Source organism: Haemaphysalis longicornis, unplaced genomic scaffold (assembly GCF_048455015.1).
Source record: "Haemaphysalis longicornis isolate Haplotype H1 unplaced genomic scaffold, Haemaphysalis longicornis Haplotype H1 scaffold_12, whole genome shotgun sequence".
In the NCBI taxonomy this organism is placed as follows: Eukaryota; Metazoa; Arthropoda; class Arachnida; order Ixodida; family Ixodidae; genus Haemaphysalis; species Haemaphysalis longicornis.
This window is the reverse complement of record NW_027526225.1, coordinates 52,330,166-52,401,834: the sequence shown is the minus strand read 5'-3', so window position 1 is coordinate 52,401,834 and position 71,669 is coordinate 52,330,166. Positions and strand designations below refer to the sequence as shown.

At 46.7% G+C, this 71,669-nt stretch overlaps 2 protein-coding genes across 2 annotated transcripts; one reads left to right on the top strand and one right to left on the bottom strand.

Moving 5' to 3' along the window:
* Nucleotides 1-13,421: 13,421 nt before the first annotated feature.
* Nucleotides 13,422-34,079, bottom strand: LOC144162652 (R3H domain-containing protein 4-like). Its single transcript, XM_077693276.1, has 6 exons — nt 33,865-34,079; nt 27,079-27,248; nt 23,840-23,964; nt 20,072-20,233; nt 16,085-16,226; nt 13,422-13,853 (listed from the first exon to the last, which is right to left on the bottom strand). Exons 1-6 carry the CDS (start codon nt 33,936-33,938, stop codon nt 13,723-13,725), a joined length of 804 nt encoding a protein of 267 aa, XP_077549402.1. The 5' UTR covers nt 33,939-34,079; the 3' UTR covers nt 13,422-13,722.
* A 137-nt stretch (nt 34,080-34,216) lies between these two features.
* Wap (DDB1 and CUL4 associated factor wap) lies at nt 34,217-68,975 on the top strand. The gene is made up of 7 exons (XM_077693275.1): nt 34,217-34,680; nt 36,117-36,270; nt 37,271-37,375; nt 39,164-39,373; nt 47,666-47,962; nt 61,702-61,819; nt 64,698-68,975. The coding sequence occupies exons 2-7, from the start codon at nt 36,124-36,126 to the stop codon at nt 64,868-64,870; spliced, it is 1,050 nt and encodes a 349-aa protein (XP_077549401.1). The 5' UTR covers nt 34,217-34,680; nt 36,117-36,123; the 3' UTR covers nt 64,871-68,975.
* The last annotated feature ends 2,694 nt before the right edge of the window (nt 68,976-71,669 follow it).

Below are 71,669 nucleotides of genomic sequence, written 5' to 3'. Positions count from 1 at the left end.
CGCCAAGCCGTAGTCGGTGAAACAGCGTGGCGTAGTTTCGCTGAATACCAGGAGGTAACCGAAACTTGCAGTCGGGGTCCAGGCGGTGTAATCTTCTATGACGATTGTCAGGGTGGGACCAGTGATTCGCCGAGGCGTGGCGGAGAATGGTAAACAGAAGGGCGGTCGTGTCCGTCCTTGCGAAGGGCAGACGTACAACATCTGCATTTGCAGAAACCTTCTTTGCCTCCTGGTCAGCCCAGTCGTTACCAGCTAGCCCGCAATGGCCTGGTACCCACTGAATGGTGAGGACATGTCCTTGTTGCAGTGCCAATGAGCATAATTCGAGTACTTCCGCACAGAGATATTGTAGTTGAGGCCCGTCCGGCTGAACTTTAACACATACACCGTATCGGTATAGGCATCTTCTATACACCATTTTCCATAAGCAGCCGGGAAAGGAGGAAAATACTCTCAAACCAGTTCTCTCGGCGGCCGACCAGTGTTGCCTGTGCGCGCTGGGCTGTTAACATCGCTCGGCGCGGTATGCTCCGCTGCGTATACAGGGGATATTTCGCACCGTGTGCTTAGTTTTTGCGGAACTTTCAACTGTTTTAGCCAATGCTGCGATGCCGTTCAAGGCGCAAACGTCACTTGGTCAGCACTGCGCGGTGGTGGGTTATTGAACAACCAGAGAAAGCGAGAAACAGTCGCTGACAGCACGCATATGTGCACGACACTGCCTGGAGAAAATGCAGTGCGGTTGCGGCGTGTTTTTGCTGCATCGCTTCCCAACACACACCGAGTTGAGATATTGGTGGATGCCACTGATAAATCGCAACGACTTTGTACCAACGACCAACTCCAGGGTTTGTTGGGTGCACTTGGACGGCAAGCAGACGGACCAAAATCAATTTATCACACGCAAAGCTGCGACAGGGAACGGAACCCCCTGAAATGTTAGAAGCAACTTTATCCTTTACCATACAGCATTGATTGATTGGTTGATTTATTAATTGATTCATTATGGTGTTTAACGCCCCGACGCTTCTGGGTGATGATTGATTGATTGATTGTAGGGCTTAACGCGCCGACGCAACGCAGGCGATGAGGCGCGCCGTAGTGGAGGGCTCCGGATTAATTTTGACCACCTGGGGATCTTTAACGTGCGCCGAAATCTCGTACACACGGTTCTGGGTGATGAGGCGCGCCGTAGTGGAGGGCTCCGGGTTAATTTTGACCACCTGGGGATCTTTCACGAGCGCCGATACAATACAACATTACAATAACTTCTGGTTCCTTGTAGTCAATTTAAAATACCATATATTGTTTGGTCATTACAGCCGATTGGCATTAAACAATACCTTTTCATCTACTCTAACCTTTAAAATCACGGCGTTTTGTTTACTTTTTTTCAGGCCAACGCATTACACTGCCAAACGATATGAAAGGATAACTTTCTCCTTCGCACACTGCTGGTCGATAGCAGGATAAGCAGGCAGCCCAATGTGGAAACGAAGCTCGAGATACGCGTGAACGCTGCATTGGGAAAATAGCTCAACCTGTTCCCAACGCGGTCAAAGGAAAAGCTTCTAATCCTTTTGCGTTAGTCACGGAATCTAATTACAATTACAAAACAGTTACTGCTGGTCGCGTAAAGCATTTGTGGTGCAAGCAGCGGTTTCACAAATTTGGGCTCCGAGCGACAGGCCACATGCGCTGCGCAGAGTTAGGTCAATCATAATCACGATCATGATCAACCAAAATTAACTCGCCCGAACGTCGACCCTTCTGCTCAACCTTCGAATAGTAATTTGACTGGTTGTGCGGTGGCGTTATTTTTCCGCCCAGGTAATTTCGTTTCGTCAGTAACCGTCACTAGTCTAGTTAAGAAAGATTATATTACATCGCAATGTCAACAGCGTAGCAATCGCCTCGTCGAAAGTCCATCGCGAGCACGGATCACCATGACCCACATATGCTGTGCGCGCTTCGCATTCGACGTCCGCGCTTCCGTAAACATGCATGACTAATCGGTGAACATAACGAGCACGGTGGCATTGAAAGCACGTATTTACTCCCCGATATCGATTTCTATGTCAGGCGGTGCCATACCGGTACGTTTGCATCGCGGAACTGCGGAGCACCACCGGCACCACCACCACACTGCTACTGCTGCTCGCAACAGCCGGGATCGGCATTTTCCGCTCTGGCAGCAAATGAAGACCTAAAATCCGTCCGCAGATGATGAAAACAAAACAGAACACACACACACACAAGCACTGCAACCGCTAACTTAACGCCAAACCACTACGGTTCACTTGGTAATGCACGGGTACCGAGCAGATGCACGGAAAGAACGGAGCACCTAACAGCCCAGCGCGGAAGTTTCGGCGGTCGCTTCATAGACGGCGCTAGCGTCCGGTCAGAAAAAGCAAATGGCGGCGCCCATCTCTAGCAAGGAAAATGGTGTATACATAGCCCTTCATTTATTTCTCCGCCATCTTCATCTCTCTCGTCCTCTATCCACACTCTTTCCTCCACTTTCCCTTCCCACACACAGAATAGCTGGCCAGATATACTACCGTCAGGCCGACCTTTCTGTGTTTATTTCATTTCAATAAAATTCCTCTCTCTACTAAGCAGTAGCGGATTTGGGTATGTTCCAACCTGTAATTTTCGCCAGATTGCCTCTTCCATCTTGCTGAGTTTGCGGTCTGCGTCCGGGTATTCTTTTCTTGTTAACCTGTAGTATTCAGTTATTTCTCGGTAGGTGAACATCCTGTCTTTTTCAGACAATATGTGTCCTGTGGAAGGAGCGCCTGAGCCTGCCTGGAAAGTGAGTCCTCGGGCGAGCTCGTTTGCTCCTTCATTGCCTCTGAGAGCCTGATGAGCCGGGAACCAGATTACTAAAACCTGATGGTCCGTGGGTTTTTTGGCAAGGATTCTGACCGCCTCAGCTGATATTTGTCCTCTGTTATAATTGTTTATGGCGTTTTTGGAGTCGCAGATAATTACGTTGGTATTTTTGAACGTAGCTGCCAGCGCTATCGCCACTTCTTCCGCCGTTGTGGCAGACCTATTTCTGATCGTGCAGCATGCGCGTATGACCATGTTCTCATCGGACGCAACCGCAATCTTGTCTCTTCTGCGATGGTATTCCGCAGCATCAGTGTATAATACATCGCACCGTCCTCCGTACTTCCTCTGTAGCGCTTCAGCACTGCTCTGTCTCCTATCCTCATGGAACGCTGGGTCCCTGTTTATTCGTGTCAGTTTCGGCTTCGACAAAACGAACACTAAGGCGGCCGCCATGAGAGAACGGCAGTCTTGATGTCGATGTTCCCTTTGCATCATGGTCAGACTGGACGCGCGTGCTAGAGTGAGTGAACACGCCCAGGATGGCCGTGGTTGCACGCGCCTGGGCCGCACGATATCAGTCGCAAAACTGTGACATGATACACAAGGCAGTGCAGTGTGTGCCATCAGCAACCGGTGTGTTGGTTAAGTCACTGGAGCCGTTTGGAGCACTCCACGTATCTTGTCAAAAGGGTATTCATTCTGAGCTTTCTGATGCATGCAATTGATTTAAAATATGTTATACTGAACGGTTGCTGTTAAGATCTTCATATACAAAGGAAACTTTTTGCATAGTTATCTCGGCTTTGATATGCACTCCTTTAAGTAGAGCTTAATCAAGGAGCACTGACACCAATTTTCGGCGTTAATATTATTGCACGGTTCGCTTCCTTCACTCAACAGAATACCCTGGCTGAAATATGAGCGGCCTGCGACGCGAAGAACATAGTTCAATTGGATCTCATTTATTGTGCCGATGGAGCAGCGCACGGAGCGGCACTTAGCAAATGGACATCAGCGTGACATCACTCCGTGAAGCCAAAAGAAGTGACGCGACAGCGCTTGTCAAAAACTCGTGACGTCACTTCACGCGCGCGGCCCCCGGCGAGCGGGCGCAACACCTTCTTAAGCGGGTGCCGGTGACGTCCGCACAAAGCGGCGAGGTCAGGCCGGGATTCTGTCATATGCGCCGTTCAGGATGAAAGCGCGGCAACTTGAAACAAACGATTTTCAGGCCGTTCAGTGTAATTAGCCATCGCGCGCTGAAGTATTTGAAGTGCTGTTTCAGGTTCGCCAGACCATTAAGCATCGATAAAAGCAATAAAAGTGTAACATAAAATTTTCGTGTCAGTGCTCCTTTAAGGAAATGGACCAGGATTGGAAAAAAAACTGCGTTCGCCATAACTGTGGGAACACATGCTCGGAACGAGAAAGACAGGTCATTGAGTACACCCCTCCGAGGTGATTTCCAACGAAGATCACTCCTAAAATGTGAAAGACGCTCACGGTTATAGCAACAATGATGGAGTAAAGGTCGTTGTGGCAGCGTGGACCTACCTAAACCTTCGGGATGGTCGTAAAGGTTGGGTGCAGCTCTGCTACCTTCAACTCTTGCGCGTTAGTGTGAGCTTCCTTCTTTTTTGAAGGGCCTTGTACTTCCCCGTTGACACCGCTTTCTTCTCCACAGCAGACTTTTTTGCCACCCCCTTTTCTGACTTGTTCAGCTCAAGCACTGTCATCGTCTAACTTGCCTTCACACTGAAGCCACGCATCAGGGACGGAAAAACCAGTATGATTCCACTCACCGCCCCATTCTTTTCTGCCCTGAAGAGGAAATATTACTTTGGGCGCCAATACGATCACCCGGTCTACGAAAGTATTTTTTGCATCGGTACATTGGTCCCTACGTCGTGCTTGAGGAGGTATCTCCAATGAACTATCGAGTGTCTTCCGCAGCTGTTCCACTGACCGCCGAAGGCGAGGAACTGAAATCGTGCACAATTCTCGCATGAAACATTGCACCCAACGTACACCATAATGCACTGCAGCCAGATGGACGCTTCCAAATGAGGGGACAATAGTGTGAACGTGTGTTGCGCAGTCAACATTATTGGGCAACTGTTGTGACGTAGGACTCGCATATACTGCGGCCATTCATCATGCATTGGCAGCGGAAATATCTTATATGTATATACCTATCATAATCATCATCACAAGAGGCTTGTTTTGTTGATTAAAAAAAGGGCTAAGTGAATCAGTCCCATTGGAGCAGCTGCTGACTTGTGCAAAGTTTTGCCTCCTTACAATACTTTGTCTTAAAGGAAGCCATGCAGACAAAATGCAAGCTTCTTTCATTTCAAAGATTGCCTCGTTAGAATGACACTGACACCACGTTTAACGTGAACTACACTCAAATCAGCTGTATAATTAGGCAAAAAGAGAATGCACGTGTGACCAACTAGCAACAGTAGCACCACTATTAAACATTCGTAACATGATTAGGTTCTATTTGAACCTGTACTGACACGAACTGTCAAAGCTCAGATAACTACACAAAAAGTTTCCTTTCTATATGAAGATTTAAATTGCAACCGTTCAGTGTATCATATTTTAAACCAATTTTAATCTTTGCATGCATGAGAAATGCATGAGTGCCTTGCATGCATGAGTGCCTCGCCATGCACTTCGCCCCAAACTGCCAACATCAGGGCCCCAGTGACTTAGACATCATGCTGGCTGCTGATGGCGCACGCTGCACTGCCTTGCGTATCATGTCACAGTTGTGGGAGTGATACTTTTTTTGAAATATTTAATTAGACATGTGAACTGCATACTAATGGCCCTTTCTCGCAGTTGTTGCTCCCATCTGTCCGCCATTCCTCAGCTGAGCATGAAAGACTGGTACAATAAAGTGCCAAGTTTAGATTTGACAAGTTTAAAAGCTGAGCGATTCAAATTAAACTTTTAATAATTTTTTATGATAGCGGTGCTTTTGGCAACTTCAAATTTACGACGTAAACTCGTTGTGCAGTGTGGGAATGCGTCTGCTTGAAAGCGTTCGCATTAGTTGGTGCCGTGTGCTTCTTGGGTGGGTTTATGGAGCAAAAAACAACCACGTGATGATGTGTATCGTTCCAACAACAACAAATTATTTTGCTTCCCACAGGCATCTTTTGAAGCCTAATGAAAAAATAAACAAATAAATAAAATGCGTGCATGCCAAGAAACACACACAATACCTTGAACCCTGCAGTAGCGAGTATATGTTTGCCTTTTTCATCTGGATTTTGGGTTTCATGTATTAATTAATTCAATAATTAATGAATTAATGATCAATAAATAAATTAAACCAGGAAAGCCCTAAACCAGAAAAGCCCTGGGTATGTAGATTGTGTCTTTTAGCAACTCCATGACACTGACCACACCTCTAAACCTGCTTGTTGAGCAACTTGCCAGAACTCGCTTTCCCTTATACAACACACGTGTAACAGAATATCTTCGTCAAATAAAAACAGGTCAAGTAAAACAAAGCATACATCCCTTCTCAATGACAACATCACGCTTGCATCGTCGAATCAGTTTCTGAAGCGCAAGCTACCAAAATAAGGTGGACAGCCAAGGACGTCGATGGTATCAAGCGACCATTGTGAAGAAAGCACAGGGTAAGTGATTGATAGATTACCTTGCTGATTAATTTATTAATGCATTGATTGTAATGAAATGCTTTACCAGCTAATTGCTTCAACTCACGTGAGCACATGAAACCAGAAATCAAGCTCTCCAAAACTCTACGTTAGATTACTATCTCACACTGCCGTTTTACATCATAGCGGCCAGCTCTTATATTGTCATAATCAAAACCGCACGTTTGAAGCGGCAACGACGTGAGGCTCACAGTTCGCTTCTTTCAGAAACTGTGACACTAAGCACGCGTTCCAGCCACATCTAACTACGCGAGGGTCTGTTTAGCACGCCATCCAGATAACCACACTTACAGACGATATACTATTGCCTTGAAATTCAAGAATGTATATGATTCTGACTCTTCCATGTGAAATTAAGACACAATATAGCATATGAAACAAAAAAATGAAAGACTTCGAACTCGAAATGTATTTTGTTGGCACCAACCGATTAACCAATCAACTCATTGATTAATGTCTGTTGATTAATCGGATTAATTTTCTAATCGATGCCCAGCCCTGAAAAGCTCATGCTAGCTAGCGGCGATTAGCCTAGCCACAGCCAGCGCGTATCAGAATTTGACACAAATCTTTATACCAGCTCGTCACTTGGCTGAGCGAAATGTGCTGGATGCCTTGCGCTTCACGTTCAAATTTATGTACCGCGATCGTATATGTGGTAACGACGCCTCTCACTGCCAACGGTGCGTTTCGACGTGTGGCGTGCGACACCACCACACCTCCATTGCTATGGCAACAGGACGCACGCGCAGAGAGCAGTGTGGGCGAGATTAAAGGAACCATCAAGATAAAATACAACTTCGTTTAATTTGAAAGAACTGGGATTCAGTATCTCACTCAGCTCCAGTACAGCCACAAAAGATGTTTTTTTAACGAAAAAAAGCAAGAAGTATTTAAAAACTTTCAAATTTTGCGCCACAGTGACGTGTTATGAGCGAGAATGACGTTATACGAGCCAACAATAAAACGTAATTTTCAGTGCGTTAACTGCATGTTAGCATTCAAGTGATGCGGTCAAATGGAACTAGAGGCCCCATTACAGACGTCCAGTCATGTGTCGTCGCGACAGGCCAGTTAGGCGGCCGCCAATCGCACAAACAAGGTTCCGTGACGTCATGGAAAAGTTGCGGGAAATTGGCTAATGGTCGCGACTGCTTCACACGTTTTCTTCAATATCTCCGTTATTTGTTCGAAGATTGCGATGATATCGGTATCATTGTTATCGGGACTAAGCAGTCTTTCTGATAAACCCAACTTGCATTTTGTCTTCGTGGCTCCTTTAGGTGCGAAAAACCGCTCCCCACCCAGGGGGCTTCTCCCCGCGGCATGTACAGTGGTCGCCAACGTTTGACATTTCACGTTGAACTTGTTCTGTTAGCACTGTGGCTGGAATGTCCGCCGGAATTGCAAGAAGAGTAAAGCATACTTGACTCTTATGTAACGTTGGCCTTTCCTAGCCAACATGAAAGTTTCGATATCGGCTGTCAGTAGAAACATGATCGAGGTTCAGTCGACAACATAGTGCAGCTATTCGGGAATTCATTGCATTAATTCTAGAGGTAAAAAATCGACTAGGAACATTCCACCACTCCAATAACTGGGCCAGTTCATTCCGAATCTTCATGATTCTGTTACCGAGTGTTGCTTAGCAGGCCTTCTAAAACAGTTTCTATGATTTCAAACCAATCTCGCTGTTTCAGGCACCTATTACATTTGGGGACAGGACTAGCCAACAGCGTACCCGAAAGAGACAATATCCGCTTATTGCGAGGTATCCAAGGTCGGTCTACAACACTGTAACCCCAATATAGGCACGTTGCACTAATCTAACTAGACGCGAGATGTTGACTTCATAAGAGCGTCAACACTTTCATCGGCAGCTTCAATAACAATGAAAGCCTGAAATAACTTATAGGACAGCATTAATCGTCAAACCTGCCTTCAGTGTCGCTAAAACTCATCATATGGCTGCACGTAAGAGGCGTTTGTTTGAAAGAAACTTTGTATCACTACACTAATAAGTTAAAAATTTTGTGTTGGCTTCTGAAAGCAACCTAATATCGCAAGCTCCTGTAATGAATGTCGGGGCATTGAAGTGTTGCCAGCTTTTCAAGGCATTCCATCAATTCCACAAAGCATCCCGTTTTTTTTCCACTTAAGCAAATTCATCCTTGGTTTGCTTGCTTGCATACTACAAACCAAAGTGCTCCTATGCAAAGTGTTTGTATACTACAAACCACAGTATACAGGTCCTGTGTCGTTACTTCTGACCGCTCAGTGATTCCCGGCGGGTCGCCATTTTTTAAACGCAGTAATGCAAGCTTATTGCTGCTTCCATGCAATGCATTGAATGCTGAGAAACCAAACTACAGCACACCAGTCTTGTTTCATGCGCTGAGAAGGCGCAAAATAAACACGACGCATGCCCACACCACGCATTCGCCCGCTACCGCTCAGTGGAGCATCCACACTAGCAGCACGATGCTGTCACCACCTGTTCTCACGACGAATACACTGCTTTCCAAAGCAAACCGTGTTCCAGTGGACTTACCTGATGTCGAGAGATCAATCCAAACTTCCCAGCAAGTGCTCTGGCATACAAACCGGGAATTTGTTTGCGTACACATCTCTCCAAGACTGCTGGTCAACAGTACAGCCTGTATCTGGGTCTCAAGACTAATTTGGATTAAGCCCACTCAATGTTTGTTTGTAACAATCAATGTTTGTAACAGTTTGGTCATCACAGCTGATCATGAAATCTTTTTTGTCCATTTTTGCATTTCACATCTCGCACCGGATTACCCTAACCCTAACCGTGCAAGCGATTTTCGTTAGATAGGCCTAGCCTACATTCTTTACTGTGTACACAGCCCAGCACATAAATCGACATTCATTTGTGCACACTTGTACGCTGTAGGAATAACGCATCAAGCCGATAACATAAACCTGACATTTTCCTCCCTGGCTCTGTGGTAGTTGGGGACAGTACGGAGTTCAACTCCATCGGAAATTTGACTTCTGACCCAGAACAACACGACACTGATACAGTCTCGGCTGACAGCCTCCAACTCAGTCTCTCCTTTTCATAAATTCGTTTGCCCCTCACAAAACACAACGTTGATCACTGTAAAGGAAAGTACGACATCCAGCTCAATGCAGCCGTACGGCTGCAAAGGAAAGCTGTACAACTTTCTCAGAAACTCTGCAGTCGAAGAAAAATTTTCCTCTCGCAGAAACTTACTCCACCTTGGGGATTTCCCTAAATCCGGTCCAATGTTCATCACTACAAACTAGTATATAATTCAACCAATACAAAAAGCAGAAACTCCGCCGTTTTTACGTGTGGATACAGTCACCTCATTTATTTGTACAGCATTCCATTCTCGTGAAGATATATTATTCCAGAACCAAACTTAACAAAATAGTACCAAAAACAGAAACAAGGCAATCGAAAATGCTTTTTTTTTTTCCTTTCCTAACAAACTATAGTAGTATCCAACAAGCACAGGTTGCTTCAAGCGGTCTGACAAAAATAGTCACACCAGGTTCCTCTCATGACTGTGGTGTTCCATAGGTGGGTTTGCATGATTTCTAGACTACGAACTTGTAGTTTTGCGACAAGAAATTGACTTCACTCCCATCTAGAGGCAAGAAACAGTACAAGACAACAATCAAAATGCTCTCGGATACCAAGAAACACCCATTGTAAATAAAGATATTCCCTACCCTTATACAAAGGGCACAAATGAGGAGGCATACAACCACATTTAGAAAAGATCAGCAAGAAACCTACGACACTTTTCCCCCGCCTAGGTACATTGGCAAGCAAGTACAAATAAGCGGTTGCAAATAGGTGCTGAATTTTTTAGTCGCACTTCAGTACTATGCCAATAATGAATGATTGATTAACAGCCTGAAATCTCCAGCAAAATTGCAGACTTGTTACACAAGTCTCAATGAGTTACACAGGAAACATGACCATCCCCTACACAATGGCCAACACGATTATATTTTTATTTTTGTACGAAAAGTGATATGGAAGGTTTTGTATGCAAAAACGGGCCACAGCAGGCTATCACTCGGCTGAGAAGCCATAAAATACACAACGTTCCGCAAACAGTACCAATAATCCGACAGCTTTGACTGGCTGCAACTGATTGATTAATTGTAGGGTTCAACACGCCAACGCAGCGCAGGCGATGAGGTGCGCCGTAGTGGAGGGCTCCGGATTAATTTTGACCACCTGGGGATCTGTAACGTGCGCCGAAATCTTGTACACACGGGCGTTTTTGCTTTTCACCTCCATTAGGAACATTAATGTCCTGTTAAACGCCTGAGACATTTTGCTTGCGCTATTGTTTCGGAAAGGCTTAGTCATCTTGCGGCTTCAAAAGTTCTGCTTTGCAACCCGTTTCCATGTTTTGATTTCAAGTGGCTTGGCTTCGATATCTCTCTAGCCTGTTGCGTTGATGTTTATTCCTGTCACCAACCATGTAATGGGCGAGTTGGTGGCGATGGTGGATTTCACTGTCCGTTTCTTCTTTTGACCGATTGCCTTCCTTCACTCCCTCGCTTCATTTGTAGCTTGCTAGCATGGCCAGCCAGCCACCTTTCCTGCTGCTGAGTTTAAGTGCACGCTAGGGAATGCCTTGCACAATGGAACCCTTCAAAACTAGGAGTCGTTTCGCTGTTGCCAATGCCAATGCAGGATTTTCCGTTCAATGGATCACTTAATGCTTTCACATTAAGATACGGTTCTATACGAAATGCTGCAAGCTTTCTAGGCAATAATAGCAACTGTATGCTAGCCGATGACCCTCATTTCGTCACTTGGTGGTGTGCATCAGGTGTGTACGTGACACTCTGGATTAACTATGGATTATTTTATTTTAACCGACCTCAGCTTTTCTTTTCGTCCGTCCTAATTCCTAATCGATGTGCACATATCAGGTGTCAGAAATTTAGTGACCACAGTCAGGAATAGACAAATTTTCAGGGGTTCCCACATCGTCTCAGTGTCTAGTATGCTGGACAAAATCTGGTAAAAGAAATTGAGTATGGCTGGAGGGAAAAAAGTGAGACTTCGCACTTTCTGGGTTTCAAAGCAGTACGTCAGTACTACACTTAGTCCATCGTCCATTTGGCAATAAGAAGCTGGCATTAGATAATAACGTCCCCAGAAACCACCCACACATGCATTCAATAGTACAGTACAAACTCGAAGGAACCGTGAAGTTGCGTTCGCATTATCAGAAATTCGTTTTAATTAAGCAGAGGTTTTGTGCATTGTGGACGTTACGAAAGAGCAAGAGTGTTTGTTGTTCGCCTCAACCATAGAGTTTGCCTTAACCTGAAGCACTGTATTTGGTGTTAGCGAGTTGTCATAGGTTCTTGCAACCACATACTATGTCCTAAATTGGCATAACTTCATGCAAGGATTCATCACAACCTCTAATGTACAATGCACATAGTACTTCAGGGCTAAAAAGAATGTCAAGTGACTATTTTTTTATACTGCAATGCAGTTTGTCACATTTATACATCTCTTGAATGCCATGCAGGCGCTCAATCCCTGTTTCCATTGACATCTTTGAAAGGATAATCCAGGATTTGTCGATGCAACAAAAATGGGTGAAATGTTAGAAAGGAAAGAAAGCTTTTCTTTGTTGCAAGGCAGAAACAATCCCTCTGACACCAACCAAGCAAAGCGAAAGTGCATGATAAACTGTGCAGGTTACAAGAAACAGAGTTGCTCGAGAGATGCCAGTGATCAATTAAAAAATTTCAGTTTACATTATACTGGACACAGTCCGCCCATAAAACCAGTATTGCTTATTCTTTTACATTTTGTTTTAAAATGTTTTAGAAGCTATAAAAAAAATGTTAAAATGACCTGTCCATTCAGCGAGGATGCAGGTCAGAATACAAACCACACAAAATGGCTGACCAGAAACTTACATCCACAGCCCTCATACAGTGAGACTTCAACACTTTTTACTCATTGGCTGAAAGGACCTGCAGCTTTTAAACTGCTACAGCAGACTACAAAAGCAGGGTACAGTAGATGAATGGCATAAAAAGCAGCCCCTATGGGGTTGTCTTCTTTAATGATGATGGCAGACTGCAGCCTACCAGGTAGAACCCACAATCTTACAGTCGTATGAGTTTACACGCCACTTCGCAAAGCAGTCATGCTGCTATGGTCCCTAGAAAGTGGCTAGTCTGCCCTCCAGTCAGTTTTTCGTTGCAACGGTGTGTCATCGCAAAGATGAAAATGCGTGAAAGACAGAGCACCGGTCGACCGCAGTGCCCTCTCAGCACAGTCGCCATGTTTGCCATTGAGGCACTTTTAAGAATTACTTCGCTGTTTCTAGTAACTTTCCATTGTAAAATTATTCATTTGCTCTCACGTTTTCTTGCCTGAATACTTTTTCTACGAGTTAAAAGTGAAGAATTAGCGCTGTCTGCTTGCGTGCCTCACTTAGTTGTGGTCGCCTGCACTCTGCGGTGAGCAGACGATCAGGGGCGTCAACAATGCCGTACACAGTTTTAAAATTCCCAAATAAACTTATTTAGGCACAAGAAAGGATGCAAAAAAATAATAATGTCAGAAAAAGCTGTCAAAACAATAATTTAGTTTTCCCAAAAATTTCCCGGTAGCAAAAAAGAGGCAGTACACCGAGAAAGCGCAGCGGTCGACAGGTGTGCTGTCTCACCGAGGTTTTCATCACAAAACGGATCCCACTTAAGGCCTTGGACGGCGGACTAGCCGAATTTCCAGGGACTATAACACTGGCAGTGCACAGTAAAAATCCATAAAAACAGGCTCGAGTATGTGGCCTGTGAACACCGTGGCCTGTGAAGCATCTCGTGTTCTTCAGCTTGAGATTAAGACAAGTGCTGCCACCTGGAGCGGTGTCAACGCATTACGGTACGATTAACAGCGCAGACCTGTGAGAGACAAAGCAAGAAGTGCACAGTGTCCACAGCAGATAACGTGACGTAGTGCGTACTGCCTGTCCTGTGCACTCCTCACTCCATCCATCTGAGATGTAGACGATACCGCAATGAGTCCCAACCAACTTGCCCAGCTATCACGCTACTTGCCAAGACAGCTATTCAAAACAACAGAGATGTATTAAGCAAAGGAAAAAAAGGAAGGAACAGCTCCGATCCGGTGTCAGACAGCGGCAGAGGCAGCGCCATGCGCCCAGTGGCGCTCTAGGTAGGCGGACAGGGACTCGGAGGGACGGCAGAATTCAGTCCGGCCATTGCGCACTCTTGTCCAGCGCTTGCCCTCCGCATTGTAGCCTGCGGAAAAAATTCCACGCATAAGTTTTTTTTTTTTTCCTGAGGAGGGCTGTTTTCTCAAACTCCGAACATCCCGGTAAAAATCCCGTTCCAAATGCATTACGGTTGACCCCCACTACAACGACCTACACTTCAACGAAATATTTCTGATTCCCCATCAGTTCGTCATAGAAGTAAGCCACTGCAACAACACTCTCGCATCAACCAACCACTTTTCGTGTTTGCTTTGGCTTCACTGAAATTCCTGCCCGGTGGCACCAGGCTTAAACATTTATTTTACGACAAAACTAAACAAGACACCAGGCATCTGCAACTTTTTGTGCATCCACACTATGTAGTTTCACTGAGAACATAGGCCTACTGCTCTGATTGAGTGAATTAGCATGACGTTTAGGCTTTGCATGGAATGGTGGAGCCTAGCGAGCCACCCAGCCAGGTGGATGTCAGCGGACATGCTGCATCAGCCCTCAGCTACGATGGTGATGCCATCTGTGGATGGCCTCGTGAAAGCGGGAGAGTCAGGCACACAGGACAGTGGCGCCATCTGTTGACGCCTGCATTAATAAGAAGCGGCCGAACCTGACAACTAGACTACAGGGTAGTGTCCTAAAGGTGGCCCGGAGGGCCGCTGGTTAGCGTTGCCATCACCAGATGGCGTTGCCGTGACCTTTTCTAGCTGCCCTGGCACCACCACCAAGCTATGACTCTGAGCTAGAGCTGTGAGCTTCTCACGTTTGTTAGCTGTTCTCAAAAAGACACGTGAAAACTAAGCAACAGTGTAAGCTGCCGACTAAGACTTCTATTTTACTTTCCTCTAGGTCGAGCACGAAAACTGCGCGCTTTGATGTGGTGGGCTGTGGTGGGCAGGCACCTTAATTAGCTAAGCTACACACAATCGGAATTCACTTTTCTAGCCTCATACCATGTGTGGACACTTTTGAACGTCCATAAGCTGCTTGTCTTCGGAGCATGCATTGCCGTTATCCTGTCCACATTTTTGCTTGCTGGAACTGGTGCACGTGAATGTGCACAAACTCAGCAAAGCGTGCAAGTGGGCTAGTCGGTGTTTGAACATGTTGACGTATACAGGAGCGCTGCTGGACACTGGACACAAAAATGTATAATGGTCAAAACAAAAAAAACAAAAAAGAGAGAACCGACGAGGTGAAATGCAAAAGTTGCGCTTCACCTCGTCAGTTGTCATTGCCATTCTTTTTGTTCGTCGTACGTTTTTGTGTCGCACAGTGCCAACCTTTTTACTTCATGTCTGAACAAGCAACTAGTCCAAGGAGAGGCATTTGAAGTTGTACTGCCCAGCCATGTCGAAAGGGATAAGATAAGGCATGGCTCCCGGCATAAGCCTGAGGGGAGCTACTGACAGTCTAGCAGCCATCTGCAAGTAATCAGTTCAGTTGACGTGTGTATATACAGAGCATGGTTTTCCTTTTTTGCTCCGTTCCCCCCACGCCCAATCCCCCCTGAAATGATCTCTTTTTGCGCGTAGCTAAAAACAAAAGGTTTGATAATTACGGTAGGTTTGCTATCGAAATAGACAGTGTGTAATTGTGGGACACTCCTTTCTTATGACGACTGATAGGTTGCACAACGCAGTCAATGGTGTGGGTAATACGTATGTGGGTGTGTTCTTTCCTTTCTTTGTTGCTTTTCCGGTGTTATGGGCCAGATTTTGTTTACAACCGAATTTTTCCACCGTTTCGTTGTAGTGAGGTTCAACCATACGCAACCCCAAGCCTCTATTAATTTAGACCAGTCTACGAGGGGAGATGTCTTACTGGAGCTGAGGGGAAAGTGCACCGGCACAGCACCTAGGGAACCGCCCCTGAACTTTGCTACATATCTACTTAACAACAGCACTTAACAAAATAAAGCTTGCTCTCCAAATTAGTGTTTCCAACGTTTTCCTTTCATGATTTACAGCAGCAGCAGTCACAAGCGCTCAAGTGCTACTTCAACTTCCTGTCTACAGATGGCAGGCTAGTCAACTTGCCCCCATCTTTGCCCCTACTTGGCCCCAGTGCAAGAGGGGGGGGGGAGGGCTTGGGCTTATGGGGAGATTCGCAATTGGTTGGTGTATGTTGAGTAACTCTGCGGCAGCTGAAGATGTGTCCTACTCGACGGATAAAACGTAAACCCTTTCCCAAGCACGACACCACACACTCCTTCTGTGAGGGGAGGGGGACCACTGGCAGCAGGCACAGAAAGAGACCCACTGGAGGCGAGCAGGCTCATGTACTGGCAGAGGGCGTGCAGCAGCAGACGCTCGAAGCTACTCGACAGCTGGTAGTGCTGCTCCCCGAGGGGCTCACGCTCGAAGCTCACGCACAGCTCGGACTCCAGCACGCACAGCGGACCCTGCAATTGCGTGCAAAACTTCCATTCAGCTTTACCACAGGGTCAATTTAGTACATGCTCGAAATGTGTACGAATTTAAATTGCACTTTTAAAGATAGCCAGGAGGTTCAAAGTAGTAGCATATTCAACTCACTTACGCAAAGTGAAGGTTTTCAGAAAAAGTTCGTATTTAATGACGGATGTGCCGCCAATCTAACCCCCGTGTTCTCGAACCTAACTTAATATACCGTCTGACTTCTGTGACGAAGTAAAAGACGGCGCTGGTGTGTGCGTCAGAGAGGCTTCGAAAACCCAGAAGTCAATACGAGATGGCTGAAGGTGGACAATCACCCACGCAAGGTCTCGCCACAAGTGAACCGGCAAAATAGCCGGCAGAGCATAAAAGTGACGGGAGAAGAGGAAGAAGATGGGAACGGGAATGAGCCGGGGTTCTGAAGGCTGCGTGCAGGGCACAGTAGCCGTGGTGAGGACGCCCGAAAACCCAGCCAGGCTGCGCAGTGCCAGCCGTGTCTACTAGCTGTTCACCAACCGCACATTGAATCGCCAGCTTCAACTGTGTGACGTGGTGTTCCCTCTGCCGATTTACCGACATCCGCCGAGAACCGGAACTGTACAATGCATCTGCATCGAGTGTGTCCCACCACGTGCAATGCGATTTATCACGGGCAGGTTTCTAGACTGAACTGTGAACTGTTGTTATCTTTTTCTACGCCCCCACAGAACTTTGTGTCTTTAGGATAGAGTTTATTATCGTATTCTACTTGTAACTGTAACGTCCGTCTTGTTAGTCATCTTATCTAGATAAATGTTCGTCTCCGCCTACTACGCACTTCTCAAGCACCAGTCTCATTATTGCAACGCAAATTGGTGCAGTTAACCCTGCAATGCTTATAAATCACTTCAGTGTCCCTTTAAGTAGAGCATACTTTTCGTACCGATAAGTTCCCGAAAAAATCCCGCCATCTCCATGAAGTGAATGATGATGAGAGGGAATAAGAAAAATATAAAAAAAAACGGAAAAGCACGATCCGTGTAACACCCTGCATTTCCACAATAATGCAGATTTCGCGAATGTTCCACTTTGAATCGTTATAATAGCGTAAATGGAGATTGGACAGGATAGAGAAAAACCAAAAAATTTGACTATAAAAACTCACACTACAGACAAGCGGCGTAAAAATGCTACGCATTAGTAGATAATTATCTGAATTTCTGCAGAATTTTAGGTGCGGAGCACCTTAGGACCGCACAATGTCCGTCCGCGTCCGTGCGCATAGCATTTACAATCACAAAAAATCGCACAGGCGCCGGCAGGATTCGAGCCTGTGTCTGGTAGACCAGACAGAGTTAGTGTCAGTCGTCTTACCCACTGGGCTACGACCGTGAGTCAGTACCCGAGAGTCAAATGGCTTACCCCCTCGCCTGTAACGGTGTGTAGTGCCTTAGGACCTCCCAATGTCCCGTCCGTGCACACCACCATCAAGCGAAAATAAAGCGAAATTCGATTTGAGCCGTGAGTTGCAGTTTCATTTAGGGAATAATCAAGGTGCAAGTCGCGGCTCAAATTGAATGATGGTCAGGGCGCAAACTGGATGTCACTCGGGGCGCAACCTGGATGTCATTTCGAGTCTCCAAACTCTGCACCCTCGCCATCATCCACGGAGTGGAGATGCTGCCATTTTTTAGGGGCGAAGCTCCTTTTGCTCGAGCCCTGTCCCGACCGTACACGGCGGAATGATGATGACTGTGGCAGGATACCCCTAGCGATTGGCCAACCGAAAATTGGCCGAAAAGGTCAAAACGTTCGTTTGTTGCTACCCAACAAGGAGGAGAGGAAGAAGAGGTCGTTTGTTGCCTGCGAGCTCAAGACACGTACCGGGGGTACGCGACACAAGACGCTCTGCAGAAGGTGACGGCCAAGGTGGCTAAAATGTCACACACTGAATTCGCCAACTTATCCATGGAGATTCTCATCGTCCCAAACAACACAAACATCGACATCGTTGACGGGCTCGTCAACAGAGCGGTGGAAAGCTTGACGTGTCGAGTCTTTATATGATGTGTGGGCGAATGTTTCATGGTTATACCGATAAGCATTTTAGCTTTGCCCCTCTCACCATCGTTCACTCCGTGCAGATGGTGAGATTTTTTTTATATCTTTCTGGCCACGGCTGGCTACTAAAATTGCCGGAAGGCAAGCCAATGTATTTGACTTTTTGTGTTTCTAAATGGGGCTCTGAAAGAAAAAAAAAAAGCGGTTTGGGGGGTTCAAATTCCTGGCCTCATAGCCCATGTGTAGAGTATACAGTGCATAAAAGTGTTTTTTGACTCTTTTCACCCTGGAAAGAGCACAACCAAAGCACAAACTTCCTAGCACACTTCTCGACATTTGCAAAAAAAAAAAACAAGTTGCTCTGATAGGTAGGCCCTGTCATCGTGCAGCACTTGCAGCGGTATCAGAGGTAGATGTCTGTGGTACTTTGCTACAACAGTGCCATTCGAGATAACTGGGGCCGACGAACGTGGGCAAGCCAAGAGGCAAAATTCCTCGACGCAGTAAGTTTGGTTTTGTGCTTTGAAGGCAAAAGCATCGTGCCTTCCCTGGCAATACTTTCATAGACTTGTTCCTACTGCCACATCGTACCTGCATCTCTCCACCTTTGTTTCTTCGCATTTGGCGCTAACTACTTCGACAGGCAGGCTGGCGGCACTTCACGCCACAGCTCCCTCAGAATCAGAGTTCTCCGTGCCTGGGTCGTTCTAAACTCACGCGCTGTCAAGTTGACCAATCACGTGACATGATGCCAGTGGCGCCCGCACTAGGCCAACCCTTGCTCTGCCACTTGCAGCATGCTGAGATAGCGCGGCGGTAACACGTTCGCCTCCCACTTTGGCGACCCGAGTTCAATACCTATACAAACTCAAGTGCGCTTTGAATTAATCTTTAAAGTGGCAGAAATTTTCAGTAGCACCAACATCAATAGAAGTGGTTTTTCGTGTAGCCTTCTGCCTTAAAGGAGTACTGAAATGAAAATTTATTGTTCCACTTTTATTGCTTTTATCGATGCTTAATGGTCTGGCGAACCTGAAACAGCACTTTAAATACTTCAGTGCGCGATAATTAATTACACTGAATGGCCTGAAAATTGTTTGTTTCAAATTCCCGCGCTTTAATCCCGAAAAGTGCATATGACAGAATCCCGGCTTGACCTCACCGATTAATGCGGACGTCAAAACACTGGGGAGACCGGTGGGGGCGTTGTTTCGACCGCGCTGCCGCCGGAGCTGAATGGCTGAGCTGCCTGAAGGTGCTAGGCCTACCATTGCGGTGGAAATTCGATGACCGCTTTCAATAAAAGTCCTGATGGCGACTTCTATTGCGATTCCGGGCTATGTTATCGCTTCCTTTCCCGTGTATGGAACTTTATTTTTGCCAACAGTGCCTTTCTGGGCAGCGGTTATGCCTCTAGCTCTGGCTACGTGCACCCGTTTGTGAATGCGCCAGTGCCCGCTTGCCGCTCGTGGGGCCGCACGCGTGAAGTGACGTCACGAGTTTTTGACGAGCACTGTCGCGTCACTTCTTTTGGCTTTCACGGGGTGATGTCACGCTGATGTCCATTTGCTGAATGCCGCTCCGCGTGCTGTTCCGTCGGTGCGATAAACGAGATCCAATTGAACTATGTTATTCGCGTCACAGGCCGCTCATATTTCAGCCAGGGTATGCTGTTGAGTAAAGGAAGCGAACTGTGCAATAATATTAACGCCGAAAATTGGTGTCAGTGCTCCTTTAAGAAGGCTCTCTTCATCCCCTCCCCACAATCAAAACGGTGCCAGCAATCGCTCACCAAGGGCACCCGCTGCTTGCGCAAGACGCTCCTCAGCGCTGCGTCCAGCCTCTGGAAGTCCGAAGCAGGCAGCGGGCAGCCGCCGTCGTTGGGCCTGGTCACGACGACAACCTCCGCTTCGTCTTCCTCCAGTCCCCCACAGTCGAGGACCAAATCCCAGACCTGCGTCAAGGTCAGCGTGCTTCACAACTAACGGCCGGCAAAGCACCTGGTCGGGCACACAGTTCCAGCGGAGCTCCGTCCGTCCCAGGGACAGTGCGCCTCCGTTTGCATACGCTTACCCGAGAAAGCTTACCCGGGAAAGCTGGAAAGAGAAAGGAGCTGGTGGCAGGTATTGTAGCGCGGATGGGCCAGTCTGGTGTCCTGACGAAGGAAACGAGCACCGTTCAGGGTGCCACGTGATACGCCTCACAGATGCAGAATACAGTGCAGTAACGAGTAAACGGGGAACGGGAACGAGTAAATGGGAACGAGTAAACGGGAATTAGTAAACAGGAATGAGTAAACGGGAACGGGTAACGAGTAAACGGGAACGAGTGAACGGGAATGGCTCAATTAACCCTTGAACCTCCCTTGCCTACCCTCACCTAACCCCTATTTTCGCAACAAGTACAGCAGAGGCCTCCCATCCAGTTCCACGGTAAACTACACTTGTTTTAATAAGAGACTGACGTCATGGGCCAACACTTATGGTGTACCCACCATGATGGCTCAGTGGCTAAAAATCAACTCCCAGCTGTGGTGGCCATTCTCGTAATGGAAGCAAAAGTGGGATGTATAAGAGGTTTTGAAGCCCATGACAGATCGCCGAGTGGTCTCAATTAACCCTTGAACCTCCCTTCACTATGTCGTACCTCACGGCCCATGTGTCACTTTGAATTTTTCTGGGGTGTGAACAGTAAAGAGATAACCAAGTATAAATGTGAATCAATCAGTAACTGGTTAACTGAGTGAAAGAAAAAAAAACTAAACTGATTTCTATTTACACTTTATTTCCATGACATGAAACTATGTGTCATTGTTGCCCTGACAACAGTTTCCTTCTTTGTACCATGAAACGCGATAATTCAATTTTTCCAAACCTTAATGGCTCGATTAATCAAACTGGTGTCAACAATTTGTCATGGTCAACTACATTTAAGATGTCTTCCTGTAATTATAACACGTTCGTAATACCGCAATAACGGCACACAGCTCACAACACCTTGAGATTCTTCGTTTTGTTTGTGCAGGCCCCAAAAGAATAATCGAGGTACAGAATAGAACAAAGCCTCGGAGTAGGGCTGTCCACTGCATGCCCCCAGTATTTTTCATTCCACACTTGCACCACAGAGACAGTGGGGAGGATACAGGTATGCGGCTACCTGTAGTTAGACCTAAGGTAAAGCTCTGCAATGTATATTCCATTTCATACATAGCAGGGAATGCTGCCAAGGCTAAAGAGTGAAATGCTGTCCTTTCTATGATGAGGAAATTAGGGTGCTAAGCTGCTCAAAGCAACAAAATTGCAAATAATGTGAATTGAATTATTATAATTGGGATTTTGCTAGCACTGCTTGGCATATCGTCAGGTTCAACATTACGACTTCCCAATGTTAAGCCTAAAAAAGGGGAATAGCATATATCCGCAGCGGTGCGGCCAATAACACTAAGCCCTGGGTTTTTTCGTTCACAGTCTCTGGAGTGCCGTCCAACAACAGTAGAATTCTTAAGACTATAGGCTGGCACTGGGCAAAGTGTCTGCCATTGTGGTGGAGCGGTTCTGCCTTGGCTTCCTGATACCAAGGGTGGTGGTTCGAGTCCGGTTCATGCCTCCTTTATTTATTTTGTTTTACATCCTTGGTTTCAATGATAATTTTCATGGCTTAGGCTAATTTTTCATGTTTCAAATGATTTCTTTCAGTTCGCTAGGTTAGTTAGGTTAGGTTATGTTACGTTACATTAAAGTGGTGCCAGATGCGGCATTTTCTTGCGAGACGCCACTGGCGATCGCTTTAGTGAAGTGCTTATAGTACCATTGGACGACACTACAGACACAGCCTTTCTCGTTTTGTGCAAGTCCCAGTACTCACAGAGTGCTACACAGCAGCACATGCCCACAGATCTCTATTGGCCCATGCTTTCCGAAGGTTTCTGCGTTTTATTAGTCCCAACACTCAATTGTTACTCCTTTAAAGCGCAGTAAAGAACACAAAGGATAAGGGAGACAAGGACCAGCACTGGTCCTTGTCTCCCTGGTCCTTTGTGTTCTTTACTGCGCTTTAAGGAGTAACAACAGAGTACCAACTAGCTCGTACCCATACGTTGCCAATACTTCAACGATGTGGCCAATGTAGCCCCCCCTTAAAGTGGTCTCACAAAGCATACAGGACTCTCAATAGATCCAATAACATTAAAAGTGCGAATTTTCCCCACATTTTTATTTTTTGACCAATTATTTTCAGTCCTCATCCCGTGTGGATTGTCAAAGTTTCACTGTACTTGTGACGAAGCACTATACCTCTTTTGGAGTACATTTCGTCCTATCACAAGCTAAGGTAAACACCCGAATTTATCCATTCTGTTCATACTCAACCTAAACGCCTAAATTTTTTAGCCTCTCCAACAAGAAGACACCTGGTTGGTTTGTGTGAACTTGTTGCACACTCAACCTTCCCTTTCAGTAAGCAAACGCAATTCTTGTGCAAGCCTTGCTTTATCGCCACTTTGATTTGCTCCCTTTTGGGCGATAGCAATAAGTTCCGCAAAAACAAACGTTTTCCCTCAAATAACATTGTGAATGCATTCGTAATTGTCCAAGTTCATGATGCATTTTACAAAGCGAAACAAGAGAGAATCCAGCACCTCACACTGCACAGGAGGCACGCGCTCTCAAAGAGAGCAAGACGAAGGACAAATTTTCTCCTGAGATTGGAAACAAAAAGCCAGCCCAGCTTCACTGACTTAACATTGTGGACACTGCCTGGCATTCCCTCAATGCAAGGCCAAGCATCATAGAACTTTAAAGGAGCCATGAAGACAAAATACAAGTTGGGTTTATTAGAAAGACTGCTTAGTCCCGATAACAATGATACCAATATCATCGCAATCTTCGAACAAATAACGGAGATGTGAAAGAAAACGTGTGAAGCAGTCGCGACCCCCTAGCCAATTTCCCGCAACTTTTCAATGACGTCACGGAACCTTGTTTGTGCGATTGGCGGCCGCCTAACTGACCTGTCGCGACGACACGTGACTGGACGTCCGTAATGGGGCCTCTAGTTCCATTTGACCGCATCACTTGAATGCTAACGTGCAGTTAACGCACTGAAAATTGTGTTTTATTGTTGGCCCGTATGACGTCACTCTTGCTCATAACACGTCACTGTGGCGCAAAATTTGAAAGTGTTTAAATACATCTTGCTTTTTTTTTTTCGTTAGAAAACATCTTTTGTGGCTCTAATGGAGCTGAGTGAGATACTGAATCCTGGTTCTTTCAAACTACACGAAGTTGTATTTTTTCTTCATGGCTCCTTTAAGTCAGCAGACCGATTCATGTTTATACCTGTTCATTTTTGCAGTGTTCCACTGCTCGCGCAATGAGTGGAACCTTTCGTTACTTTTGAATACGGAGCACTGGCATGAGGCGGTTCTGAGCACACTCCTTGTTTTTTATGGCTTATTCTTTCATTTGCTGCTGCAAAAGCAAGCAGACATGTACTGTATTTTTAATCAAAAGAACAACGCGTCATCACTGGGTCGCCAGAGAAGGTGCGGGCGCCACGCCACCTGATGGTTTCCGGGGTCGGCCAGGAGGCGGGAGAAGGAGGACACCGACTGGTGGACAAAGTCGTGGATGCTGAGCTCGCCCACATCCTCCTCCGCCTCTTCCGCCAGGGTGTGCAGGAAGCGCACTGCACAGGGCCACAGGGCACACCCCCACATGGCTGCTGCCTCCCACCGCCACCGTCATCGTTTCTGTGCCCACTGCTGAGCTTGCCAAGTCCACTCTTTGCTTAAGTTCCATCCCAGCCACAGTGGCCAATTTCCAGATGGAGGCGAAAAGCAGTAACGCCCGTGTTCCAAGATTTCAGCACACGTTAAAGATCCCCAGGGGGGCTGACATTAATCCGGAGCCCTCAGAGTTTTACACCCTCAGTTTTACACCCTCAGAGTTTACACCCTCAGCCTCACGCCTCACAAAGGTGTAGCTTCACAGTTTTACACCCTCATGACTTGAAAATGCTCACTCTTTGCTGAAGAATTTCCTTTATTCACCCCTCCACCGAGTTCTTCTCTCATTTCCATTTGCCCTACCTTGGCAACCATTCTGCTAAATGAATAATAATCCACTTGTTCTCCGTCGTGTGCTCTAGGCGACTGGCTTAAACCAACTTCTCTGGCTTAATTTGAACTACACGAGTTTGCTGCCTAATCCATGCTTCTGCTTTCTTATCTCTGAGTGTTGCCTCCCACCATTCTTCTTTTCATTGCTCGCTGAGCCAACCTAAGTGGCTTTTTTTTTTTGTTTGTTTTTTCCAAGGAACTTAGTAACACACAAAGTTTTTGCCTCGTATCTCATTACCAAGAGCACACGCTGGTTGTCAGCCGGTTTTTGTAGTGACAGAGTTAGCTTAGTGCCAAAATATTGCTTACTCGAGAACACTTTGACAAGGCAACAATGCGTGAACCATGTGGGAGTGGCCTTATTTTCACTGACTCCACGTTCCCCATAACGTACGCCTGACCCTCAAAGGCCATGAAGACAAAATACAAGCTCAGTTTTTTTTTTAAACGCTGTTTCGTCCTGATAACAAGAGAACTTTTATCGCAAGCTTCAAAGATACGACGAAGATATTCAGGAAAACATGTGAAGCAGTGGCAACTCCCAAGTCGCTTCCCGGCAATTTTTTTACGACGTCACAGAATCTCGTCTGTGCGATTGGCGGCCGTTGAACTAACACACTGCTAAGACACGTGACCGGGAGATTTTAGCTTTACTTTATCGTATCACTTGAATGCTAAGACGCAATTAACACACTGATGAAAGCATTTTTAAGTGCCGGTCAATAACACGTCACTCGTTCCCATATTACATCACTGTGGCATGAAATTTGAAAGCTGTTGAATATTTCTTGAATCTTCTCGGTTAAAAGAACGTCTTCTGCTGCTGGAATGGAGCTCACGGAGCTGCCAAAGTCTAGATTTTTCAAACAGAACACAGTTTAGTATTTTGTCTTCATGGCCAATTTCAGAAAATGTCTGTCCATTTGTACATTATGGTGAACATCGTCATCACAATGGCTCGCTCCTCGCTAACTGGTAAATGAGCCGGTCCTGGTACGCAGAGGAGCGTAATAAGAAATAGAACCCCGCTCCCCAAGGTGTCAGAGGTTGGACACTCAGTTCTTCAGGTTAGAATCTAAATAAGAAGCTCCTTATTAAGGGGCTGAGAAGGGGATAAGCAGACAGTGAATTAAGACTGCATGTCATTGTCCTTGAAGGCCGACGCCATAACCCGTATCACCATGACGATGCATCATGTACCAGAATGTGGAGAGCCACAATCCCTGTCCTTGACAAAGATTATCCGCTCCTTCGGAGCTGGAGTGAGTGTGTGCGCGTGGATGCACGTTTATAAAGAGACCCATAAAATATCGTCCCATTTTCTGTTCTGACCAATTCCTTTTAGGAGGGGCATTTTGTTGACCTTCCAGTAATGCAGCAAGTTTTTGGCCTAGCTGTGAAGTGTCTCCCTGGCCCTTCACACTCCTTGTACTCCTCCCTCACTTCGAGAAGCTCCAAAGCCTTCTCCAGCCTTGCACTAGCTTTTCAGTGTGATGTCGTAGCCACACAGAAAACAAGCGCTGCAAAAAAAACACAGGACAAGGCATGCATGGGACAAGCACTAAACTTTCAACAAAAAGTTTATTGCAGAACCAGCGCTTTTAAACACGTCTGGCTAGCATGAAGAGAGGAAGAAGGAAAGGGACATCAAAACGATGGGCGAAACAAGAAAAACAGTGACGTACCGCCTACGACAAGAAATCTAATTCAAGTTTCGATAAGGCTACAGACGGCTTCCACTATTTCTCTTGTCAGGCCCGAGCGGTGAAAATACAAGACGGTTGTTTGGCCATACAGAGGATGACACGGGTTTCCCGAGACACGTTTTTTACAATGGGCAGCCGGCTGGTCGTTTTCTGTATGACTATGAACCAACACGCCCACACCTTTTCCCTTCTGAAGAGCATGTCGTCGCCGACCAAGAAAAGCCACGTGTGTGCGAAAAAATGCAGAAGAGAGTACAATCTCCTGCCTTTGTTTTGGGGGAAGTGGGCTGCCCACGGGGCTTTCAAGAATTCCAGCCATGTGCACTTTCTTGCATTGCTTGCACAAACATGACCAGCTAAAGCCCTCCTTCAGCATCAGCAGCATCATAGTACTGGTGTCCACTGCTAGGGCGGAATTCTGAGTTGTGTCCATTTCGAAAATGTTCATTCTGCGTCCATTTCAGCCATGACAGTGCCACTCTTGTGAGGCCAATGGACGAGCTGCATTCCATATGGCCATCTGCTTTCAGCCCACCCGGGCTTGCTCAAAACAGGCACATTAAAAATGGACATAAAATAAACAAAACTGAGAATTCCCCCGACAAAGAAAGCTTCTCCCATTGACGTTGAGTCATTTTTTGATTTTCAATACCCCAGTCTAGTCTTTGCCTTCGAATTGTCCTATTGCATCCCTCCATCAGATCAATGGTCCTTTTCTACGAACCCCCTTCATTTGACAGAAGGTGTCTTCCCTCTCAATGCAACATAAGACAAAATCTACGCATTATGTGTTCAAGCACACACCTGACCCAAATCTCCGACCCTGCAACATCTGCCTGTTAAATGAACAGGAATGAGTGGCTCCATCTACGGGCGTCAGGATAAAATGCACCAGTTCCCGTTTCTAACTCATGCCCTTCTTTCCACACCCCAAAGCAGCCAGCCCACCAGAGTCGTGTGCCACACGAGACGCACCGTTGTCAAGGCGGCGGACTTTCTTGGAGGACCGGTGCTTCCCTCGAGCGCTCAGGCCGACAACGTCGGCGCAGGCGGGAGCGGAGCGGCGCAAAGCCCGTCGCCGCGGTTCCAGGCCCGATGGGTAGTGGAGTGGCACGGCCTCGTCCCCTTCATCGTGGCTGTCCAGCCTGTAGGGGAACAAAGTTCATCCTGAAACTGAAACTTGGGCTTAAAGGGACAGCTGACCGATTTTTGTGGAAGGGTATCACTTAATAAAGCACCCTGAACCGAATTGGCTTCCCTGATAGGGAGCTACCAGCCTTAAGCGAATGCTTGTCAAAAACCATAACAGTGAGCCGTGCGGCGACAAACTGCTAACTGTACACGAGACGAAGAGAGACATTTAAAACATCTTCCTATTCATTTCTGCAGTTTTTGATTCTCGCATCAAAACCCACGGAGCTGCATGTTTACGTACGGTAGTGTCACGTTTAAACACGGCATGGAATCGTCTTTTAGATTTCAGAAAGTTTATTGTTTTCAAATTAGAATAATTTCTGCCAATTTATTTAACTATTCCTTTTGGTTACTCCACTATTAAAGCAATAGCTTTCGTATGAGCTGGGGGTCATGCACTCCACAAGAAGTGGCTGGCTGTCCTTTTAACATCTGTGGTGGAGAGGTAGCCTGTTTGGTCATGTTCATTTCTTATCATCATTTATTATTATTATCATTTATTATGTTCATTTATTCTTTAAATTTATTGTCACCCAGAGTTCGTCAATATACACCTACAGCGAAACTCCTATTGAGAATCTGGGACGTGCAAGCGCCCCTGGTTCGTTGCAATTTAAAACCTTTCTAGCCTCTATAGTTGTAATTGAGGGGAAAGTGTGTTGGTGCGACATCTAGGGGACAAAAACTGCACTTTGATAAACATTCACTTTGAACAAGTGAATTTTTATCAAAGTGGAACTTCGATAAACAATAACTTTTAATAAGTGAATGTTTATCGAAGTGAATACTATAAGTAAAAATTATCAAAGTGAAAATAGTGAATGTTTCGTAAGAAGAAAGTAGGAAATAAAACTTGCTTTTCAAGTTGGGAGACTATAATTTATGCAACGCTTGGAAATATTTTCGGTGCATTTCGTCTGCAGCTAGTGGCAGCAGCAGCCACAAGCAGCTGAGTTTTTCTGTGGACAGATGGCATCTGGCTGCCCCAGAAGGCTCTGGTTGCCCCCAGAGCGTTGCCCCTGGAGTTCCTTTATATAGCACCCTCCCTACAGGAGCTATATAGAGGAACTCTAGTTGCCCCCGTTTGCCAATGGTTTGCCCCCAGTGCAAGGAGCCAACCGCAGTTTTTTGATACATGAGGCCTACGGGGAGTTGAGTTTCGCAACTGATGCACATTAAAGCGAAAGCTTTGTCAGTGGGACCGATGGCGTCCTGTAAAAAAACTAACGCATTTCCCCATTTACCCGTTGATCGACCGAAAAGCTTTGATCAGATCTCTAGACACACGGCGCGCGCGTGGAACCGGGCTTCCATTAACTGAAAACAGTTACTTATAAATCGTAAAAAAAGGAACGGTTCTAGATAAGACAACACACACCAATTATGAAGGAGGAGTACAATAGAAAAGCTTTATCTCGTCAACCACATGTCGGTATACATGTAGATTCTTCGTAGATGTGTTCATTTAGTGCGCAAGAAGTCATCGCTCTGGTTTGTTCTTCGTTTACGATTTGGGGCTGAAGGTTTGACGATCGATAGGATGCGCTTTTAGTGAAGCTTTTTACACACTTTTTATGTTGGAAAGCTTTCACACTTTTCTCAACTTTCTTTAGGACGGGATGGTAAATTTCTGAACAACTTTTGTCATCACTAAAGACCGGATTTTAGGCAAGTGCCTATTTTGTTCCTCGTGCTCCTATCGCGCCATTTTGATGCATGAGCCTTGAATTTAAGAAGGGCTTCTGTGGTGTCTTTATAGTGCCTAGAAATGTCGATTTTGGCATTTGTGCCTAAATGCTTACAAATGCCTATACGTGCCCATTTCCCAAAATCTGGGCCTACACGAACACCACTTAGCCTCAAGTTTCGTTTTCGAGTGCTGTTTGATATTGTTATTCATGATACTGGGCAAAATTTAGTGTTCTGATATTTATGGTGTTCGACTTAGTCCTCTTGTTTAACCAACTTCTGGAAAACAAGAGCTAGCAACAGTGAAATGGAACACTTATCCTCAGTGACGAGAGGCACAGCCTTGAGTAAAAACCTGGAGATCGTGTACTTTGGTATTGCTTCCACGATTTTCACAGTGATTCGTAACTACGCAACAGATTTCTTCAAACGTGCCGTCGCATTCTTGTTTCTTGAAGCAGCCTCCAATCCAACTCAATTTTCAACGACAACGGTTGAGCATTGAACACTCTTTCGTTAGCAGATCACTCCTATATTGAAGAGCCAATGGTAAAACAGCACTGCGCAGCTGCATTTCCTTGCATTTTGAAATTCACACTGTTGACATGCTCTAAAATGCACTTTTCCATCAAAAATCTGTTTGGCTGCTAAACACCTTTTCAAAAACGTTCTTCAAGTGTGTGGAAGTGCATTTGGCAGTGTTCAGAAGTCTTGCTTGGACAATGTGGATAATATCTACGAGAAATGCTTGAACCTAACAGTCTTTGTGTATAAGAACATGTTAAATTGTAATAAATCCCTGCCTCTCTTCTGTTCATTATTTGTCTCTGTTTTTGTCGTGTCTTAATTTCATTAACCGCGTCAGACAAACACAAAGTAGCACTTTTTTAAAACAGTATTTCCAGCAATCGAGTATTCTTTTTTTATGTCTATTTAAACAATGGACTCGCAACGTGGCTGTAAGGCTTGGCCTTCCGGTTCCGATGTGGGAGTAGCCCACCCAGCAGTTAATTATGACTACTTCCAGGTCCAAATAAAGTTCTCCGTCACTGTATGCGACGCTCGGGCAAGCGACAGCAACAGGTGAAAGCAGTACACTTGTTGAATTTAAGACAATTGATCGTCATTTGTTCAGCAGTTTCATCAAACATTTGAACGGCTATGTTCAACTGTTGGTGTGCCTTTGTACCATCATAAACAATAACATTTTTGTTTTTCCTGTCATAGATACAGGCCAAGCACGTCTTGGTTTGAAGTTATTTCGATTCATGTAAAAATGTATCGTGCCTATATTTTCGACCTTGGAGGCCTAAAATGTTGTTTCGCCTGCCCCTTTCAGGCACCTAAAATGCACTTTTTTCTTGCCTAAACATCCGGCATCTAGTCATCACCATCGTCAAGAGGACGCAAGCTTCTCCAATAGACTTCCAACCAGTCATATTCGACACCACCTAAATCCAGTGGTCGACCCCACATTATTCTTAACGAACACCACCACAAAGTATTCTGCCTCCCCTGCTGCCCACTGCATCCTTCCGTTTAAACCTTACTATGGGTAGACAGCCCATTTACTGAAATCAGTGTCTTCACTGTTCAGCAAAAAAAAAAACTCTGAGTTCCTCTCCTTAAGAACACCCAAACGACTTCTGCTGATTTTATTTCACCATTCACGATTTGTGATGTCCCAAAAGGTGCTGCAGAGAACTGCATGAAGCACTGGTAACGGCTTTCGGCATTTCGCTGTGTCTAAAGGTACGTTGGACGTATCCCAACCCCAGCGGCTAAAGATACGTCGGGCGTATGCCGATCTCAGAATCTAAAGGTACGTCGGACTTACCCCGATAGCGAGAGGCTAAAGATACGTCCGACGTACGCCGACCCCGAAAATATTACGATATGTCGAACGTGCCCAATACCCAGAGGCTAAAGAAAGGTACGGCGGACTTAGCCGGTGGATGACAGTACAGGCTAGTCGGACACACCCACAGGCAGCAGATGTATTCTGAGGTTTTGCTTTGAGGTTCCGAAATGCAAATCCAGTGCCACGGAGGAAGAGCCTCTCGTGTTGTCTCATGCACGAGATTGTCATAATGAAGGGGTGCCTAATGTAGGAAATTTACCACTGGGATATTGGTTGCACGATTGTTCATCTTGTTGACCCTCTGTTACGCGGCGCAATGCTGCCTGGCTTCGTCGCGACGAGACACTGCCTTGGACTTGGGATCTGAAGTCCTAGGTTCAAATCCTCCTTCCCAAGCTTTTTTAGATGCGACGCATCTCTTGCTTGCAGGCATGTCCCTCCATTGGCGTTGTCGTCATCGCAGCGTTGTCCGCACTCTCACTGCACATGCACAACTCTCCTCCGTTCTTCTCTCTGACAGCTGTGCGCAACACTCTCACCCCGTCTCATTATCATAACAACAGTTGCGCGTGTGCGCTTCGCTGCTCTGGGTGAGCGCATGTGTGCGCACTCTCACTCCATCTCATTATTATAACAACAGCTGCGCGTGTGCGCTTCGCTGCTCTGGGTGTGCGCATGTGCGCGCATGCACGCGACTCTCCCCCCCGGCTCCTCTCCTTTCAAAAGCGGGAATATAAGTGGGGGAGCGCACGGCGCCGGACCAGTCCAGCGCTCGCTCTCGCACTTGACTTGACTTTGCTTGACGATACCTCCGTGCAAGATCTTCCGATGAAGACGTGATGGAAGCTACAGTCCCTTCAGCGAGTGGACTGACGCAATCGAATACCAGCGTCAGTTCAAACGCTCCCCCCTGATGCGTCGCATCACATCAGGGTTCCCTTGCAGGAAGACGGGCGTAATTTTTTTTAAACAAGGATAACCGACATTGCTACGCATTTTTGCATCATTTTTAGATGATGGACTGCAGTGGTATTACGCTGGCTGCTTTCATTATATGAAACACTGCACCAATCACTCGACTATTGAAGGCTGATTGGTACCGCAGTACACACAGCGTGAACAAAATGCGGTTTAAATTGCTGGAATTCAGCCAGCCAGTCATCCCGCTAAGGAGTAATCGTAGGACAGGCTCATCATAAACTCATTACGAAAGAGCAAGAAAAAGTTAAAGAATTGCAGTGCGCATAGAGTGAATTTTTCACGGTCGTGGGTTGTGCCGCTGCAAAACACTGCTTTTGGCTGGTCAAGGCACGACCGGCTTGGGTCAAGGAAGCACAGACTCGATGAAAGAAAAAAAAGACTGGGGCAGGAGGATTCGAACCTAGGACTTCAGATCCCAAGTCCAAGGCAGTGTCTCGTCGCCACGAAGCCAGGCAGCATTGTGCGGCATAACAGAGGGCCACCAAGATGAACAATCGTGCGACCGATATCCCAGTGGTAAATTTTGCTACATTAGGCACCCCTGCATTATGACAATCTCATTCAGTGTGAATCGCACGAGAGGCTCTTCCTCCGTGGCACCAGATTTGCATTTCCAGAGAGAACCTCATAGCACAACCTCAGAATACATCTGAGGCCTGCGGGTGCGTCCGACCAGCCTGTACTGTCATCCGCCGGCTAAGTCCGCCGTACCTTTCTTTAGCGTCTGGGTATTCGGCACGTCCGACGTAAAGTCCCTTCATCGGAGCACGGACTTTAGTGCGACGTCCCATAGTATTTTCGAGGTTGGCGTACGTCGGACGTATCTTTAGCCTCTCGCTACCGGGGTACGTCTGACGTACCTTTAGATTCTGAGATCGGCATACGTCCGACGTATCTTTAGCCGCTGAGGTCGGGATACGTCCGACGTACCTTTAGACACAGCGTTCACATTTTTTGCAGTGTCTGTGTTACTAAATGACTACTGCTGCTGCGAGCGGTATATTGTCTTCCAGGCACTGGTAATTTCAACATTACCACCTACAATTGTCCTCGCACTATACACCTTGTTAGCTCTTCCCATAGTATTTTAACATTTTCTAAGGCTCAATTACGAACACCAGCGAACATGTAGCAAGAATACAAAAATTACAGAGCATTCTACACAATGATTGTATCACGCCGTTGGTCATCCTCGCGTATACAGTGACAAGAATATTTTTTTTTCGGTGCTCTAATTACTTTTGATTAGTTATAACTTTACAAATAATATCCCAAGATGCAAATCACAACAATACGAAAGCTGGAGGCACATGTCGAGTCATTTCCCTGGCAAAGATGCCAGCACAACTGCAAAACATGCCAGACCCAACACAACGAAGGCGAGTTTGCATAACGCGTTCGCGCGCTGTGCGCAGCGTATTGTGCAAGTATGCGGCTAGAACGAGTCTCGCGCCAAAAAAAAAAAAAGTCGGTTCAAGGGACTTCGCGGGTCTCGTCAACAAGCCGCCGTGTTGCACAGTGCTTCCTTTTGAGCTTCGTTACAGTAGTTCGTAAACTTTTCCTCGCGACTGTATCAGCAAAACACTCTCACTTTGTGACAGCGATAAACTAGTTCCACAGCGGTCTGGTTCTCCGTACAGAAACACCATAATGAGTTTGTGCAGCCCAGACTTCTCCAAAGCATAATTCACAGAATTTTCGCGGCTTTTAAGGCTAAAGCTAACTGAGCGCCACGGTCACACGCTCAGGTTGACCAATGCGCGCTTTCGCTTGATCGGACCATGGGACCACTGTGATATTTTTTGTGTTATGCTTTGGCGAAGAGCGCTTCACGAGCTGTTCACGTGCACAGGGCGACTCTGATCTCTGGTGGCGTGTTACCTATGTACGCGTGATCAGCAAAGCAAAACGCATCTTTGCAGGCAGCTGGCTGTATTCGCCTTCGATCGCGGGTTCCGCGCGCCATAGCAACACTTTCGCGCAGTGATCGCAGTGGAGCTGCTCAGCTGGCGAGATCGCGCGATACCGCCACTCACCCCTCAAGGACGTCACGGCCGCTGGTCCCAGTGAAAGGGTCTTTCGCGTTTGCACCGTGACGAATAACTCCCATGGCACTAAATCGGTGAACAGGAGACGAACAGAAAATGCGCTCTGCAAAGTCTGCAAAATGCGCTCAACGATGAAGCAGCAAGCACAGCGCAACACAGCGAAGGACGCCCTCCCTTACAGCAACAAGTACTAAAATGCTAAAAGAATGACAGCACGACGTGCAAGGAACGGATGGTGTTATTTCGACGGTCGGTGCCTTTTGAGAGGAGGCGCCAGAGGCGCTACGGTCGCTTTCTTTATGCATTAATCCAATTCTACAAGTCCACTGTGCGACTGTGCCTGTGCTGTGCGGCTAAATTGTTTGATCGCGCCGGACTCGTCCGCGGCTGTTGTGTTCGGTGCATTGTGTGTGTGTGCGTGAACTTGTGCGTGATTTCTTCGACTCAGTGAGTGATTCGCGCAGAGTCCAGAGGCGTGGGTGGCTGCGTCCCGCTTGCTCGAAGTCTCGTCGTCCATGACCACTCGGCGTCGTTGCACCGTGCTGCTGCTGCCGGCTACGACTGTCGTGTTGCCAGGCAGAGCCATGGCAGGTCTGCCCGTCGATGGGTCGTCGCGCCGACAGGCGCTTTTCTATTGATGGGCGTCGCTTCCTGTGGAAGGAAGCTGGACGTCGTTTGACTCGCCGGTGCCCGTGTTGTGTGTGTGTGTGTGTGTGGCTAGGGCTACAGGGAGCCCGCCGAGTCGCGACTGTGCGACCCCAACTGATCAGCGCCCGACGACGACCAGCCTCGGCAGTCGTTGAGGTTGGCTTAGCTTGCAGTGCTTGCTAGCGCGTACCGAGAGCGTCTTATGTTTAACAAATGCACTGGAGAGGAATAGCTGTGCGAGGAAGTTCATATGCGACGCTGTGTTTGATCGCACGGGTCACGCGCCTTTAAATACCTTGCTTCGTTTCAGTGCTGAGCAGCTTCGTTTGAGCCTTGATAAACAGCGTTTTACCGTAGTTTAAAGAGAGATGACGTGTTTTTTTCTAGTGGAGTGTTTTTCCGAGGCGCTCTGATTGCGCCACGCTGTTTTTTCGCAGCTGGTCGGAGCACACCGTAACCAGCGGGGCCCACCAATTCCAATCGGCATTGTTTCGTGTTACTTGTAACGCTGACTTTGTTACTGGAAGCCTGTGCCCCCGAACTTTATCTTTACTAATTTATCAGCTCTCTTTCTAAAATGGTTTTCAATTCCTTAGAGCGTGAAATCCCAGTCGCGGGGCCGGAAGCTTTCGCTACCAAACAGGCATCTGATCACATGTGAATTAATTTGAAGTTCTAGTTATGCAAAAATTCGGCAAAATGAGATGGCGTTACTAGATCTCCTGAGTACCAATAGGAATTGATTCTTATTCGCACTTTGCAAAGATTACGGCGCCACTTGTGCCGGGAATTCGGCGGGTAATTCAAATTCTGCATCGCGGCTTGTCGATCTTTTTTTGTGTGTGTGTGCGTTTACGCAAAATTTCTGCCTAGGCGGCTGTATTTTTGTGTTTGTGTTGCGTATTTGTTGCAAGATATAAAACAAAAGCCCAAGCTTAGCAGAGTTACCCGCCGCGGTGGCTCAGTGGCTAGGGCATTGCGCTGCCGAGCACGAGGTCGCGGGTTCGGTTCCCAGCCGCGGCGGCCGCTTTCCTGGTGGAGGCGAAAAGCAAAAACGCCCGTGTGTACGTGATTTCGGCGCACGTTAAAGATCCCCAGGTGGTCAAAATTAATCCTAAGTCCTCCACTACGGCGCGCCTAGCGTCACTAAATAAAGGCTTTTAGGGTATCGGCCCTCTTTTCTCTCATTGTTATGTGCCGCCGCCAGGATTTTTATTGGTCGGTCGGCACCGCGTGATATTTGTTTACATATGGGCGCGGCCATTTTGTTTCTGGGCGCCTCTCGCCTCTCTCTCTCTCTCTGCTGCGCGGACACTAACTAGAGCGGCCGGTCACACTCTGCCTGTCACAACCGGCAGAGGTTTCGTTGGGAGAGATGGCAACACTGCAAGCCAGAAACAAAATGGCCCCAGGCACTTCTGGGTACACGAAGTGGCGGTACTCTTAAGCGTAGCTTATTTAGTGACGCTAGGCACGCCTCATTGCCTGCATTGAGTCGGCGCGTTAAACCCTACAATCAGTCAATCAATAAAAATGCATTCAGAGCTGCCTTAAGTTGTTAATGATCTCGTTGTCGTTTATGTTATGACCAGCCCAAAGATGGCGGTTCACGGCTCAGGCGCCAAGCGCAAGGAGATCTACAAGTACGAGGCCCCATGGACCGTCTACAGCATGAACTGGAGCGTCAGGCCCGACCGCCGCTTCCGTCTGGCCCTGGGGAGCTTCATCGAGGAGTACAACAACAAGGCATGCAGAAACCCGCTTGATTGGAGGATGTTTCAATATGGGAAAATGTATCGGTTCATACAGATGTTGCACTGAGGGTAAATGCTGATGCCATACGTGCCAAAACAATCACGTCGCAATTTGTCGAATGTGGTTATACGCAATGCTTGCGTCGTACATCTGGGTTCAATGCTATTACAACTGTGTGGTTGATGATGATAATTGGCCACTACATTAATGTTTGAAAGCGAAGCTTCATGTGGATATGCAGAAGGACAAACCGGCAGTCCCGTGAACGCAGAAAACTCCGGTGCAAACCACATGCGCATGCGCGAAACAACCAGGTTGAAGAGGAGTTAGAAATAAGGGAAAAGAGATAGGTGAGTTTATAGATGATGTATGTAGCTACATTCTCGAATCTGCCCATGCCGGCAAATGGGAACAGCGCATGAGAGAAAGCAAAAGCGAATCTGTCTCGCAGCAAAACGTGCATGCAGCACTGCATGAAGCACAGCTCCAGTGACAAGGGCGGGTTGACTTTTAAACTTAAAGTCAAGCTTTAGTGTGATTGGATAGCTCGAGAGACCTCCTCCTTAGCCCAAAAGAGTGTTTCCTTCCTGGGGGGGCTCTGGGCTGATATTCGTATTTGTGTGCATTCTCATGCCGGGCTTCCACCCCCAGGTGTACCAACATGCAAAAAAAATGAAATTTAAGCTTTTTACGATATTGTAGATCATTTTTCATATCTCAGGTCTTATTGATGCTTTTAGTAATCAAGTAATTAGATAAGGTCAAGCAGTTAATGTGTAGTTTAATCATTAAGTGTGGAAGTTGTCCATGACGCTTCATGCATCCGCAAGTCTGCGTTCAGAGCAGTTAAGAACCCTTCACGGTACGGGAGACTGCTGCATGCATCGCGCGAGTCGTAAATTCTTCGAGCTTTTACACTTTTTATGTAAATAGCATTGATGGTGCCGAGCCGTCTGCTAGCTGCTACAGTGATGAATGTGTGTGTTTACAGGTGCAGCTAGTATCCCTCGATGAGGACACTTCCGAGTTCTTGGCCAAGAGCACCTTTGACCACCCCTATCCGACGACCAAGATCATGTGGATACCCGACACCAAGGTGAGCCTGGGATGCACCGCCTCCATTGAGGTTTTTCAGGCCATTTTCATTGCTCAAGCCACTGCACTTACAATTTTCACACGCAATGTTTTCTGACATGCAGAGGGCAGATGTGCAGTCAGTTTTTGTCTATGCAGCACAAATTTTGCTTTGGGTATTGTGTTGGGCCAGTTACACCCAAATTTTTGCTTAGCTGTCCACTAAACGTTTGCTTACTTTACACCTTGTTGTGTGCTCTGTGAGGACTGGAGGGTACAACTGTACTGAGGCTGTAACATTCACTGGCTTAATACAAAAGTTGTGAACGTGTGAAATTTTGTGTTTAATTTTAAAGTAGTAATATTTGTGCGAAATGAGGTACCGAACATTTTATACTTATGTGAGCAAGTGTTGCATCTCTCTGGCATTTCACGAACTTTCAATTGCAGCAAGCGTAATTAGAACCTCACCAATAAATTACAAGATGCTGTGGACAGCAACAAAGGAAGTTCAGAAATGTACGCAAAAATGGTCACTTAGAAGACCTTTTGGAGGTCTTGCCCCCCACCCCCCCGATTGACTCAAAATCTCTCTACAGAAAGCTCTGCAATACACCCGCTTTTGAACTTTATCGAAAGGCTGAGAGGTGCGTGTAAAGGCGGTATTTGTCAGCTGAAGTTACCTCAGGGACAGTAAGCAGCCTAGGCCTCCCACCTCACGGCCTCCTCCTCTCCAGCCGCATGGCATTCTGAGAGGAGAGTGACTTGGAGTGGGGAAAGCCAGACATGCCAGACCAACGAGACAAGGAAGTTTGGGCTCCACCAAGGAACGATACTGGGTTTGAGGACAAAACGTGCCCAGGGGCATTACCAAACACAGAGGAGAGAGATATGGTAGTTGACGTGGCTGTTTTGGCCATGGTTTGGAAAGCTCAGGGGACAAAGATGAGACCCAGGAGGTACTATAATTGATGCTAGCCAAGGCAAAGCAGATTGCTGCATGTGCCCTGCAGCAGTGAAGTCTAGTGGTTGGAATGAGAGGGGAAGAAGGAGAGCCATTCCGAGGTTCATCCCGAGCCCCAGATCCCAAACATGACTTCCAGGCAAGCTCAAATTTTTGTCCTGTATTAATGTGACGTGAAATGGCAAAAATAAATGGCGCCATTAAGAACTAACAATTTGCTATTTTTGTAACTGTTACCAGCTCACCATTCCCCCACACATCAGGAACATACGCGAAGTTGCTGCCAAACAGGCGTTCCGTGGGGTTGGGAGTGCAGACCCACCATGTTCACCCAAACTGTGCACATACGTATGTGGTTGCCTTGCTTCTGCAATGCCGGCTCTTTAAATAAAAAAATAATCTAACACCTAAGCACTTATTATGAGTTGGGATTGTGCAAGTATTAATGTTTAACTGAGGGCTCCTTCCAGTTCTATGACAACTGATGAGCTGAGATTGTGCAGGTTACTGTTTAGGGTTTCTATGTTGGCACATTGGTTGTAGAAACAAAAATTGTTTTGACGATGTTGCCAAAAATTGTGCTGCCATGTGGAGCTGCTTGGCTCGCTGGTGACTGCTGTGCTGCTGGGCGCGGCACTTGATCAATGCACTCCCCGCCACCCAAGTGGCCCTGTGCTGAGCCAGTCTTGCAGCATAGTCCTTTGCATTTTATTCACGCGACGTACATGCTATGGAACGCAGTGCAGTCGTGTGGGTTTGGGAGCCGCGTCCGCCCACTGCAGACGGGCGCCATCGGCGGTGGCTTTTGTAGCTCGTCCCCCTTGTTAAAAATGGCCGATGGCGCAGGGGGTGTTCCCGGACCTGCTGGCGACGAGCGGGGACTACCTGCGGGTGTGGCGGGCCTCCGGGGAGGAGACGCGGCTGGAGTGCCTGCTGAACAACAACAAGAACTCGGACTTCTGCGCCCCGCTCACCTCCTTCGACTGGAACGAGGTGGACCCCAACCTGCTGGGCACCTCCTCCATAGACACCACCTGCACCATCTGGGGCCTCGAGGTGGGCGGACACTTGGAGGAGTGCACCTCCTTCAGCATCTTCCGCGGAGGGAGAGTGAGACAGGAGGGCGAAACTCGCTTCCTGGGGCGCCCAGATGACATCACAAGCGCTTGGCACTGCGAGCTACGTTGTGGCTCGAATGAAGATCAAATGGGAGAAACTAGGGTTTGGGAATCTAAAGCGTTTAATAATCGAGAAAAAGTGAGGTTACAGTGGGTCAGGACAGGGGAGCACGGAGAGAAAACGTCTGACGCGGGGCACAGGCGTGGGGCGACTCCCTTGGGCGAACAACACACACACGTGAGAGGGAGAAAACTTGAACATAAACACTCGCGTTGAGTCTGGCGTCACCTCACGTTCTCGGGCATGAACACACCCGAGTCAGGGGCGCGTTGGTGCTCTCGAGAATCTCGGGTCCTTGCGGCGGGGCCGGGGCAGTAAATTGCATTTTGTGCGCATCTTGGGGCAGCAGCTTCGGTGGTGTCGAGTTGCTAAGCGCCCCGTAGCCGACCGTTTTCGTTTCTCGGCGGAGAGAATTCTACGAATCGTCGGAGCCAGATGACAGCACTGTAGACTTTTGTGGAGTGCTTGTTCCCTGGCTCATATAAAAGCCAGCATATTGTATGGTAAGGTAACCACAAGTAGTTCCCAAATACATCAGCAGAATTAATTTTAATTTGGCACTGAGCTCCCTGATGTCTGAAAGGGGGCGCCATGTAGTGCCTAAATGCAGCTCTACCACACGTATGCAAACCAGAGTTACCCAATATAGACCAGTTGCAAAACTCCCCATAGACCCCATGTATCACAAGCCTCATAACAGTGGCCACGGCACCCGGATTCTGAAGCGGAGTTTCACAACTGGTGTGTATTGAAGGACTCTGTATACAAACAGCTCCATCGGTTTCAATGCATGGTTCAAAAATGGAATTAAAAAAAAAAGGTTTTTAAACACCTCTTGCTATCTCGCGTATTAAAAGTATGTCCCTGCAAGCTCACTGTCACGGCTGCCAGCATTCTGTTTTGGCGGGACACGTATGGATGGTAGACCTGAAAATTCCACTTTCAAAGGTTCTAGGGCCCCATCAAGGTGTTTTAAGGAATGCCCTTTCATTTGAGATAGAGACCATACCGTATTTACTTGAATCTAACGTGCCCTCGATTGTAACGCGCACCCATTTTTCCCGGTCCGAAAAAAAAAAATTCTGTGTCCTGAATTGTAACGCACACTAAACTTTGATTATTAGTTTGAAAGGATACCTTGAAAGGAGACGAATGGTGCAGACACTAGTCAAAGCAAAGCAACGGTGCACCAGACTGAGCAGCCGCTAAAGCAGCATCGACAGTGACAGCCGAACCAACCAAAACCCCCGACGACAGACTACGGGCACGCATCTCTGAACCCTCTCCATCTTTGATTACGGTCATTAAAGGAGCCATGAAGAGAAAACACAACTTGGTTTAATTTGAAAGAACTAGGATTCAGTACCTCACTCAGCTCTATTGCAGCCCCAAAAGATGTTTTTTTAACGAAAAAAAGCAAGAAGTATTTAATAACTTTCAAATTTTGCGCCACAGCGACGTGTTATGAGCGAGATTGACGTCATACGGGCCAACAATAAAACATAATTTTCAGTCCGTTAACTGCACGTTAGCATTCAAGTGATGCGGTAAAATGGAACTAGAGGCCCCATTACAGACGTCCAGTCATGTGTCGTCGCGACAGGTCAGTTAGGGGGGCGCCAATTGCACAAACAAGGTTCCATGACGTCATAGAAAAGTTGCGGGAAATTGGCTAGGGGGTCGCCACGGCTTCACACGTTTTCGTTAATATCTCCGTTATTTTTTCGAAGATTGCGATGATATTGATATCATTGTTATCGGGACCAAGCAGTCTTTCTAATAAACCCAACTTGTATTTTCTCTTCATGGCTCCTTTAAAAGGTTTTGCCAGCTACATTGCGTTGAGCAATACATCCCCTTAGAAATCCAACTTTTTCTGACTTGGAACAAGCAGGGTTTATTGCAAAGGTGGCACGAAATGAAATGTGCCAGTTATTGCCGGCAAGACAGTCAGCACGACGACGATCGGGGGCAGTGCCACCAGGCGGCACCGGCGGCACGTTATCACTCGTCATTGCTGTCCAAAGTATGTGCAATGCCCAAAGCATGTCGTCTTTGGTGCCATCCATAGCATTTGAAATGCCGCACTTATACCCCTGTCACACGCGCCAACCTAATGTCATTTTAGACGAATGAGATTCATTTCAAATGACATTCGTCTGCTGTCACACGGGCTCAGTCTAATGACATTCGCTGCGAATGACATTCGGTACCAAATCAGTCCAGAGAACTCATTCGACTGTGAATTCGGACCAACTGCGTACTCTCAACAGCAGAAGACCAGAACAAAAATATCTTTAAAAAAATAAGAAACTTATTGTTTGCCACTTTTTATTTGATCTTGCCTGTTTTAAAAGCTTTCGCTTGCTTTATTGAGCACTTTGAATGAATTACTTCCGCTTTCAGTGTGACCGCATGGGTTCCCGACTTTTCCAACTTTCAACCATTTCAACATGGCTGCCGTCGGCATGGGGACGGAAAATGCGCGCGCCCGCAATGCCGCGGGAAACCCAAACGAACGCACGCAATGGTCTGAGAGCAAGACGTTCGCTCGGCGACAGCCTTTTTCACGTCGCTCATCGCGGCGTCGTCCCCGCGCGCCACCATGTTTGTAGACAAATTGTGGTATGGATCATGGCGGATCTCCTTGTTATTTGTCTTGGCTTCGTATGACTTATTGCAACAAATTACGGCCTAAAAAGAGTGCGCATAACGCATGCTAAAGCATTTTAGATACTTTTTTCTCAAAGTATAAACGCTTATCTGGATTACATCATCATTCTATGCAATTTCGAGTGCGCCAAGTATACTACCGATTGCCATTGACATCACACGTGAATGACATTTGGTTTGTTCGTGTGGCACCTATGCAGAAAACGAATGTCATTTGAAACGAATCTCATTCGTCTAAAATGACATTAGGTTGGCGCGTGTGACAGGGGTATTAAACACCTTGCTCACCATGGTAGGCGGGATCATGGACCATGCATCCTTTGCCCATTTGGCCAAGTCTTGCGGAGAAGTGCGCTTGATTCGGTTGCTTAGCATTACAGTTAAACCTCGATATAACGAAGTCGTACTTGGGGCCGCAAATTTCGTTAAATCGAGAATTTCGTAAAATCGAGGTTTTGATTTTACAGTTCATTTAACCAGTTATTGGGGTTTTAACACTTTGGCCCTCGCCAGGCAACAACTGCTATGTAGTTACCTCTCCAATTAAAGCGAAATTTGTACTAAAACTGGCTGCGAAAATTGTGTGAATTAAGAGTTTCAACACTTGGGCAATGGAATTCGGATAGCCGACGGTAGTTCATGTGTCATCGTAAAACCGGTGCTTTTTCCGCAACGCCTCATTAAATATGATAGCAGACTAGGTTTCCACTTTTTGTTTTTTCATTTCGGTCACTACTAAATGCCGCTGTTATAGTCAATTGAACCCGCGCCCGCGTCCATGTCCCGTGAACTTCACCCCGCCGAGGTGCTCGTTCGAAGTTACGCCTCTTTTCGTCTATTCAGTGGTAGGCTTAGGGGCCTAGGCACGGCGGGCCAACAGCGGAAGGCTGCTATGAAACTTTCGAAAGACTTTTTTCATGTACAAAGGCTCTGCAGTATAGGCGCGTGATGCAACCACAACACTCGAGATAAAGCCATGATTGCGAGTTCAGCGGAGTACACGCGGACCGCTTCACTGTGTGGAGCAGCGCTTACGTGCTCCGGAAAGCGGAAAGCTTACATTAAATAAAATTCTTCCGGCCAAATTCGATTAAGCAATTACTTTTATGCCCACTGAGCCCTTATGAAACTGATTTCTCCGCACCGCAGCTGTCTAATGAACGCTGGTGAAACGAAGATGACCACGTTCAAAGAGAGCAATTTATTGCCACCAGCACTCGATGTTCAAGCCGTAGTGAAGAAGTCCGTAAGCAGTGCTTGGCGTTTCTTGACCAGGGCGGGCTTTACGTGACGGTCGTATGCTGACAGCGCTAACAAGGTCTTAACATTCGTGAGCACCTGCGTGCCTCCGCAGAACATCGATGGCATCCATCACACTTCGGTGGCTGTCAGTTTCACCGAACTTCCTCAGGCTCTTGTTCGGAACACTTTTCTTTCTCTTGGAGTGCTCATGCTGCTTACAAAACTCACCTAACGATGCACGAACAAAATATTAATTTGGTTATCAGCGAGCACAACCTAGAGCAGCAGCACCGTGAGCAATGACGCGTTGAAAAAAAAAGCTTGAAATAGGCTTCGGTAGCCTAAGCATAGAGGGCGCTGGCGTAGGCAACGATGGAGACGTCAAAATAGTGGCCGCACTATTAAACCGTCTATGACCGCTAGCGGTTTGTGCAGCTTCGTTCTTCGCTTTTAATTGTTGTTAACCGTAGATTTCACCGCTTTTCTTTCATTTGAGCCTTCAAGAGTCAATTTGAGCACTGAATTTTTTCAATGTAGGGCCTGAGAGGCGAAATAAAACGTGCCTCGACCGGAATTTCGTTCTTCCTTTCTTGCCGTGACTTCGTTAAATCGAAAGCGCCGCACAAAATTACTTCGTAAAATCGAGACAAAAATACATGCATTTAGCAAAATTTTGTTAGAAAACTTGAAAAAATTCGTTATATCGCGAATTTTGTTAAATCGAGGTTCGTTATATCGAGGTTCAACTGTAGTTCGTGGCCGTCACCAACAAGCCACTCGGTGTAGAGCGCCCAAATCCGGTCTTTGACCGGCTTGTTTAGCGGAACATCCACTGGCTGCAGTTGTGAGGTCATGCCACCGGGAATCACAACAAGGTCAGTGTTGCAAGCGCCGAGCTTGCCCTTGATGCGCTCGTCAAGGTGACACCTGAGCGCGTCCAGAACAAGCATCGCACGCAGGCCCAAGCTTGCACTGGGTCGCGTTTGACTGTATTCGAAAACGAAGTTGCATGAAGTTCATCGTCATCCACCCTCCTCGTTTGCACGCACAATCACACCACTGGGGAACACGATTCCTTTCGGGAGCGTCTTGCATTTAAATATGAGGTAGGGGGGAAGTTTGTGCCTGTCCGCAGGGCAGCAAAGCATTGTCGTCCCTCTCATTTTTTTGTGGCCAGAGGAGAGCACACAAACTTGCTTGGTGCTCTTCTTCTCCATCGTTGTGGTGGCAGGGATATTGAAGTATAGTGGTGTTTGATCCGCGTTGCCGATTTGCTTGAGCATGTAGTTCTTGCGGTGCAAATTCAAGACGCACCGCTGAAATGCGTCCATTTTTCCCTCAAACTCCGCCTGCAACTTCTGGCATATGCGGGTCCGCCAGTCAAGTGAGAAGCCTTTTCTCTTCATGAAATTTGTTATCCAGCACCTGCTGACCTTGAATCCCTCCTTGTTAGTCCTTGCTGCAATGCCAACTGCATCGCTCGAATCTTCAGCATCTCTGTCGTTACGGGTCTCTGAGCCGCTTGCTGCTGCTGCACGTACTCCACCAGCGGGTCCTCTATTTGGGGATATCGTCCCCTCTTTGGTCCACTGAACCCTTTCTGTGTCACCTTGCTTGCGAGAATTTTCTCTTTCTGCTTGCGCCAGTCCTGTGCGCAAGTCTCTAGAACACTGAACGCATGTGACGTGGCCCGATTTCTATCACTTTCTGCGCACAAAATTACTTGCTTCTTAAACGCAGCATCGTAGTGAACCCGCCGTTTCTTCGCAATGGAAAATTCCATGACGAAAAGAACAGATGAATGCGAAAAAAACTACGCAGACAACAAAGGCAAACGTACGGCGACTACGAAGCGCTGGCTACGCGTTCAGTAGTCAAGCGGTCATCTTGAAACGTCAATGGCAATATGGCCATACGGCGCCACAGTTTTGAGTCGTACTCGATTGTACCGCATGCGATTCTGGCACCTATTTTTCCAGAAAAAAGGTGCACCTTAGATTCGAGTAAATATGGTATACTATACAAAAAACAGTTGTCTGTCCCTTTAGGATAGGAGCTTCTCTTGTAGGAGGAAAAATTGTGCAGCCACAAAGCTTCATAGACCACCTTGGCTTTCATTGTGACATTATCTGGTCGCGCGCCGTTAGCCGCGGCAATACCCGTTTCCCTCCCCATATGTATTCTTGCTTCACGCCGTGTGCATATATATACATTCTAGTGGTGTTTGATTATGCCAGAGTTGCAGATGAAAGAAATGGCTCACAGCAGTCTGTCCAAGGTGAATTGGCCTGCAGTTTTCCCCTCTAGCGATGTGGTCACACTCACATGCTGATGCATGTTCAGATGTTTCTGTGCAAGCCTATTTTAGGGAGCGAGCCAGGACGGAGTGCAAATGTTTGCTGTGGCAGGAGGATCACTGTAATGCACAATGAGGGGAGGGGTTACTCCAAATTCACATTCCAGCCACCAAGATTGTTTGAAAACAGGCTGGAAGGGGCACTAGAGACACATAAAAGTTGTAGGCTAGTTCAGGAGATTAGTTTGCAGGTAAAATGGACACACCGTCTTGCATGCAGCATTTCTACAGTAAGGGAAGGGAGAGCAGAAACGTTACAACGGGTGTGGCCACTTGTTTCGCACAAAATTTGAACTGGAAGCGGTAGGAAGCAGCACAGCAGGTTGCATCAATTCTGTGCTGATCCATTTTTGCAGTTGCTCAATTCTTGGGCAATCTAGTAAGAGTGCTTGGCATCTTGGGGAAGAGTGCTTGGGGAAGACTGTGTCTCTACTGCAGGCCGTCTGTAAGGCCACCTGCTTAATTTGCTGTCCGCTACATTGGAGGTCTTCGATTATCAATCTCGGATTCCTGAGAAGTAGTCCAGTGTTCATTTTAGGGTGCAGCCCTTTGGTGCTCGGTTGGTGCCTGGGTTTCGCGGCGGGAGCTGTGGCGGTGGCGGTGTTTGTCGCATCCGCGTAACCAAGTGAGCGAACGAGGCAGCGAGGCAGAAAGAAAACGAAGAGGAGCGTCCGGCAGAAGTTTGGCGGGGAGGGCGGCACATGCGGCTATGGCGTCATCTCCCTCACTGCCTCCCCCTCACACTTTTGCCATGCTTCGCCGCTGGGTAGCGCCCTCCTTCTCGCACTTCCCTCAGATGCTGCTCTGTTTGGCGCTCATCCGAACCACGTTACACTTGCGCGGGAGGTTCAAACACGATTTGCAACAACATACTCGGCGGCGAGCTGTGAAACAACGGCAGAGTAGCGCACGACCATGCGTTCGCCGATCACGCAACCACTTTCCGAGACGCAGCAGATATGCACTGTGACCGAGAAGACCGCAGCTCGCGCTGCGCACAAATTTCGCATTTGGGGGTATAGTAATTGTCGGTGCTTTTTTTTTCACGTGTATTTCTGAATCCTCAGATTACCCACAGAATATCCGCTGTGGGTCTAAGATTGTAAATTGAAGAGCCCCATTGTCTTTTGCCACTCCTTTACAAACAGACCCAGCATGACCTCGCTTCACTCCTTGAAGGAGTCTCCCATCAGTGGAGTTAAAAAAAAGTGCGAAGGCTTAAAGGGTCCATGAAGAGAAAGTACAACTTTGTTTAACTTTAAAGAGTTAGGCTTCAGTACCTCACTCAGCTCCATTCCAGCCACGAAAGACGTTTTTTAACCGATGAAAACGCAAGAAATACTTAAGAACTTTCAAATTTCATGCCGCAATGACGTGTTATCGGCATGAGTGACGTCACATGGGCCAGCACTAAAAACATAATTTTTAGTGGGTTAGGTGCACGTTAGCATTCGAGTGATTCGATCAAACAGAACTAGCGGCCCCACTACAATCATCCGGTCATGTGTCCTGGCGATTGATTAGTTCGGCCGCCGTCAATCGCCCAAACAAGATTCTGTGACGTCATAGAAAAGTTGCTAGAAACGGGCTAGTGAGTCGCCGCAGCTCCACATGTTTTCTTTAATATCCCCGTTATTTTTTGGAAGTTTGCGATGAAATCGGTATCATTTTTATCGGAACAAAGCAGCCTTTCTAATAAACCAAACTTGTATTTTGTCTTCATGGCTCCTTTAACGAAACGAACGTCAAAATTCTTTTCTCACCTGTCAGGTTCTCTATTTTTGTTGGGTTTCACTAACGCTGCACAGCGTTTAACATTTGGCACTGTGCAGTCTAGATGGACTGGTGGGTGGGGGTTGCTTACCAGTAAGCGCCCTTCTTCCCCCGTGGACGCGCAGACGGGCCAGGTGGTGGGCCGCGCCATGGCCGGCGGGGGCACGGTGTCAGGCCACGTGAAGACGCAGCTGATTGCGCACGACAAGGAGGTGTACGACATCGCCTTCTCGCGGGCGGGCGGCGGCCGGGACATGTTTGCCAGCGTCGGGGCGGACGGGTCGGTGCGCATGTTCGACCTGCGCCACCTGGAGCACTCGACCATCATCTACGAGGACCCCCAGCACCAGCCCCTGCTGCGCCTGGCCTGGAACAAGCAGGACCCCAACTACCTGGCCACCTTCGCCATGGACGCCTGCGAGGTGGGTGGCCTCCTCCTCCTCCTCCTCCTCCTCCTCCTCCTCCTCCTCCTCGGGAGCCGTGGCCCACCCCTTCCTGGCACTTTACTGTGCACCTGCGCTATCAAGATACCATACTTATCCGATTCTAACGCGCACTTTTTTTCCGGAAAAATAGGCCGAAAATCACAAGCGCGTTAGAATTGGATACGAAACCGAAAATACCGAAACAGCGGAAATTTCATCCCACCTATCGTCATCTCAAGATGGCGCCAAACCTTTTGGCAACGATTTTTCGTACGCACGAAGCATGGGCGCATAGGCGCCTAGGCTTTTCTATCGGCGTTCACACAAATCGTCAAATCGTTCCACTTGCGCGCTTGATAACAGCAATGGCAGCAGCGGCTCTCACGCATTCAAAACGAGCGCTCGGCTGACGCACGTGCCCCTGGAGAAGCTCGCGGGATGGGCGTGCGAGGCGTGGGCCACGATCCCATCAACCATGGTTGAATGTTCGTTCAGAAGTGGCATCGCGAATGCACTTGACGGCACCAAGGACGAGATGGTGTGGTCAGCGGAAAGCGACAAGGAGCTCTCGGAGAGCGACGAGGAGTAAGATGAGTGAGATTACTTCCGGAAAGAAATCTTCCGTTTTTCTCGCATTCGTTTTTCTGGGTCACAAAGTTCCGTGCGCGTTACAATCGAAGGTGCAAGTTTTTTCGGATTTTTAGTCAGGAATATCGGGTGCGCGTTAGAATCGGGTAAGTATGGTACATTGAAGCGCACACTATGGAGCGTGTGGTTTGTAGCACACATGGGGCTCGTGCACTGCCCAGGCGGCACTGCAGGGCGAGAGGTCAAACCGACTTCCTGGTAGTACTTTTGGGTAGTACAAAGCTGCAGAGGTCTCATAGGATCCCGTGTTGACAGAAGCGACGTGAGCACGGGGCTCCCGTTTGCTTTGCGACATAGTCTCCAGCCCATCCTCGACGCGTCCGACCTCTTCCGGCGATCAACCTGGCACAAAGAAAGAAAGCTTTGCAGCGCTAGATACGTTTACAGCATCGAGGAACTGCTGGTACAGTGGCGGCGCTGTGCCACTCGCAGGTTCACCGATGGTCATATGAGGTGGAATTTGAAGTGAGAGCTCCTTGTTCAAACTAATAAACTTGGTGACAAGAACCTTTTAACAACAGCCAATCCAAAAAAGGAGAGTAACACAATCGGTGATGATCGTGCGTAAGAGTCAGCGAGTCCGTGTGCTCCTTTGCTGTGCTTGTCTTCAGGCTCATCTGCTGTGATGTGCCGTTTCTTTGCGTACCTGTGCACTTATGCGTGCACTTTCATTAAACACTGCTGGTTTGCGTCGCCGTTACGAATACGTGGTGCAGCGCTAGCTTACCTTTTTATTGTATCGTGGCTCAGTGTAAAATGCAGTGACCGTCAGAAGCATGAAATCTGTTTTCTGATCCCGAAAGTAGACCCCTAAAACAAAGCGTTCGGGTGAGACTGGGTGGCCGTTCTCTTTCCTTGTTTGCTCTCACTTTATTCAATTGCGCTCTTGCATCATATATTCCCAGTTCGCACTTAATAGACTAGAACAGGGGTCAGCAACGTTTTATGGTGGGGGGCTGAGTTACATAAAGTTGGAGGTCCGGACGGCAAATTGGGTGGGATGGGGAGGGGGGCTTTGAAAGCAAAGGGAAAGAATTCAGCTAATTCTTTCCAGTAATATTTGGCAATAATTGACCATAATCTGGCGAAGTGTGAAGATGGGGGACAATGCAACTAGAAGCGATCAATTCTCTGTTCTTGTCTCCCGTCTAACCCCATTTGAGGCCAAAACTGGCGTGTCTTTAGGTAATGTTAGATAGATAGTTAGATTACATAGTTAGATAGTTAATGACAGGGGTAGGGGTGGGGCTTCCAATGACGTGCTGGGGGCCACATAATACGGCCCCGCAGACCGCATGCTGCCTGCCGACCCCTGCAGTAGAAGATAACAAACACAGTCAGTGACGATCGTATGTAAACATTTGGGCCGCACACCATGTATGCGGCTGTTACGTTATGTTAGGCAGCGGACGTGCGATTTGGTGCTCGTTTCGCGTCCTTTAAGCACGCTTAATTTGTTTATTTGACGCTATTGCCGTACATATCCGCTAGTGTACATGTACCCTGCCATTCGTAAATCGGGCAGCGTAAAAATGTTGCGTAAAAAATCGTTTAGTTTGCGAAAATATAAAACGAAATTTCCACTCAGAACAAAATTTTCAAGGCACTGCCAATCCGGTGGTGTCAGCTGAGCCAGGTGCACTGCTCGCATCTGCTTCCATGCTCCTGCTGAAGCAACCTTTTGAAGTTACCTCAGGCTACAGAAGACGGCTTGCAAACTGTTCCCTTGTCAACCGTACACACGAAGGAAGAACGATAATTATTGTCAGGAAGGTAGACCACCCGACCGAGCGATACTGATGCACGTCACGATGATCGCAGCAGCTCGCTCAAAAGAAAGCCAATCAATCGGCTTCTTGTAGCAAATATTATCTTGTTTAGCCTCTGCAACTACTTTAAGGAATATTTTATTCAGTGTGCTATCATTTAAACGCGCCAAAACGCAACTAAGTGCATCCAAGTTTCGCTCTGGCCTGTAATTAAAAGCACATGGAGGGCGGCGTGGGTCAACTGCTTTTGTACTACCCAGACGCGTCGGGCACGAGGGGGTGCTGCATGTCTCCAAAACGCCAGCGCAGGAGCCCTTTTGCTCATCGTGGTGACATATCGCACACACGCAGTTAGGACTTCAATACCGGAGTTTGTGTCCAACTTTGAAGTGGAAAAGGCATCATTCCATTGTGAGTGTTTTGATTTGGCATACTGCTGTGTTTGGCACCGGCTCGCGCTACCATTACCGACTTTGTAATGCGCTGTTTCCAACATCAAAGTTAGAAAAGGGTAGCCAACTGAAAATCCTCACACGCCGAACGATGCTCTTTCCATAACCAAGTTGGACACAAACTCCCATAACTCATTCCCAGTGCATGTATGTGGCCTGTAAGCATGATGCGCAGTGTGTACTAACAATACTAACAAGCCACATGCTTCGTTGTTCACATTTGAATGTATCTTGATTGTACCTGCCCTCTAGGCAGCGACCGGTATGTTCTGTGACAAAACCCCGTACCCTGTTCAACGTGGTACAGGAGTGCTCCCAAACCCCACGCCTCACCCCTGACCCCAACCCCAGTTACAACTGGCCTGCCTGACCAGTCTGACCCCTCCCACCCCCAATCCTGGGGACGACGGTTGAGACAGCAACCAAAAACGTGGGTTTTCCTGACCAGCAAGGCCCCTTCACGGTGCAGGCATCTTTGCGGTCAGGTTCCACTACCTGTTTATTAGACATTTATTCACTTAGTCAATCACTCAAACGTTATTGTCTCTCGTGCAGGCCGGACTCCTAACCCCAAATCTTCCCCACTTATATCCTCCCCTGCAACAGCTTGGAGCTATTCAGAAACATGCCCTTGCTTTTCAGAGCCTGAAGAGCTGAGTTAAACTCAGCCTATTGCTGTATTACATACCGTATTTACTCGCATAATGATTGCACTCGCGTAATGATCGCACCCTTGAAGTTTGTCGCCAAAATTCGATTTTTTAAAAATTTCCCGCGCAATGAATGCACCCTGAATTTGCCGCAGCAGTACGTCGTGTGTGCCAAGTCTAGCTGATGATGATCGTGCCTACCTCTGTTTCCTTCCCTTTCAAAGCAGACATGGCAACGTTATTGCCGCAGACTTGCTGATATTAGCGATATCAGCAAGCATGTGTTCAGTATTGATGAGGAAGAAACTCTCACTAAATGCTCATAATGTACTTGCAAGACAAAGAAAAAAATGCGCTCAGCTTGCTGCGTCGGCCCCTATGTCTGTTTTGGTGTCCCGCACTGTGACAGCAGCAGCCGCGTATTGGTTACCCTGCTGTCACCTCGCAGCAAACTCGTTCCGGCGCATTCCCTAATTCATGAAAACACTGCATTTTGCATCACTTTGCAGAGCAGCTGGCAGCAGTGTGCGGAGCTTTTATTATGTTTTTGTTATTTTTATTATGTTTATTATATTCGTAAAATTCTGACCCGCAATTTGCTTGCGTTTCCTGTGCTCAAAAGTTTTTAGCAAAAAATTTATCCCGCATAATGAGCGCGCCCCTAAATTTGCATCAAATGTTTTTGGGGAAAAAAAGTGTGATCATTACGCGAGTAAATACGGTAATCAAAAACACCTTGGCCTGATATCACTTTTTTTTTTTTTTTTTAGTTCTGGTGTATCTGCACTGAACCACCACATCTGCCATTTTTGCTTTCTCTCTTTCTCAAGTCCGCTTCTTGCGGTTTCCCAGTCACGAGTGTTGCCCCTTTTCTTGGAAAACTCTGCCTTTCGGCTTTGACCTCGTAGGCTTCCGTCTGGAATCTTTAGCTGCCTTCCACCCCTATCGTGAGGTGTGCAACAGACTTGTCGGCACGTTTAAAACTCAGGCTTCCCACAAAGTTTTTTTTTTTTACCACTTTCCAAGCTAGGTCCTTGTCTGCAACACCTGTGAACTCTGCTGTATGTACCTCACCCATATATTTAAAGGAGCCATGAAGAGAAAATACAACTTCGTTTAATTTGAAAGAACTAGGATTCAGTATCTCACTCAGCTCCATTACTGCCACAAAAGATGTTTTTTTGACGAAAAAAAAAGAAGTATATAAAGACTTTCAAATTTTGCGCCACAGTGACGTGTTATGAGCAAGAACGACGTCATACGGGCCAACAATAAAACAATTTTCGGTGCGTTAACTGCACGTTAGCATTCAAGTGATGCGGTCAAATGGAACTAGAGGCCCCATTACAGATGTCCAGTCATGCGTCGTCGCGACAGGTCAGTTAGGCGGCCGCCAATCGCACAAACAAGGTTCCGTGACGTCATAGAAAAGTTGCAAGAAATTGGCTAGGGGGTCGCCACGGCTTCACACGTTTTCTTTCATATCTCCGTTATTTGTTGGAAGATTGCGATGATATTGGTATCATTGTTATCGGGACTAAGCAGTCTTTCTAATAAACCCAACTCGTATTTTGTCTTCATGGCTCCTTTAATTAAGGAGGCCTTGAAACTAGCTGTGAACAGGCAAAGGTTGCATAACTTTGTATGCAGTCAAACCCCGCAATAACAAATTCGCCGGAGAAAGCAAAAAAATTTGCTTTTTGTGGGAATTTCGTTGCCACAAGAATGAAACATAAATGACAGAAAAATCACGTGCAAACGGAAAATTTATTTTCGGTTTGCGCTCAGTCACGTTACTTTATCAGCCTGACCTTGTAGTAACTTTACAGCTCAGCTCTCACACTACAAGAAGTGCTTTATTGCTAAGTCGTGCATGCCTAAGAACAATTAAATTGTGTCAAACGCATCCAAAACATCCCGCAATTTCGCCTTCTCAGCACATTTTGTTCCCTGGTTTTCGGCACCGAGTATGTCCGAGCATACAAGTATGCCAAGTACAGCTTCTTCTGTGGACGAAGTTTGCCAGACAGTGGCACCTTGTTGCTCCAATGCGGCCCACAAAACTAAGTGAGCACCGCTTTGTTGACGTCCAGAAAGGCTACATCTGTGTTGTTTTGCACACGTGCGCCATTAAGAGAGTGGCGTCTCCCTGCTTTTAAAAATGGTAGAGTGAGCTGCAGGTGATTCAAAACTCGTCGTCACTATCCTCCCTCCTTCCACTTGGGCCACTAGTAACTTGTGCGGTGATGGCTGCCTTATCTCGTAGGGATAAAAACTTCCACTTTTGATGATCGAGAGTGAACGTGCCGATTGCCGCACACACAACGAATGCATGTGCACTGTTCAGCGGTAGCCAGTTAGCATAGCCCAAGCCAAAGACGTGCCATGAGTCATCATGTGTCGCCCCCTGGTGGTGTCGCTGCAAGGCTGGCTCCACAGCCACCTGTTGCGCAGTCCTTTTTTTTGTAAAGAAATATAACAGCGGCAGCTGTGCAAGTGCGCTGTGACAGAAGTTTACACACTTTGAGTCTAGTGTTGCCACCTGGCCGGTTTTTGACCGGCCCGACCGGTTTTTTTAGACAGCCGACCGGTTGCCGGTCGATACATAAAACCAGCCGTCTTTGGCCGGTTTTTTGGCCATCGTGCCACGATTATGATCATTTTGGCGTTTTGTAAGCTTCAATTCAGCGACTACGACAATAAATATGTGCCGTCAAGCTGCGCAAAGACAGGCGAGCAAAGAAAATACGTCACATGTTTCCAGAAAATCATGTTCTAGGTTTCCTTTTTAGACACTCTTAAGCACTTTCTGCGCAAATTTTATATTGATTTCTCACTAGGAAAACGCTACAATAACCAGCATTGCATGGCAAAAAACATGTGGCATCTGTTTTCCAACACAAATTAAACATTCTATATACCCTCCCCCCGGCGGGCCGGTTTTCTTTTGGCAGAAAGGTGGCAACCCTATTTGAGTCCAAAAAAAATGCCTTTAAGCACTTTTTAGACACTGTTAGCCTCAAATTGGTAGATAAAATTCCGACCGGACTTTCAGCAAATTTAATTAACGCGGGATCGCTTTCCAAAAACATTTCGCTGCCAAGAGACATGGAATGCACGGGCTTCTTTCATGGACGTTTGCCGGGGATCTGAAAATATTTCGTTGCCGTGGGATTTTTATACTCGCGGGATTTCATTATGGCGGCGTTTGACTGTATTCGAAAACAAAGTTGCATTTGTAGACTGGCCGTGGAAGTACATGGCCGGAATGGTTATGAGTGAAAGGCCACACGTAGCCAGTGTCGTGGACGAAATGAAAAAATAAAAGCGTAATGAAGGACTTGCCTCATGTAGGAAAGTGTGCTGATTCTGCGGCTAGCTCAGTAAGTGAAAGAAATCGGTGTGCGCTTTCTACGCCTTGCAGCAATCGTACGGTAAAGAAAATGGCACAGAACATGTAACGCACTCCTGTAGGTAGAAGAAACAAATAGGCATTTTCTCCTGTATTTGTGCTTGTCTAGCTTTTTTGGCCGGTCCAAGAGATTCCTATCATGAGTATTCAGCTGTGTATGTATGTCTGTGTGTGTACATGCACTCACGCTCACTTGCACATGAGGTATATTTTGAGACCTGCATGGCAAACAGAACATCCTCATAAATGCAAAATATCAGCTACAGGTTCCACTAAGGAATGATGAACTACAGGTACTGTGTGCCATATACAGACGTAAAAAAGCGTTGAGATGATCAGTGCCCAAAATTGCATCAGGTATTTTGGGCAATGAATTTTTGGCAACTAGTCTCTTGAGTGTTGCGGTGTTAAGGTCCTCCTGTCAAGAAAGCTTTGTCTAGGTGTCAAAGGGCAATGCTAGGGAAAGTTGTTGTTCTTTCTGGTGTCCTATACAAGAAAGGATGAGGTGTGTACTACAGGTTAAAGAAAGGATCAACGCTGTGCATCATCTGATAAAAAGAGACTACAGCACGAGATTGCTAGGCTTTCTTATCTTGAAAGCGTTGACCGTGTTATTAGGATGCAAAGTAAGCACGAAAGTAGAGTTAACTCTTTCGCTACCGCGCCTATCAAAATCGATCAATTTGATCGATACTTTTGGGAGCGCCTTTTCATAGCGTTCCAGGCATTTCTCGAACAAGTAAAGCTGTTCGAAGTTAGATCAGAAAATGGCCTTTCAAAATCAGTTTTGGTTTCATTTTTGCAACGGAAACGTGATTTTTGACACGCTTTTGAATCACCTGGGTGTGGAAAAGGGGCGTGGTCATCGTGCGTCACGGCTACCAACGAAGAATGCGTGCAACTCGTAATTACTCTGCACCAGCGCTTGTTTTTTGCTATCAGGGCGTGAATGGGGAACTAGCAAACGATTTTCAATCGTCAGGTTCGCGCTCTGACAGTAATAATCCCAGAAATCGGCTGAAAATGTCAAGCAGTGCCTGGTTGCAAAGCTACTTTATCATTTTAGGCAGTTTTATTGCCTTTGCGCAAGTTGTTCTAAGTACTGTGGTAGTTCTACTTACCCCAGGACCATTCGCAAACAGTTTACAACAGTTTCGGTTTCGTTTCTGCATCGTGAAATTCATATTTAGCGCTACTACGCAGTTACCCAACTTCAAGGCTACCTGCCATGGCGCCTGAAGCGTCCGCGTCTGATCCTCGAACAAAGCACGCCGCTCCTGATTTCCCCCCACCCTAACCCGATTTCTGCGATAAGAACTTCAGATGCAAGTCAAAAGGTCACACCCAGTCGCCAGATATCTGTTCCACCGAGGACAGCGCTTCAAACCGGCCTGACACTGCCAGCTGTTCGCCTTCCAGTTTCGTTTCCATGCGAGGGTATATCCGGGTGTCTAATGTTGCTCCTTAGTTGAACTGTCTATTCGGACGGAGTCTCTGATAAGTTTTTGTACTGTTTCATTTAAAAAATGTTAGGTAGCGCTGCAATAGAGGAGGCTCGTTGTTCTGATCTTTTTTAGCGCGCTACTGCTACTCGGACAAAGATCGCAGGGCACGATTCTAGCTCATCGTACCTCATTTTTGCGAGCGAGGCCGCAATTGCGAGTAAGAAAATGATAATAAAGCTCAGCTTTATGTTTTGAGAGATAACTGGCCGTGAACGACAACAAGCATCAGCCACGGCGTTCCGTTTTCAACTTCATGCATGTTTTTTTCCGCATCGCGTGCTTGTCCCAAATATTGTGCTCGCTGTAAATGCAAAGTCAACCATTGACAAGATGTTTTTACGTTATGTGGGGGCAAATTGGTGCCTCTGATAACGACAAACCGCCAGATTTATTCCGGGGAACCACCCAAAATTGCACATTATGAATTAGAGGTTGGGCTTCACCGCATGACACGAACACCGTGCCTGCTAACATTTTTTTTTTTTATATCTGAAAAACTGTTCCGCGCAAGTCGACATGTTTTTTAGGGTGTGTTTTTGAAATGTTTCCCTACAAAATGTATATTCTAATTTTTTTCTACTACCGGTGGTTTGATATACACAACTCCTTTTTTATCATTTTTTTCGACAACTTGACAAAGATTTTGATTTTGATATTTTTTTTCACAACTATGATATATAAAAACCTTTAAAAAGCTGGTGTTATTGGAAATTCCGTCAAATAATCTGCATTTTGTGCTCCGGCAAATAGTGCCTAAATAATTTTTTAGCAGGAAAAAAAATGTTTTCTTGGACCCCTAAAAATTGGTCAATTTTCTGCGGTAGCGAAAGAGTTAAGCTAACGCCAAGGTGGTAAGATGTGCTGTCGAAGCCCCCTTCTCTTGCCTCCCCCTGAGCCGCATGCAACCAGTGCATTGTGGGTAAGCTTTAGGCTTGCATAACTTGTTGGGTTGTAGGTATTTTGTGTAATAGTAGCGTCACCAGGCGTATCCTCCTGCCTCGCTTTCCAAACCACCACCTGCCATCGCTTTCTGTGCGCTCATTCACTCTCTAAGCCCTGATTCTGCTCTGGCTAGGAGGAAGGGTGCCCACTCAACAACCAGTCAAGCTCGTTAGTGCGGATTTGCCAGTATGCGTCACCACAAACTTTGTGGTTTTCTGTTTCTTGTTAGTGCGTAGTCATGACACAATAGGGGGGGTAATAATGGAACATTTTTAAAACAAGGTTTTCTCTGTTGGCATGTCCCCACAAACATTTTTATTTTCTGTTTCATGCGGTAAATAGGCTAATGCGCAGCAAAGGGGGGCGTGTAAAAAGGGAACTTGTGTTTTTAAGCAAACTTTACTCAGCCAACACTTTCATGCGAGAATTGTGTAAAAAGTCCCTTTCTTAACGGAGAGATTTTTACACGCGAAGCTTTCCCCCATGCAACCTGATTCAAAGTCCAAAATCCAGACTGCTTCGATCGTGTTGGAATGGCGCAATCGAGTAGGCGTCCGCTTTATAATGCAAGGAACCCAGGTTCAAGTCTGACCATGGGAAGCGTTTTTTTTTTTTTTTTTTTTTTTTTTTTTTTGTAAATGTTGCTTGGTGTGCGTTTGCGGAAGCCCGTTGTGTAAGTTGGCTTTCCCGCGGTGCATTTTGGGCGTAACGATTTTGGTTATGGACTTCGAAGACGCTGCCTTTCGACCAGAAAAAGCTTCGCATTTCAGCCGTCCTTCTCTTCTCTCACGATCATCATCATCAGGGAAGTTGGCTTTCCTGTAGTGCGTTTTACAGTGAGACGAACGAAGCTTCGCTTTAAAAAAGGTTTCCCGACGCGAGTCGTGATGTGGATGTGTGGGACAGTAAACGATGCCTGCCCCATAGAGTTTCATACTAATATATACTAGAAGGAAATCTGTCGCTGCAGTCGCGGGCCGCCGTGGGCGGCGCCATCGCCGCTAGCGACGTTCCTCGCCTACTTGGCTTGGCTAGCCATACGGCTTCTTTTTTGTCTCAAAGCCAAAATCAACAAAAAAGGGTAACTTTTTTTTCTTGTTCAGAGTGCATGAAACATCTACGTTATCACTGACAAATTAATCTTTCTGGAGGTTCAATTTTATAATAACAAAACAAATTTGATGAACCTTCTAGAGTAATATTGTTGCTTTTTGCAGCCAGAGCCAGCTTTTCAGCCTGTTCATGAGCCATGCCAAGGACAAGTGGAACGTGCCTGTATGGTCCCTAGAATATGAGCTAGTCTGCCGTCCGCGCGCCTTCTCTATGGGGAGGCGTGTCCGCGCCGCTGATGCACGCACAGCGCTGCGCAGAGGGCGCTGCCAGCAATCGGAGCGCCTGAGCGGCGGGAGCGAGAGCGGCCGCCGGCCGGCCTGTGCCACCTGTGCTGCGCGCTACTGCCGCGGAGAGCGTGCGCGCATGGGGGTTTTACGGCCAGTTAGAGCGGTGAAATCCAGCGGCTCGGGGTACATCAGCTCACAATTGAAGCTGCGATAGAACTACTATAGGTCCTTTTAATTTCGGCGGCCCGAATTTTTTGCGAATCGGGCTACAAAGCCTAGGCTATTTGCGGACGCTTACCTTCGCGATTGAGACCGAAGGATGAAACCGCAGCAACGAGAGTAGCCGTTTCGCTACCACCACTGGTATCATTATTTCGCGCATTGTTGAGGCAGTGAGATCCGTTCCAGGAGAGCCCGGCGGTGCCACACGCAGCGTTTGTGCTAATTGTGAAAACTACGTGGTTATCCCCGAACGTCATGTATTGAAGGTGGTCTGCATGTACCCGTCCTGGCTGACTCGAGAAAAAAGAAAAAAAAAAAGCTGTAGTGAAATGCTTTACCAAAAAACCCGTTCCTAAATACTTCTGGCCAAGCCCTCCTACTTCCCCTAGGGAGGGAGGATGTTAAAGCAAGGCATATGGTCATTGAAATAAATAAGCCTTAAGAGCTTATCTTTTTCCTTTCAAACAGCCGCAAGTAAAATGATTGGCCATAACACAGATGTTCTCCCTTGTTGCTTTCCCTGCGTGCGTCTCGCGATTCACTCCGAGTATGCGGGCGATCAAAAAAAGAAAAAAAGAAAGCCCTGTGTAATGAAGAATGCAAGCGCAGTACTGTTTGGCAGCCTGATTCTAGTGAAAAAGTTTCCCGCACTCAAGTTAGCGAATTTTCCAAATCGTGGAATTCACAAAAATTACAGGCGCGCAAAATACAAGCTAGTACCACAGTTTCTGTCTGTTGATTGAAAGTGCCAAAAACATCATATGCGGGCGTAATTGCTATTACTTTTATTCGGCATTTACATTTAACAGATATTCTCAACTGAGGAGGCAGCGTTCGACGTGCGATGGGCCCCATCGCACGCCCTAATTAATGAACGATGCGAATTGGTCAGATTCCGTTCAAGCTTCAAAGCGTATACAGTAATCCCTCATTATAACGATGTCAGAAGGACGGCGGAAAATTTCGTTATAAGCGGTATTTCGATATAAGCAACCGCTCGAGAAGAGGTTAAGCAATTGAGCTTTGATTGCACCACAACTGCAAGGAACCAAAACACAATGTATTCAGAGAAGAACAACTTTATTCGGGTGTAAAAAGGAAAGTGAGTTTTGGCTGTTTCAAGTTTTTGTCGGGCACGAGCAACCCCATCTCCGATTTGACCAGCAACGCATGAGGTCGTGGTCTTCGCCCATAAAAGTGGCAGTGGCTGTGGCCAATTTATAGGGAGGCGTGCGGGCGCCACGGAATGATGCGCGAATTTCGCGCTGGAAACCACCGCAAATGCCGTGGCTAGAGTCTAGGGTTGTGCTTGTTGCGCTCAAAAAATGATTACCCGCTCACTTTGGGTACACAGCGCAATCATGAAAACTGGCGGTTTTCGCACTAGAGGCTTAACATGATCACTGGGCAAATTTTTCTCGAGGTGTGCAGCCGTGAAGTTTGCAAAACAAGGGCTTTTCAGCGTTCCCTCGTCAACGACACTGCTAATTCTACTGTTCGAGTGTCGGTATTCGCACACCGTCGCACCCACGCCATTGACCAATGTCTAGGAACAAAATTTAAGCACCGTACCACACAGTTGGACCGTTTGTCTAAAGTCGGTTGACGCAAATCGAGCATGAACTGACTCCAGAAAATCGCCCGGAGAAAGACCAGTTAGTGTTGACTGGCCATGTTGACCGCCTGACTTGCCGATGGGTCGCCGCCAAAGGATGGCGCCTCCGCTTGACACTTCGCTCTAAGCGGGTCAGGCTCTTCGAGCGCTTCGAGTAATGCGGCCTAAAAAGCATGCGTTTGGGTTGGGACCAGAAGAAATTTCGAATAAAGCGATATTTCTAATAAAGCGATCTCGTTATAACGAGGGAATACTGTATTTGACTTGCAAGCAAAGAGGAGTGAGGATGGTTCCAAAGCACCTCAAAAAAAAAAAAAATTACGAGGCACCCACACACAACACAAATATTTTCACGCGCTATATATCCACGAGGTCGCGGGTTCGATTCCGGGCCGTGGCGGACGCTTTTCTGATGGAGGCGACAAGCAAAAACACCCGTGTGTACGTGATTTCGGCGCATATTAAAGATCCCCAGGTGGTCTAAATTAATCCGGGGCCCTCCACTACGGCGCGCCTCATCGCCTGCGTTGAGTCGGTGCGTTAAACCCTACAATCAATCAATTATATATCCACGGCAATGTACGGCGGAGGTATACACAAAAACGCTTCTTTGTTAGGTAACTTAGTCGAAATACCGCGTGATGTGCCCCAGCTAGCAAAAGGTTCCGTGCCGACCGTGTTTCCGATGCCGAAACCTTTTCCCTGGAAGAGGATATCGAGGATAGAGCGCAGTGACACGATTCCATGGTTTGGCGGCTCGATCGTTCTTAATTCGCAAAAAAAACGTACTGGCATCAATTCATGCTTCGGTAACAAACTCTTCGTATTCGTAGGAACCAATTTATTTGGCTAATCTGTTTTGTAGAGGAGGAAAATGCGCCCTTAAAACAGGCTGAAAGCGCCCATACCTACGAATGCAGCACGGCGAAGCGCCGTCCGCTGCACTGCTCCCCAGGCCGACACTGGCCGGCTGCGCTCCGACTGCGTGCAGCGCCGCCGCTGCTTGCATCACGGAGGAGCCCCCTTCGCGGCTGGCGGACGGCAGACTAGCATATTTCTAGGGACCATAGTGCCTGCCCGGTACATGACGGCACACTCGCCAAAGCGCAGCTCCCGTAGACAGTGGCGCCAGATTTCTCTCTAGTGTATATTAGTGTGAAACTCTGTGGCCTGCCCCCCAGGTGATCATCCTGGACGTGCGGGTGCCGTGCACGCCAGTGGCGCGACTCAACAACCACCGGGCGTGTGTCAACGGCATCGCCTGGGCACCCCACTCTTCCTGCCACATCTGCACAGCAGGTGAGTCACACCCGCTAAGGTCACAGGACGTCGGGGGAGGAGGGCAGGAACGTTCTGGCTCTTGAAGTGCTGGTCGAGTGCTTGGGCTTGTGTTTGTAAAGACAACCTGAATGCATTCCAAGTGCTCTAAAATTGCTGATAAGAGTGGAACAGGAAAGCTGCTTCGATCGTTGCACCCCTTGCTCATTGGACTATGTAGCCGTGCATTAAAAATCATTTTTAACAGGGGCAGTTTTCTCGCACGGAGGACTATGTAGCCGTGCATGAAAAATAATTTTTAACAGGGGCAGTTTTCTCGCACGGAGGACTATGTAGCCGTGCATTAAAATTTTTAACAGGGGCAGTTTTCTCGCATGGAGGTACTAATTAGTGATAATTACTACTAATTATGTCAGGAACTGATAACTCAGAACAAAAAGGGTTGGATATTTGAAATCAGCATAAAAAGCTGTGCAAGTTCATGTAGTTTTATCAGGATTGGTCTGAAAATAAGAAAAATAGCTCCAAGACCAATCATCATCATCACCACCATCGTCATCCTATCTATGCCCACTGCTGGTCAAAGGCCTCTCCCGTAAATTTCCAGTTATCCCGGTCCTGTGCTAGTGTCCAGTGTCCAGTTAAGGGGGTCCAGTGTCCCCCCTTAATTCGCGTTTCTGGGTGGAGGCAGGGGTTAGGCGTTGTGAGACAAGTATGGTACATGCCACACGCAGAACCAACAGGCAATGCATAAATCGCAATAAAGGGGCTGTGAAAACAAGGCGTAGGTTTAGTTTACTGTGTTTGCTTGCATAATACACCCACTTTTTTCTTTCTGTGTGTGTTTTTTTTTTTTTTTTTTTTTAGAAACCTTAGCACAAATTTTGGGATAGGGTTCATTGTGCGGGAAAAAATTGCAACAGATTTTTAAATGTTGAAATTTCATACGATAAAGGTGCCAGAAGAAGGGCTGTCAAAACTTTAGCTTTCCAGTAAAAACATGTAGGTAATTATGTAACAAATATTTCTTTTTTATTCACAACATGCTAGTACATGTTTGGAATCATCCATCATCCCCCTACTTGCCATCGGAGCTGCCGTCCTCACTGAAGTCGCTTGTGGCTTCATGTTCGTCGTCAGCCCACAGCCCGTCGTCTTCCGTGCCATCAAGGCACTTCTTCCACTCTGGAAAACTGCCCTTCTCTGGGCCCACAAAACACATGGCAATCCCCGATCATCGCTTTAAATTTCTTGTATTTACCAGTAGCGTAAACGCGCTGGGTCAACACTGAAGTGCCACCCAGCCGTGCGGTTTCCATGTGCATCAAAGCATGCTGCACCACCTTCAGTTTAAAACCGGCTGTGTAGCTCATGTACTGACCCATCGTACGCCGTGCACCAGGAGCACAAGAAAAGGTCGGAACGGAGCTGGACAACAAAATGATAAAGTGTAATGGCAAAGGCGCAGAACAGCAAAGAGAAGGGAAGGAGTGCGGGGTACGTTTGGTGCGGTGCTTTGTTTACATGCCGTACCCGCCGCGGTGGCTCAGTGGCTAAGGCGTTGCGCTGCTGAGCACAAACTTGCGGGTTCGATTCCTGGCCGTGGCGGCCACTTTTCTGATGGAGATGAAAAGCAAAAACACCCATGTGTATGAGATTTCAGCGCATGTTAAAGATCCCCAGGTGGTCAAAATTAATCCGGAGCCTTCCACTATGGCACGCCTCATCGCCTGCGTTGTGTCGGCGCGTTAAAACCTTACAATCAAATCTGCTTGCATGCCGCAGCGCTTTTATGGCGCTATACGCAAGAAGGTTTGTTTTGTGTTCAGCAGGTGTTGCTCTGCAAGCACGCAGTTCTTAAATTGCGTACTTGCTTTCATGCTCACGTCTCCAGCTACTGTTGAGAATTTTTGTGTTAGAATGCTTTTTCAGCATTTCTGCCCTACTGTGGTGAGATCAAGTTACAGTCAAACCCGACTATATCGAACCCGTTTCTATCAAATTAACCTTTATTAACTTTCATTTACAATAAAAATATATTGCATAAGCTACGGCTATACTGAACAAAAATACCAGCAACTGATATATCGAACATCAAGTGCTGTAGGTGTTGGCTTTTCCTCTGGGCAGAGGAGAAATTCCGCCAGCACACCCCTCAAAGTGGTTTGAGGGGTGTGCCAGCACTGTAATGGCTAGCGCTTGTGTCACTAAATAAATGCTTATTTAGTGGCTCTAGCTAACATGAGGCGGCCTAATTTGCCTTTCGTTGTGAAGCTGACAATAGTAAATCAAGTAGAACTTCGAAAACGGATGTCCCCGTCAGGCACAAGATTTTCTGAGAGCACCCTGTTGAAAAGTCGGTTCTGGGCAGGTGTTACTAGAGAAACCGCCCAAAATCTTTGATCGACGCACAGCGAGCTAGTTTTGGTGTATCTTGCTGGGCAATCTTTAATGTGAAAGCAGTACTAAACCCACACCAAAGTTCTGCTTTGTTGTTGCAGGGAGTTAACGGCAGTGTAGCACGCGCCGCCGTGCATTCGCTGATTGCGCGATCACTTGCTGAGACACAGCAGATGTTCGCCGTGGGCAAGAAGACTGCAGTTGGCGCTCCGCACAAATTTCGTTGGTCGCGCAGCCAATCATGCGAGACTGCGGGAGAAATCGAATGCACGGGGAGGTTTCCGGCACCCATTAGGATTTGCCCCCCCAGGAAAAGAGAGAGGCGCAAAGGGGAAAAAGTGACACTGGTAATAGGAGAACACGTTCGTTGCTCACTAAGTCACAAGGAACACTTGGGTCTCCTCGGAAATTCATTCTCAACATGCGTGCTTTCTCCTTTTTTAAGTTGCGAGAAATATTGATAGTGTTGCCGGCCCGCGCGTCTCCCCTCCTCCCCCAGCTGACGACCATCAGGCGCTGATCTGGGACATCCAGCAGATGCCCCGGGCGATCGAGGACCCCATCCTGGCCTACACGGCCGAGGGGGAGATCAACCAGATCCAGTGGGCCTCCACCCAGCCCGACTGGATCGCCATCTGCTACAACAGCTGCCTCGAGATCCTGCGCGTCTGAACGGCACGCTGTCTCCTTTCGCCGGGCTCATCAACCGAAGCATTTCCAGAAGCCCGGAGACGACTTTCTGTGTCCGTGTGTCTGAACTGCTGTGCCTTTCGATCGTGGTGACCGTCGCTTCGTGTAGTCGTCGACTTAGTCTTCGACTTGTGACGTCGAAGAGTTCCTCCCACTTTGAGGGAGGGGGTGCTTAGTTTTAGTTTCGCCAGGGTGCGTGTTTGGTTGGTTGCTTGGTTAGTTTTGCTTGCCACGGTTTTGCGTGGCATCCTTTGGGAGGATTACGCGACTTGTTTGTATTTTTTGCCGGTGGTTTGGTTGTGTGCGACATCGTCGTCGTCACACACCTTCAAAGTCGAGCCCGCTGAGGTTTGATGGACTAACCTACAGTTGTGCCAAAACTGGACATGTTCGTGCGCTCATCTTGCTGCCTTTCTGGCAGGCAAACTGTGACTGCTGTTGTTCATATTGTGGTGGGCTGTATTATTAGTGTCATATTTTGCTGACATTGGGGTGGAGGGTGGGCACAAGAAAAAAAAAAAGCAACTTTATTTTAGGGTTACTTGCTGTTTTAGCTTTTATCGTATGCAAAAACGTTATACAAAGCCATGATGATTATGTTCTGCCAATCACTGCAAACCTTGAGCCATGTGCTGTATTTGCAGGAAATAGGCTTAATTGTTTATAAGGAGCGTGGTTGTCATTGATGGCGTTTTTATTGTTGCTATTATCATTTTTACTCACTGAGTTGGCTCATACACTGTGTGCTTGCTTTGTTGAGTCTTTGTCTACTTGGGGATATAGAGAGACCAACTGGTGTACAGATAATGCCTTCTGCCGTAATTTTTGACCTTCGTGTTTTGATGATGATATTTCCACAAGTGCTATACCAGCACTGTTCCCTGTGTGATGATCTTTACCAGTGACTGATTTATGTACTGTCCCTTGCTACTGATCATGTTTCTTCATTCAGTTATCATGTGAGGAGTTCTCGAACATTCTGCTTGCTGACATTTGCGTTCGAAGGAAAGTGTGATGAATTGCTGGCAGGCCTTGCATTGCACAGTGCGAACTGGGTGCAAGTCCAATGCTTAGCATCATTCTGTAGCACACATCATACCATGCCCGCTTCACATTCAGATAACATGGCAGGCTGGAAAGAGTTTTGGCTTTCTTTATAATTTACATTGGCTGTGGAAGAGATAGGGAAAAGAGCTGCATTAAGCAGGACTTTAGCTTTCACGAGGAAAAATTTTCACACGCAGAAAACATTTCCCCGTACAGTCAAGAAAGAAGACAGTGAGTGATGAATGCACATTGAGAAACAAAAATAACTGTAAGCGAGCAGTAACGCACAATCACTCCTTTTTCACTACATAGAACATACGTCAAACGAGTAGACGACACACATGAGCACATGCACACCAAGGTAAAAAGGCAGAACACCCAGTGGAAAATACATACATGGCAGTATGTTTTGCACAGAATAATGTAACCACGGTAGCAAGGACTTGTGGGTGTTGATGCAAGGTGGTGTGCAAGGTGCAGATATTTCAGATATAGGGCCCGGAACTTCCTCATAGTAAGTTACAATCCATCAATATTTTTAATCAAATGACCATTCAAAAGCATCGGGCAATATTTTAAGGACTGTGTGATGTAGTCAGTTTTACATGTCAGCACTCTCTGCGCCCGGCGCTACGGGTTTGGTAGTCTGAGGGCCGATTTATGGCTAAGCCCGTTTTATTTATGTTCATTGATCCATTATATGATTCATTGATCCATATCCGTTATTTTATGTACTACTCTGTCTACAGGCTTCTCGTTTAAAGCATAGTGTGAGCGTGATCATAACGTATTACATGTGAGTATTGTTATGTATTCAGCGGCTGGACGCCCGACGGCCTGAGGAAACATGACCCACACAGTGCCAGGAAGACGATAACCATTTGTTTCTTCAGCAAGGCGGCTTTTGCGCGCTACTCAGCCAATCAGAGGGTGGCAAAATAATAATAAAAAAAAAACGATATCGAGGCAAGCAGGGCAACCTTATCCCGAAGGACCCAATGTAGAGTATGACAAGTATCGCAAACATTACACTACTATATATAGTACTTATTATAATGGTATAACAAGTTTAATGTTTAATTAAATATTAATTGTCAAAATGGTCTGTGGTGGCACAGGACAGGAGTGAATGGAGATCAATGGGTGTAGACTAGAGTTTTATGATCATGATGATGATGATTAATCATACATAATTTGCTCATACTAAGAATGCGTAATAATATGAACAGCTTGGTTCCAAACATGATGCTCAGTGCTATTCTGCCCTCTGTATCAATGTGCATTAGTTTAAAAAATATGCATTCAGTAGAAGTATCATTGCCTGGGGAAGGTATTTCCTGTGACTGGACTGAATGCTAACTGCTGACCCAAGAGTCGTGGATGATACTTGGGGAATGTGTTGATCCCATGTTGTGGTTTACGGGAAAATTACGATATGAACGATTTATATTTGCCTATCACCCCACCTCGATCTCACTTGTATTTGAGACAAATTTTAATCCTGACTGAATGACCTTTGTTGTGTAAAAGAAAATTCTGTCATTTTACTTTTGTTTATTACCAGCCTATTAGCCTCTGCCCGAGGGAGGCATTTTTTAAAAACGTTAAGCATTTTGTCTAAATATTTTTTGTGAAAAAAGTAGACTTGTGTCACCTGCGTTTATCGCACGCTTGATCCGTGGATATATTTTGAGAAAATAATTTACAAATGTGTTCAATAAAAGCAACCAAAAAGTGCTTCCCTGAGAAACCCCTGACCGAGCTTACAACACATGCTAATAGTTGGCATTTAGGCTAACATGCTGATTGCGTTTAGACAGGTGGGATTCATATAGTTGCAATGGTGTTCCACCTATAGGTTTATGGTTGGGTTATCGAAAGCCCTTGTGAAGTCTAAATTTCCACAGAGTGAGTTTTTCATTCTCTACGTTTCTTGGGATGTATCCTTTCAGGTTGTATGTCGCCAACTGTGTTGAGTGAAATTAATGAAACAATACCGATCACGTGCCAGTACATTTTATTTTTCCACAAAAAAGGAAAATATAAATGACCTTCTGGAAGGCTGTCCAGAATAGTGGTGAAATAGACATTTGTCGTTTGATCATTTTGATTATTGATTGTTTAAAATTTTGATTATTCCTTCAATTATTCCTTCAATGGACATTTCCATCACTCATGGGCGTAGGTGAGTACAGCAACGTGTACTGCTGTGCTTTACTGCAGTATACGGCCAACCTGTCTTGTGGCATCAGACTTTCCAATCTCACCGGCTGCTTCCAAAATGGGTTCAGGCAGGATGATTTAGTCACTGAAGTCTGTGCAACTTGGCCACTGAGCTTGTCATGCGACATTCACTAATCATCAGCAGCATTAAGGGCGCTTAATGGTTGTCATACGAAACATCCGAGTTGATGGTTGTACACAGCGCAAGGACCCGAAAGGGTGTTTCTGGATTTGTTCTACATGCTGCCTACTTTTAGGCCCTGTGCAGAGCTGCAAAGATCACCATTTTTTTTTTTTTTGGGGGGGGGGGGTTGCAAAAATTTCTGTTTCTGTTGTCAGCGTTGTGCGACTTGGGACATCGTGGAAGACAGCAGCTAGACTGCTAAGACTGTGCTTAGGAATGGCAGTGCTCTGGGCAGGCATTGTGGTGCGGTGGACACCAATGCTGGTCTTTGAACCGGTGAACCGTATTTAGTGTTGTGCGCTGGATCGATCTCACATGATTGTAACATGTAATGTGTAAGCAGTGTACGGACACTGGGATTCTCCGAATATTGATGACCGAACTCTGCACACTACGAGGGTGGCAACGTGCGTGCAATGCGAGCAGAATGTGTTATTTCCACTGTGTTTTGGACTGGAATTGAGTAGCGGAATATGTGGCACAATGTGGTGGACACTGATCGTGATTGGTGCCGTCATTGACGGTGAATTGTACCATGCAACACTGATGCTTACAGAATGTGCTTCATGTGTGTACAGATCTCTATGGTGGATGTATTCGCACTTTTCTTGATGGTTTTTTTTTTTTTTTTTTAACCTGCATCATCAGTCCCTCGGCATAGCTGGTGGTCTTCTAGGCTGCCTATGCCTCTTCATGCATTTGGCTTGTCCCATTTAGTGATGTGGACAACACAGTGCATGTGTTCTTTTGACCCATTGTAAGTGCAGAAATAAAACAGCATACAAAGCAAGATAATTATCAAAGAACTTGTGTTTCACCCAGCCGGCATGCATTGACAGCCCGGGAAACCCTTAATAAGCTCAAAGTAGGGGGTGGGGGGGGCTGATTCCGATGTGTTGTGTGTTCTAACGACGCCAGCAAGTACTGGTCGCAGCATTTAGTGCTGGTGTATGCTTCGGTGGCTACAACACTTTCCGTGATGGTGTGAAGCGGGAACTGAGCTGGAAATTTGTTTTCAGGGAAAAGATGACAACTACTTTGATTGGGCGTCCTTTTGGAGATATTCTGTGTGCCAGTATGCAGACAGGTTGGTTACTCGAGCAGTCAGCATGTTTGATGGCTCACAAAAGGGATGCCGTGCAAACTGAACTAACCACTGCACTTTCTTGGTCCTTGCAAAATATTTTGTCGAGTGTCCATAAGCAGCCACCAAGTTGTATGCGGCTCCTTCCTAAAATCAACAAGCTGCTTTGTCAGGCTTGTTGCTCGAGTTTCATACTGCACGAGTTGTTAGGTAACGTGATATGCACGGAGAAGAAAACTGCGTTTGAACGGTGGTTTGGGCTAGTTGGCGCATATACTAACTTAAATTCAAAACAGCGCAAAAAGACGAGACAAGAAACGACGACACACAGCGCCGTGTGCCGTCGTTCGTCGTCGTGTGTCGTTGTTCCTTGCCCCATCTTTTTGAGCTGTTTTGAATTTCAGTTAGAAGAAAGCTGTCCCACTTATTGTTTGGTGGCTTACTGTAGTAGACAGTGCGAGCCCTCGCAAGTAACTTATGAATGGAGGGAGTTAAATTAAAGGGCCGAAACAAGTTTTCCTCTATCAGTAGATTACAGTTCCGTGGATGCAAATATACCACTCACAACAATGGCAGTTGCTTATTGGCGCCAAAAGCATCAAAGCAGGTATCACCCGCTGTGTTTACTTTCACCCACCACGATATTTGTGATGTCACGGGTCTTGAATGTTGAAGTTTGGATCAATGCAGCTTGCCTAAGCGGTTTTCGCAACAAACTCATGAAATAAAACAAACTTGCTGAAACGCATCCCAAGTGTTCTTTTGAGACAAACGCTTTTCAGACAAAGACTCAGGACATCACAAACCGTAGTGCTTCCAAGAAAAGTGAATGCAGGGAACAATACCTGTTTTGACACTTTTGACGTTTTCTGCATTAATAAGCTACTGCTGTTGCCGTGAGTAGTATATTTGCATTCACGACAGTGTAATAAACCAATAGGAGCAAAAATTTTTCTAAGCTTTAGTGTCCCTTTAATGCCAAACACTGCCAAAAGAACACCCTTGATGGCTGCAAGATAGAACTTGCAAAAGGTGCTGGTTTGAGTGGAATGATGCTTATGTGCAGTGAAGTACAGTACAGATAAGGTGTCAAATGGCTCTGTTGCAGAGTTAGTGCAATAGATAAGGAGTGCAGTGCTTTCAAAACATTGGAACGCAATGAATTGGCTGTCTCGGCAGCTTTGTGTCTTGGTAGGGGCATTTAAAAATGGCAGTCAACATTTCAGTGACAAAGCTGACTGCACGAAGTATGCAAACATTCAGTGGCAAGTCGTGAATCATTACCGACAGGACCGAAGCAATCAAAAGCAAGTAACTAGAGTACTTTGTGCTGAGGGAGCAGTTTGGTGAGAAGTACAGGCCAGCAACCACAAATGAAAACTTCAGAAAAATCGCTGTGAAGAAAGTGCAAGGGATGCAAACCATCAGTGAGTGGGGGTTATGCACTGACCACTTATCATTCCGGTTAAGGGGACGTGCTCCTCCAAACAACAAAACAATTGCAGTACAACCTTGTTACGGGAGACACTCGAAGGACCTGGGAATTGTGACGTTTCTTGCAACCAAGAATACTAAACACACTGAAGAGTTGGACTAGGTGACTTTGTATACTTTAGCATTAAAGTCTGTTTAAACGTTTCGGCAGGAAATTGCTCAGGATGGCTTTTAAAGAAGCCATTTATAAAAGCTTTGGGGACTAATTAGATTATACAAGCTTCCTTCTAAACTTAAAGCACTTCATTTTTGCTGGCCTTCCTGTTCTCACAGTACTGTTGAAGTGCTCTTAGATGTTTGTCAGCCTTAACTGTCTACAATTTCTGCCCTGCAATATTTTCGTCATCCTCCTCTGCCTCTTGTTTATTCTACAGGACAGTGTTTACTTGTGTGAAGATTGCATGATCTGTAGGCTCTTCAGAGCGCACAAAGTCCGAATCCACAGACACAAACACCTCAAAAGAATCTGGAATCTCTGCAGCCTCCTAGATGCCGGCTCCAGCTTCATCTTCAAGGCAGTTTTCCACGCGGTCTCCCATACAATGCCCCTCTTCTATCACGTCCCTTCCAAATAGTGAATAATTTATTCTAGGGACCTAAAAAGTTTACCTTAGTAACAGAGTGTCTCTTGTAACTGTGCCTCGTGTGTGAGATGTTCCTAACATGGTGAAAATAGGTGAAACATGGTGAAACCAAACCATCGTCGAATGTCTCTTGTAATGAGGTTTTACTGCATTGTGACATATACT

Excerpts from the sequence above, each read along its gene's own strand:
- Wap (XM_077693275.1), top strand. The coding sequence starts at position 36,124 with ATGGCGGTTCACGGCTCAGGCGCCAAGCGCAAGGAGATCTACAAGTAC. Across the intron at positions 37,376-39,163 it reads TGTGGATACCCGACACCAAG|GGGGTGTTCCCGGACCTGCT; the intron begins GTGAGCCTGGGA and ends CCGATGGCGCAG. Across the intron at positions 39,374-47,665 it reads GCACCATCTGGGGCCTCGAG|ACGGGCCAGGTGGTGGGCCG; the intron begins GTGGGCGGACAC and ends GTGGACGCGCAG.
- LOC144162652 (XM_077693276.1), bottom strand. The coding sequence starts at position 33,938 with ATGGGAGTTATTCGTCACGGTGCAAACGCGAAAGACCCTTTCACTGGG. Across the intron at positions 27,249-33,864 it reads GGCCGTGACGTCCTTGAGGG|GCTGGACAGCCACGATGAAG; the intron begins GTGAGTGGCGGT and ends GTTCCCCTACAG. Across the intron at positions 23,965-27,078 it reads AGTCCGCCGCCTTGACAACG|TGCGCTTCCTGCACACCCTG; the intron begins GTGCGTCTCGTG and ends GGCCCTGTGCAG.